A 72,089-nucleotide genomic window follows, 5' to 3' on the forward strand; every position below is an offset into this window, starting at 1 on the left:
ACGAGGATCTACGGTATCAATCGCATAGCTCATCCATCAAATATAGTCTCCACTACATAATTATAGATTGTAGCAGTCTACCAATTGTTCCCATGGTTTATAGACAAATATCGCGATTTAGAGAAAAAATCCTACTTACTATATATCGCCATTCGAATACGTTAGCATCTCCTTGATTGTAGAGATGGTAGGGTTTGTATGGTCAATGCTTGTACGCATTTGGGGCGATAGGTTAGAAGGGTGAGTCTGCGGATGCAGCACAGCCTGCTATGGAAGCTTTCGGATTGGCTCTCTGACTGAAGGAGGTCATGACAAAGAAACAGCACATTATCCGATGCACTAATCGTCTATTCTCTTTTAAAGCATCACTTGCATTACTTCATAATTAGGACTATTCCTGAATCTTATTTTCCTAAACGTAACCATTCAAAAAATCTAAAACGAAATGGTGGACGAGAAAACGAATTTTTAAAAAAATTCTAAACACGAGTTAATATATTACACTTTAAATATATTAACAATTGTTTTTTATTTTTAACTTTACTAATTAAATAGTGACCTATTTAAAAGTTCAATAATGCTAATAGCTAATAATTAAAACTTCCAAGAACTATTAGAACTATTCCAATGCATCGTTAACCAATTAGTATACTTAATAAGAAATAATTAACTCATTATTCCGCGTGAATAGTGTTTTTAATGTAAAAACCTAAAAGTTTTAAGAGCTTTTGTCTATTCTTGAAAAGTATTTCCCACAGGAAACATTGGAAAGATGGATTCTAAGAAAAGCATTTCCTAAATAGGAACCGGCTACAACTGAAAAGATAGTCATTCGGTTCAACATGTGTTGCTGAAGGTCAAACTGGACCCTGACCTTATAGCCCGAGGTGTGTTCGCGTGTTTCCGTTTTTAGAAAATTAGAGAAAGGATGGAAAGTAAAACTTTCTCTTTCTGTCTTTCTGTACACCAGTCGACTTTAGGTGGAGTTATATAGAAAATGTCCAAGATTTGGATCAACTTAATGGTTGCCTTAATGACTGTCATCACCTCGAGTGATCATTTTTTTGACCCTGTTGACTTCAACGATCATTATCAGATATTGGTCAACTCTTTTTTTTCTGTCTAAGATAGACATTTAGAAAAATGATTGAGATTTTTAGTCGAGATAACGCGACTTTACTGACCGAGTTGTGAAAGATTTCAACCTCATGCTTCACTTAACAGTGAAATATATGCCGACCGACCAATAGGAGAGAGGAGCTTAATGCTTTGACCAATAGCAGCTGGATGGCACTCCTACTGAAGGCCAATCGACCCTTATCTCACGTTCAGAAAGTAGCCAATGAGCGGCGCTTAGCAATTCCTGTCCGCGTGCTTCTGTCTTGGCATTCATCTGTGTCTGGGAGTCAGTTGCTGCTCGGGCATCCACTGAGTCGTGGTTTTTTCTGTTTGTGTGGACATTTTGAAAGGTCAGTGTGGACGGGGAACGAGGAGAAAACATCGGAGTTCCCGACATGGCTGAGACAAATGGTGAGTTTTTATAAACTTTTTAAAATTGTAATTAAGTCATTTATTTATACAAATACCCGTTTCGTACTCTATTACCTTTGACCCTTAAGCACGTTTTTACTTACGCAGAGACCTAAAAAGAAAAGCATTGTGTTTTATTATTTGAAATTTATTTAGTGATACAACAATTTTTTTGAATACTAAAATTAATTTGCATGTAGGGGTTATAGTACTTGTTGGTTACCCTCTGGTCCCGCCAAAAGCTCTACTTTTACTGTGCACTAGCGCCCTCCATGGTTGACTTAACGAACTATTACAGAATGAATCTCGGGTTCAACTTGTTTTTTACACATTTTTTATATAAAAAAACGGTTTTACAATCTAATTTTCTTTGTGGATATATTTAAGTTTTATCGCAGGCATTTGAGAACAAAAAAAGAGAAATAAGAAATTACAGTTCGAAAATATTTTCTCAAACTTATAAATTATCAATAATTAAACATTTAATTAACATTTTTTCCCTATTTTTATAAAATTTTTAAAATTGTTTAATAGTTTTTAAAATTTAAAATAAGAATCATTTGTAAATCTAAGATGGCGTCTGTTGTTTTTAAATCCTTGTCTTTGTTTAAAGGGTGATTTCCAGTATTAAAATAAAACAAAATGTTCAGTTTTCTCCTAATTCAATATTATAAGTATTTTAATCATCTTTATTTTATATAAAAAGTTATTAAATTATAAAAATGAATTTTATCAAAACCTGTTGACTACTTTTATATATTCAGCCTTCTATATTCTCCGCCCCCAATTAACACTTGCACAATGATTGACGGTTGTCATGTCAACGGCCTCGCTCAGTTATGCGTGATTGGATCAATAATAATTAATTACGAATAAGACCGTTATTTACAGTGTAAAATTTTTAGTGAATCTCAATAATATTTCACATAAGAATAAACACGTTAGTCCTTCCTTTTTAAAATTTTAGATTATCTTTTAAAACTTTCATCCGGGATGAGAAATTATTTCGTCTTTTTGGAAGGTAAAATTTTTTTCTAGCAGAAGAGATAATCTATAGAAAAAAACATCTTTCCGTGGGAATAGAACTTGGGTTCCATTGTTATAGAACGACACAAACAACCTTAGACCAGGAACAAACAACTTGACCGTGGGGAAGAAAAACCCTTGAACCTTGACCCCTCATGTCCTGTCCTAGTTCATGGAATATCCGCTGAAATTCGGAGATATTCGGCATCTCATCTGTGTATCACTTTTCTGCATAAAGTTATCTGATGTAATATTCGATAAGGCGCTTATTAATCAATATAAATTGACGACGTTTTTTAATTAGTATCTGTCAAAAAAGGACCCAAAACAACCTAATTTTTGGCGTGGGCCTCTTTAAAGAAAGCTTACACCTGTCCACGCAGTCGTTAGATCTTTATCTGAACGATTGAATGTATTAACACCATTTTTCCTACTTTCTTATCGCACACTACTCGCAGTACATAAAAACAGCATCTGTCTATTCCAGTAGGTTGTCACGTTTGATCAGTTTTTTTCTACTCATTATCCGATATTTACCGAGTAGTTAATTGGCATGGGACATTTCTATTATGATTTTTTTTTCTTGCTTAAATAAGTATATAAGCTATTAAAAGTAAATAATTAAATCACGTCCGGTTGTAGTGATATAATAAATAGGTCAATCCTGGATGCATAATTTTACAAATTAAACACTTCGAAATTTCGAAAAATTAAACAATTTTCATTTTTTTTTTTTTAAATTATCTCTTCTGCGATTAGGAGTTTTCAACCAATTTATAAATTATATAAGAATTTGTGTGTTTTTAGCAACTGTAGACCCATTCTTAAGACCCTCATTCATCTTGAAATGGACAGTATACATTCATAGAATGAGCTAAGTTAGGACCTCCTAAGAGCCCAACGGAAACACTTGGTCTCCCTAAGGCCGCCTTTTACTTCGCACAGCTCCATAATTATTCTATAATAATTGGGAAGACTTAAAGATAGAGTGTATAAAATAAAACTAGACAAGAATTTTCCCTTTTAATAATTAGAATGGATGAGAATGGGTCATATCCTTAAAAGACGTTAGATTTAACTAGATCTATTAATTAACTTAGTTTAGGTAGGGCAGTGAGTATCTTATGCCGATAGCCAAGGGTATCTAGATTGTTATTATTGGCTCCTAAACCGATATCTGCAGTTAAGATGGGTTATATTGAGCTAGACTGAGTGGCATGTCAGTTTCTTGCACTTATAATTTGGATATTTTGATAAATCGATAATTTTTTTATGCTTATCTTATAACTTCTCATTACAGGCTGGTTTAATAAATTGTAAAGTATAAAAAACTTAGTTACTAAGTTAAAAGATAGGCCCTATTTAGAATATGGAAGACTAAAAACAGAAGAAATAATAATTAGATTTATTAATTATAGTCATTTTTCCATTTTCCGATTTTATCGTGGAATTTTAAAGAAAACTATAAAACGTTTGTCAGTATTTTTTTAATGGGTAGAAATTTAGGCTTTTGTCTATTCTAAGAATGCTAGTCCAAAATACTGTTAAATAAAACTTTAAAATTAAACAACATAGAGCGTACAGAATTACAGACATAGGTTCTTACATGGATCTATTTAAATATAGTTACATGTAAATAAATCATACGTTAAATGATATATTTATCAGTAAAATTGGCTATTGCAACTGTATGGTTTAAATAAGTGCGATGATAGCTTTGTTTTCAAGATAAATAAGATTATTTTGTTTTATAAATATTTATGGATAAAAATATCATAGTTTTGATTTATTGGTACAGATAAATTTTAAATGTTTTGTAAAATTAAGGTGACTTTTTTGTAATTACCAAGAGTTCATGACTTATATAAGATTTAAAATTTTGTTTGTTCTTTTAAAAATGTAATGCAATTCTGAAGCTACTATATTTTTTGCCGTATGTTCACTCAAGTCTAAACGTAACCTACAACTATGAGATTTAAATTATCAACAGCCCCCATCTAGATCTTTCATCTAAGTCGAATTAAGCGACATGGAAAAATCGATAAAAGAACCGAAGATGGAGGAGGTAAAACAACTAGTGAAAAGCAGTAAGAAATTAGGATTGGAGCTTCGTTCTTGAATTTGGTGAGTGACAAACCAACTTCATTGTCGAGAGTCGCAGACATTGTCATTTCTCTACTCAATATGCCAAACACGTATTACTGGCCAGGGACTTAGTGATAGGGGAGGATGATATCCGAGGCAGGTGGGGACAAGGGGGTCGATGTTTTAAAAGAGATCTCGAATTCTTATTATTAATTGGTTACGAGTTCTTTCAAAGCTTTTTCTTCCTCTTTTGTTCGTATATGTATTTGTATAACGTGAAGAGTCGCAGATATTTTTTCCTTATTAACAAAATTAATTTGATATATAATTATTGTTATATTTCTTATTGCCGATACGGGTATTTTAGAAAATTACTGAGAATCGATATAAATAAATTTTTTTAATTTAAGTAAGTGAAGATTGTGTTATTGTTAAGAAATTCGTGTTAGACATTATTATTATTAAATCAATCATAGAGAAGTTAAACAAAGCCAGCAGAATTTTTTAAACTAACCTATAATATTTTACTTTTTACCTTTATATTTCTCTATAGGTTAAGCATTTTAAATCTAGAGAAATGTTCTTGATTACCTACAATTTTTACTTAATATAGCTTATAAAAAATGAAATTACTCAGTTACATCAAGAAATTTAAAAATTATAATAATCTGTAACAAGACAATAGGCGACAATATTATTAGAAAAATATAACTTTATTGGGGACAAAACATCTTATACAACTAATTTTATTATTATAAAAAAACTGGATTAAATTTTATTATATGTCTACGATGTTCTGAAACATTTAAAATTTATTAATAAAAATTGAACTTTTATTCTAAGACATTGACTTTGTCAATAAAGTACAGAGAATGTTTCGCTATATATTAACAAGATGATTTTCTTATTAGATACGACGTAAAGTTGACAGATGATAAACTAACAATTTCAATAAAAATACAGTATATATATAAAATTGAAATAATATCAAAAGCTTTAGGTTAATATATGTTATCCAAGTTAAATAAAACAGGTTAGTATCAAAACTTAAACATTTCATTATCAATTATAAACTATGCGATTTATTTATCAGTACCTACAGGAACATACATTCTTGCCTATTTGCTTATCATAGAAAATAGAATCTAATTCTTCAGTTATCTAATTGTTTTTGAATTAGCTGGTTTTTCATAAATTTAATTTTTAAACATTATCATAACTATTTTATATAAAAACTACATAATTTATAGATTCTGGAATATCTGAATACTTTTATTAAATTTAATTAAAATTTTCAGATATCCAAGATTGTTCAGATCACCACAATACTATAATTTACTTTTAAATATATTTTAAAGTGATATATCAAATATATTGATGATTAATTTTAAACATTCAGTTTATTCTTTAGTTTGGTATTTCGTTTTTTATATTTTAATTTTTGAATATTTTCTTTGTAATGTTAGTAATTCACAAAGAAAATTGATTCCGAGATCTTTCCACGAGAGATCCATAATTATGGTCTGATAATCGAAATAATCGGCACTCAATTACTTTTCTAAAATATGTAAATTATTAGCCGATGCCTTAGAATGTAAGAAGCGAATATCGCAAATTTTCTTTACACTTCTGATAATTTAAACTAGAAAATAAATATCCCTGGTATTTCTCTTTATTTGCTTTCATAGCAAAATTTCCTTTGTTAATTACGATAATAATAATAAAAATTCCTCGTAAATGATCCAAATTTTCCCGTGCTTAATTCTCCTCATTATCATTAGAACTTTTAAATCGTCCGCTCTTCCTACGTAATCGAAAATTGACAGGTGGTTCAAGCTTCCTATTGGTGGTTGGGACGTACCGCCGCTGAGAATCTCCTCACGTGACTGTAGCGCACGCTTTTAAGTAAAAGTAAAGCATCCCGTTAGCAGTTATCCTTGAGGGAGTTTCTACGAAACGAAAGTGTCACGCTGGAGGTTCAGGGAGGATGTCTACAGGTGGATCGTAGTCTCTTTTTTAATTAACATTTAATTTTTCTAGAACTAATAGACAACGTATTCGGTTTTATCCTGTACGAATCGCTGTATGTTGTTGTTGTTGTTATTTTTAAGTAAGAAGGAAGCAGGTGGTAAGGTTGGGGAAATCTCTTATGTCGGACAAAGACGGAAAAAGTTGAACTAGTGCTGACCCGTCACGTGACTCCCCCTCCCCTCTTTGGTAGTATTGGTTCTGGCAACAGCTGCGTTGACCATCGCACGCCATTGTAGTTCGCTTTTGGAGAAGTTGTGCCGTGATCGGTACCGTTTTATACCAGCATAACGTCCCAAGCTGTTAGTAGAGGATCTTCGCGACGTCGAACTGGTAGGGAAAAATGATAAAATTAATTCTAAATCGTGAAACGTCATAGCCGAAAAGCACACCATCAGTTTTCCTCTTCTGACGGTTAGGCTTAGCTCCTCTGATCATCTTTCGCCTTCAAAACTTCTTTGGATTCGTTTAAGGTCTTACTTAACAGATTAACATCTCCGTTTCTATCTCCTCAACCAGTAAATTTAGCTTGAAATTAGAAAATCACTGTTCAAATTCTCCTACCGGCATTTTAAAACCATTGTCGTTAAGCCTAACCCGACAGGCGTTACTTATTTTGCGATTTCTAAAAGCGATTTTCTTCAAAAAATAATTATAATTGAATTAATCGTACTTCTATAAACATTTGTGTATTCGGCTGTCGGTTCTAAAATATTCTGTATACCGAAATTCAAAATGTTTTAAAGTTCACCAGCGTGCAATTTTTATCTTTAAAAAAAAACTAAATTTTGTAATTATACGTCGTAGAAATTGCATTTATCGATAAACAAATTTCGAAATTAGATCAATTCTGCAGATTCTTAACTTTTAGATTAACTTTCTTCAAAAACAACGGCCATAAATAGCTGTTTATTTCAATGGATAAGAGAAAAAATGCATTTAAAATGTCCGTTTTACCTGCAAGTTCCTCAAAAAGTTTTTGTACTTTGTGTTTTCCTTTTAAGATTTCATCAGGTTTATACTATCATTGCTTAGTGGCACACCAATTTAGCCCCAAGCTGTAATTTGTAGACCTGTGTCAGTATATCTTTTGATATGTGAGATTTTAGATAAGATGCCTTAATTGGGTCCTCTAATTAGTCTTTAGGTATAATTAAAAATAATGATTGTATCAATTTTCATTCCCTTTTCCAAGAAATGATAGATCTGAGCATCTATGTTCATTATAAATTTTGAAGAGTTGCCCATGAGCAATTATCCAAAGTGGTGTAAGAAACATATTCTAAGTTGTTACAGATTTTTGGTAAATCTGATTTTCAACTTCTACAGGTAGATTAACTGCCTATATAGTTTCATAAAGTTAAAAATATAACTATATTATATTTTGGAATTGATGAAATATTGACAATTCATCCATAAAAATGAGTTTCTTGTGTAGTGGTGCTTGTTCTAACTCAGCTTGATGAACTTTACTAAGAAATAAAATAGATTAATAATCTAATTTTAATTTTACTAATTTAATATTGTAATTCATATATCTAGCTATCAGTATTTATTAGCGGTTTAAGTTAGAGGTTTTAATTTTGTATTAAAACTTCAATAATTTAGAGCTTTATTTTTTCCAAACTAATATTAAAGATACAATAAGACTCAATTTTATATAGTGTTGAAAGTTCTTTAAAATAGTTTTTATTGTCATCTAAGAAGAGATTTTTTTTTAATCTTAATTCTTTACTAAATGTTAAATCATTGTATAGTCTATAATATAACTATTCTTTTTTTAAGTTTTAAAACAAAATCCTGTTTCATGCTTATAGCTTCATCAAAATGACTTTCATATCTTGGTTAAATTGGTGTATATTTTTCACTGAATGTTAATTCATAATGAGTAAATGTTTTTAAATTTCGACTTCCAGAAAACTTGCTAATCATTGTATTTTTTATTAATTTTATCCTCTTTTTACTCTAAATGTACAGTACATGCATGCTTTTATATAAAAAATGTCTCTTAAACAAGATACATATCAACTGATATCAAAATTAATTTTGGTATCAGTTGATCTTAATGTTTAACATTTTTTGTGTGACAACTTCCACACAATAATAATGGATTATAGCTTTAATTTTAAGAGTTAACTGTCATCTGAAATTCTAAAAGTAAGATCTTTAGTTTATTAAATAAGTAAATTAATATATATTAAGTGCACAAAGCTTTAGGCTCTAAATATAAATGTATATAATTTCTAGTATATATAGCTGTTATCTTAGTTCGTTCTCTTTTAAAATTCATCTTGGTTTTAGATGAATTTTAAAAGAAAAATTTCCATTTTTAAGTTTGCTAATTTTAAATAACAAAAACATTTTATTTTGACAAATACTTGATTATTGAAGATAATTTGTACGAATATCTTTATTAATTCCGTATATATTCATCCATTTATTTAATTTTAGTAAGTTAAAGTGTGTAATATTTTTCAAATTTAAGCTGTGATTTTTCTTAATTCTCAACTATCTCAACTATTATTGATTTTGTACGATTGACATCAAGCGTAACAGCAAACGAACTATCGATTGAACATACAATTACCTTCTTCCTAAATTGTTATAGTGATTTTGGACAGTTTGGAGCCCGTAGGAAGTTAAGAAATGAAAAACTAAAAAAAAATATTCGGACTCTCCTGAAGTTATCAAAAATATATTTTTCTTTCTGTACAAAGCACCGGATGGTAAATTCCACTTTATTGGCCAAAACGGGGGACTCGGGTTCTCAAGCAGCATACATCCCCTGACCAGCAGTGGGTCAGTCCCTCGGAGGGCTAGGATCCCTCCAGGGCTCCTAAGAGGGGGAAGAAAAACACCTACTTAGCCATACTGTGTTTATGAGACGTAGCATGGGAAAATTAATATTTTTTCTCTGTGTATTCCAACAGGGGGGTCGACGGGGCGCAGGACAGGAAGATGCAAATGGTTTAATGTCGCTAAAGGATGGGGTTTCATCACACCGAACGACGGAGGACCAGATATCTTCGTTCATCAGGTAAGTAACCAATTTCCTTATATTAGTCGAGTCGGTATAGATGGTAGCTCTCCTAATTACCTATCACTTGGACGGTAGTTAAGTCAGGTGTCACAGCTCAACATTTGTGTCATCTCTCGACTTTCACCTGGTCGTTTCTGACTCCACCAGATTTTCTTCTGCTTCGATGTTATCATTCGGTATTTACGGGGAAGTGGAGCCTTTAAAATATAATTTTTGGGACAGCTCGAACGTGTTTGTGTCATGTTTATAACACCTCGTCCGCTTTTAGGCAATTGAAAGAGAAGAGTAAGAAAGAGAGGGTGTTTCGAACTAATAACGGGAATTGTTTGAAATCAATATAGAAAAAGGTAACAAGTTTCTGTTTTTCGTTTAGTCGGCTGTCGTAAATTTTATAAATTCGTTTTTCTCGGTAATAATTGTCGACTGAGAAGTGAGAAATTCGCTTATTCTTCAGATTGTGTAAATAACCGGGTTGGATCGCTGAAAGCCTTTTTTCTATCTGTTTGCATTCTAAAAATAGTATATATTCTAAGAAATTAAAGTTTTCTCTTCCTTATAAATTTTCTATTATTCTACAAAGTGCTTTTTTTACTTTACAACATACTGTTTGACTGGCGCTATTCTTTTATTTTCGCTTTGTAAAATGAGATTTTTCTATTCTAGACTTTACTGCAACAAATTAACCCGAAATTCTTTGTTATTACAAAATAAGCTCTTATTAGCTTTCTTTAAATAGAAAGTTTTTTTGCAATTTTTTAGTTTTACAGATTTAAATTTTCTTATAAAGATCTTTCCTTGTTTAGACAATGGCGTGACACGTATTTTTACAAACTTGTATGCTAAAAAGATTTCTCTTCACAAGTTAGTTTATAAAACTCAATGTAAAAACTAATGATATTAAGATTATTTCCTGGTAATGCTATAAAGCGGGGCCAGGGTATGTGCGTTTGCACCTTAAAATAAATAATTGAATTGAAATTGAATAATTGAATTAAGATTATTTGCTAATTTCCTTTCTACTGTTTCTTACTATCATCCGACAAGTCAACTAGTCCTGTTATGTTCAACGTGTTTTTGTTAGCAAGCTGTTACATTTACATGGAGAAAAAAGAATAGATATTACATCATGTCTTGCTCCGTTATTAAAATTTAATTTATGCTTAAATCTTGCAGTTTTTTCTCAATAAACTCAACTTAGTCTTTTCACGTTAATGCTAAGTTTTTGTATGTTTACCTGATATAAATTTTGTAAAATATTGTTATCGTCTATAGAAAAATAAGAAATAATTACATAGAATTTGTTAATATGAATCAATGCCTTAAAATTATTTCTTTAAAAAATTGATAGTTTAAACTTTATAGTAATTTTTCATAAACTTTTTTTGTTTCTAATTAAAGTAAATTTTAGCTATCTATCAATTATCTAAAATAAAGCACACATTTATACCTTTATAACTTTCGCGATGCTCTTCAAATGATTCATATTAGGAACCGAAGTTTACTATGATTTTTATTAATTTGTTTCTAAGTAAATGCATAATAAGGATAATCTTTGTATCTCTTATGATTAATCATACAAATCAGTTTTTTCTTTAATTACAATGACTGCCTTTTTATTCTTTCGGTAATTTTCTCAAATATGCAATATCTCCATCAAACCGATAATTTACAGTAATATCTATCATATGTTTAGTTTATTACTGCAAATATACAATTACAGTACAGTAAGACATTTGAATTAGTGCTGATCAAAAATTTGTTCTATTCGTTATGAATAATGAAAATTGTTATTTTTTAAAAAATGTTTCCGAAAATAAATTACTTGGATTCATTATCTAGATTAAGTTCCGATTCGTGTTTTATTAGATTAAACAAATTAGTGTCTTTACCCTCTCGAGGGTAGAGGTTAAGGAGAATGCCTGGCGGAAGCAGTCGATCCATTAGTCACATCAAGACGTTAAATGTCGACATCTTCAGGTGGTCGAGATTTCGGGCCTTAAGATAGCTCCTATCCCCGCGCGTTCCTATGTCCAGAGGGGCGCTTTTGTTATGAAGCCCGTCGCCAGGCAACGAGGACGAAGGGGTCGGAAGGGGCCACCGAATCAATGAAAGGGTTGATGTCCCGTTGTGGGGTGTGCTAAAACATTACTAGTTTCGCTGCTCATTTTTTCCCTCCTCCGTTATATTGGACCGTGGCTCATGTTAGCTTTGGACATTGCCAGATCTTTGATTGATGTGGACTATTTTTAATATCCTGAAGTTTTTTTCATTTTTTCCTATTGGTCGTGATGATAAAAGATTCGCTTAGATTTCCATCAAGGCCGTGATGAAATCTAGAAAAAAGAAAAAGTTTGCTGGGATTCATTATCTTAGATTAAAAGACGAAGAGCGAGAGAGTGAATTGAACTCAGCAGCATCTGGTCGTTTCGAATGATGTAATGGGAGTAAAGTCGAAGAAAGGATCACATACTTTGCTTGAGTTATGGGTAGGATATTCGAATGCGATGTATAAAAAGAAAATCGTGACCATTAGTCAGGAAGTATGTGTTTACACGGATGTTAATATTTGTAGGAATGCGATTTCCATTCTCTGTTATGTCGGTTGCCGGTTATGAATGGTCACAATGGCGATGCAGAATAGATTTGGAATGTTGTAAAAGTAACTTTGTTTCTATTCGCATCGACAATAAAAATATATTGTGTGTATGTAATGAGATGGTTTTTAACGATAGTTTTAAGAGACTCATTTCGAACCTATTTTGGCTGTATCATGTCTCATCTGTCGTGAATCGCAAGTAGTAAGAATTTAATTGACGCAATTTTTAAAATTTCTTCAGGCCATTCATTTTTAATAATTGTACTATTGTTATAAGAAGTATAAAGCTTTTTGTATGTCAATTTTGTTCATTTATATTGATACTCTGAAAAATAAAACGAAGGAACCAATTTAAAATCATATCGAAAATTAGATTTTGTTGTACAGAATTATTCCTCGAAAACGTTGCTTTTGTACTGTACATATATACAGTACGTCCTCAATAAAAGCAACATGGTGATGTATGAGATTAATGTTTTAACTGAAATAAGAATAAATCAGTATTTTTTAATATAAAGAGCTAGTTTGTTTTTATAATTCAAATTATAATCTAGAAAGAAAATCGTCTATTATAATAAACTATTTAGTGTGTAAAATTAATTGTTAGTAAAGTTTTTTCTATTGCCTTTTGTAGCCTTAGATGCATTACTGGTAGAATACAAATAACAATCAATTTAACAGATTTCTTTGACAATTTATAATTAGTTTATTTTTTAATAATTCAAGTCTACTAAGAATTGAGCAAAATAAGAGTTAACACTGTAAAAGTCATAAAGATTTGATGCGATCTGATAAGTTGTTTCATACTGATCAGTTCGATTTATTTTAATGCATTACATTAGATATTTCGTTATCGACTTATTCGGTTAACTCATGGTTACTATCACTTAAAATTAGACATCGTCCGTAGTTTCGTACTGAACAGTACTAGAACTATTAGTTCATTTGTCAAGCTTATAAATTGGCAATAAAGAAATATAAGTAGAACGGAAACGATTTTATGAATTTCTGATTATTCGGAACAAAATCATCATTAAATTCTCGTTTAAGATAGAAATTTTATCAGAAAATAATCATCACGATTTAGACTAAGTCGGAGATTCATTTTGTCATTTAGACGAACTTACACCAATGCCAAAATTGAAAAATTAGATAATAGGCCAAATTTTCTGGCTCACACGATTTGGTTTAGTTTATAAACTAAACGTCAAACTTTCAAACTTATAATATAATTTATATATATATATATATATTTAGAAATTAAGTTTTCTTTAGATGGAAGTAACTTATTCTTCCAATTCTATACACAGACTCACCTATTTTTCAACGAAATTTAATTGTAAATAGGTTAATTTTCAGCGTTGTTTGACTTTAATCTGAATAACAATAACGGACTAAAATTACAGAAATTTCAGCTTCCTTTGTTAACAAGAAATCGATCTTCTCTTTATTTGGATCAAACCTCTTTTTAAAGAATTTTTTTGTTACTTGCCTATTAACAGGAGCGCTCTTAGTATTAATATTTCAAGATTTCAACTTTTCAAATCATTTTCGACAAACAAAGATGTGGGACCGTTTGACTAAAATAACAATTGCGGGAAAGATCCTTGATAATTCGAATAATCTTAACTTGTTATCATAAGTAAAGGGAGGATAATTCGAGAAGTTTGTATAAGCTAAATAGTTTTGTTCCGAATAACAACAGCCCCGTAATTAAAAAAATAACTTAATTGGTGGTCTCCTTCCTGTAGCAGATGATAGAATTAGGTCTGCAGATTATATTCCAATCAAAATGCCACTCCGATAATTTAATCGTTCTTTAAAAACGAAAACATTTGTTTCAACCGTAACAAGATCCTCGAATAGTTTAAAACAAAAAAAATGAGGGAAGCGTATTGATTGTACGCAGTCGGTCATCAAGCCACGTTTATTCCTACGAAAAGACTCCTATTAGACATTCTAAATTGCATTTTAAACGACGGAGAGTTTCTGACTGCGTGACTTAAACCTGTCATTAAAGTGCAATTTTGCTCTTATTACAGTCAATCAGTTTACCAGAAATCGATTTAAACTTTTTGATTTTTGATATAAAATATCTGTTGGTGTGGGTTTTTCTTCCAGTTTTTGCACCGTTTCGGATATAAGGTTCATTAGAAATGGCTTTTAGTCTCGTTACGGGGGCGTTTTATTTTAATTGAAAGAAAAAAGGAACGAGAGAAGTAGGCGTTACTTAACTCCGCCCACGTGCCCCACCTTTTCAGTTTTATTACCAAATATCGATCTGTTGGCGGGAGCCATCTTGGACGTCAAGATGGTGGCCGCTCTACAACGCGAAACTCGATATTTTATAAGCGTTTTTTTTATTTTATATATTTTTCTCTCGTGGTTTTGCAGTCGGTGATACAGATGCCCGGTTTCAGAAGCTTGGGCGATGAAGAGGAAGTGGAGTTCGAATGTAAAGTTTCAGATAAAGGACTGGAAGCGACAATTGTCACAGGTCCTAGCGGCCAGGATTGTCGCGGTTCGCATCGCAGACCTATGTCCAAAAAACGATTCAGGAAAATCAGGTAAGCAACTTTTCCAATATTTTTCATGTTTATAAATTTTCAGTTTAGTAAGTCATTACCATTTAATATTAAAAAACCAATGCGAGTTCGATTTCTCCCGGAGAAAGACTTGCGATATGCGAGATTTACGTGCTGTTTTTCTTACTTTCCAGGTGCTATAACTGTGGAGAATTCGCCAACCACATAGCGGCCAAGTGTACTCTGGGTCCGCAACCGAAAAGATGTCATCATTGCAAGTCCGTGGAGCACTTGATAGCGGAGTGTCCTTTACGAGAAGAGAAGAAAAAAGGTGGAGGAAAGGCCAAAAACGGAGACAGTACTAATAACAATAGCAGTAAAGAAGAAACGAATCATCGGGGCGAGGGGGAAGTAACAGAGGGGTTGTAGGGAAACCGGGCGAATGATGTCACGACTCCCTCACGCAGTCCGAGTGTGTCACTGGTTTCATACAGTACAGTCATCTCAGTCCGCCCACAGTCGAAATCAAAGTCGCGAACAAAACAAATATGCGACAGACTAAAATCAAATACTGCGGCCTCCGCCCCTCTTAAATGGGGGGTGAGGTGGTAAACACCACCGACAGGCATCACCGACTCAAAAAACAAAAAAATATATATGTATTCATTTCGGAGTTAAAACTATATACATAATGAAAAAATACTACAAATAACTATTCTCAGGGGTTCGAATTTCGCCGGGGGTTTTAGGAAGAAAAAAATTATATTTGTGTGTTTTTTAAAGTGCTTTTTCTCGCCTTCCCCCTTGGCGGAGTTCTGTTAATGTTTTTAATTTATGAAAAGGAAAAAGTGGAAGATAATTACTAAACGTAGGAGTGTTTGTTGTATTGTGTGTCCCGTTGTTTACCCATCGAAGGAACTGTCCTTTGCGCGTTGTGATCACATCAAGAGTTCCTAGGAGAGTGATCCACGAGATCACCCTCTCTAACATATCAGTCTTGGAAGGCATTTAAAACTTTATTTTTCTTTATCGTTTTTTATCCTCCCTTATTTCGTTTCTTCTATTGAAAGCAGCATTAACCAGTACACACTGCCAAAACAAAAGTCAAAATAACACGAGGTTGGTTAATAGCCGCACAGACCCAATGCACAAGGACACAAATCCAAAAAATTTATTCTCGCCCTAAGACTGGTTAGCGCTCGCTTCTTTTATATATATGTTTTTTTAATTGAATTGTTTTCTCTGTGATCGTGTTCTGTTTTCGTCATGCTTTTTGCTATATTCATTGCCTTGCTTATATTTTTCCTTTTTTGGATCTTATTTTTGTTCGTGTGATCACTTGTACAATTTTCTCATATACTCATTTTCTTCTATAATCCTTATTTTAGTATCGATTTCTCCCAGGATCTTCCATTTTTTTTTCTTAGGTTTATCTATCCATATTTTGCTCCTGTGTTCTATTTTTCTCTCTAGTTTTGCCAAAGTGTATGTATCCCTGTCGGGGCTGGTGCTTGAGCTCAGGGACATCGTACTCAAGTACGTTTCGAGAATCAAAAAAACACAAAAAATATGGGAGATTATACTATTAACAAACTTGGTCTTCCCAAAACTAGTCTCATAGAGTTTTCTTGCAGACGTGTTTTTTTAATCAAAGAAAGAAAGAAAAATTGTACACGGGCGCAACTCATTGTCGAGTGAGTGCTTTAAAAGAAAAATCTTTTTGTATAGAATGTTGTTCATTTACATGTTTCAATTTATATGAAATAAAGAAGTGGTATGATAATATAAAAAAAATATAATAAAAACTCCATATTGAATTATACTTCTATTTAACGCTCGGTTGATTCGGGAAACGTTCACAAAAGCAGTTAACTTTTTTTCCTTCTTCTTTTGCGCCCACTTTGTTAATACAGGAAGTTATATACAAAAGTTCTTAACGTCTAGTTAAGACCAGGTTAATTGGATGGAATTATTAGAACCAAAATGGCTATTATCATCGTCACTAAAAGTTTCGAAGACAGGTGAAGTCGATAGACGTTTACAGTCCATTCCGATCCTGCACAGGTGCTTGTCTTGTCAAAACAATAGATAGGGAACCGACTCGCTCCTTTTGCTACCGCTCGAGCAGGTGAAGTAGATACATAAAAAAATGATATACGTGACTTGAATGTCGAGAAGAGGGAAGCTCCCGAATGTGGAAAAAAAAATGGAACGGTAAGGAAGGGAGGAAGGGGAAAAAACTTTAATCGGTTGGCCTCCCACTGACAGTATCGGGATCGTATTTTTTTTCCTTTTTACCTCCCTGCTCTCAGGGCCTCACTTCTAGTATGGGCACGTGGCCCGCGCGAGCCTCGTGACCCCGGAAATGTCGCTTTTCCGCTCTGATATCCCCGGCGGCATTTAATAAAGGGGTTAAAGAAACGTTCCATTTAGCGTTATGTCATTAGTGTCGGCAGGTAATTTTCATTGCTATTTAGTGATTTTTCGCTATTATAAGCTTTTTAAATACATAATCGTAAAAATGGATTGCATTTGGAAAGCGTAAGACCATCTAGTGATAAACAAATTAAATTATTTTTATTTAAGATAAATAAGTCATTTTTATAAGTTTAGAATGAAATTCTTTTATTGTAAATTACATAATAATATATATAACCAGATTAGAACCATTTTACTAGTACATTAATTTTGGTAGGTTTCGAAATTAATTTGCAAATACACTAGTTAATAGAGCGCGCCTTTTCTATTTTTATGGATTTAATTTTATACTTACCTTTGGGAAAATTTCCGCTTTTCTGTTAAAGGAACTCGAAACATAGTTTAAAAAGTACAAACCAGATGGCGCATCAATTCACCATTGGTAAGTAATTCACTCACCAGATGGCAGCACAAACAATTTAAAAACACAGTTACCACCACATTCACGTTTTTATTTTTTCTTTTTTAAATAAATTACAACGAACATTTCAAATTATGAAATAAATATATTTTTAAAAACATTGAAATATTTTACATATATCCGGCCGCATAACTAATAAATAAGATATGGAACAACTTCAGCTCTTATCGTTTAAAGGAAAAAAATCTTTGAGCGAATAATAACTGTAGTCAATTCATGGAATTTTTAAAAGGGGAAGAATACATGGTGGGATGTTTACATAATCACAGTTATTTTTTTCCCTCGACATAAATTCAATATTGTCATTTGGCACCAGATGGCGACACTTTTCACGCCTGTTTTAAACGTCTAATATATGTATTGACTACAATTATTGCAACTGCTTTCTTTCCTTTTTAGTTAACAAACATAACTTTAATCACAGTTCTTAATATGATTGTTTTTCACTAACGATACAACGAATAAATTAAAAGAGATTGAGAGAGATATATATCGAAGATTTCTATACATCACTCAGTCTCTGCAACGTACGATCTACCCATTTCCGAATTATCTACCTGTCCGAAAACATCGGGTACCATATTGGGTTGACAAGAGGTGGTCTTCCAGTGCGTACGCAAACCGGATGCGCTGATGTAACGCTTGTTGCACGTCTGACACGTGTACGGTCTCTCGTTAGTGTGCAACCTCTTGTGAAGCTTGAGATGAACGAATTGAGTGAACTTAGCGGGACACAGATCGCACGAATACGGTTTTTGTCCACTGTGTAACCTCAGATGAGTTTTTAGATTACTCGTGCTGCTGAAGCGCTTCTTACATACCTCACACTGGTGAGGCTTCTCTCCGGTATGCACTAAGTGGTGCTTCTGTAGGTGTGCCAACTGAGTGAAACTCTTACTACATATTGCGCACTTGAATGGCCTTTCTCCCGAATGTGTTCGGAGGTGTACCTTCAGATTGGATAGCTGCCCGAATGTCTTGTAGCAAATGTTGCATTCGTAATGCATCTTCCCGTTTCTTTTCTTCAATGGATAGGGTAAAGATCGGTAACCGCGTGGACTAGGGCTTAGTGTGTATGCGTTCTGCTGTGTCAACGCCTGGTTGAAGGTTTGGGGGTTGTGATGAGGACGTTGTAGGACAGTCATGGGATGCGAGGGATAATCGGATATTTTTGGATAATTTCCGTTTTCGGTTAGCGAGTACGCGTACATATTAAAATGTGCGGGAGAAAACATGGGTGTTAGACCATTAACGTATAAATAATTAGGCCTAGTGAGATTGTAGGCTGCAGAATTGAGCATTTTATCAGTCGAATCTGGAGTATGTATTTCCGGACTGTTATTACCGGAGCTATATTTTTGTACGAAATTTGCGGTTTCGCGTTTGTTCTCTGGTGATCCTTGTAATAAAAGATTTTCTAGGATGCCAGAAGACGGTGGTTTGGGTGTATGTCCTGTCATTCTTTGACCCATTCCTTCGTAAGCATCTTCTGTCGGTGAGATGGGTTCCGAAGTAGTAAAGTTGGGTTCTTCTTGCGTAGTATTACCGTTACAATTGAAAGCTTTTGTCATTTTGATTTTGACTTTTCTAAATTCATTCTTATCTTCGTCGGTTTGCTTCTTGACGCTATAATCGATGACGTAGTTAGTATCGCTATCACCGTCACTACTATCCTCTAATGGGATAGATACGTCATCGGCATGATCGTCGGGCCCCCCATTACTGTGATAACCTTCGTCACTACGAGTGCTTCCTTCGGTAGGAGTTAGCTGTTGTGATCTTGTATAATAATCCTTTTCGGAACTGAAGTGGTGTCCTGTAAAATTACGTAAACTTTAAACGCGTCCTGCTCCGTTACTGTACAGTGCGTGATTCGATACCGATCGAACGAAAGTTTTAAGCTTTAAAAATTAAACAAAAACTTACTTATCCTTTCCAGCATCAATTCTCCAGTTAGAGGATAGTTCAATCTTTCTGCAAACTCCCGACAATACCACACTAGCAGCTCTTGGTTAGGTAGAATGGGTTTAATGGTGTAAAAATATATTTTCTCTTTAATCTGACAAGCAACTAGATTTTGCATTTCGCTGGAGTAAGCCGGATTAACAAATCTCATCCAGTTAGCCTTATTTAGATTGTAACCGTCGATGTAGTAATAAGAATCAGGAGCATTGTAAACCTATCGAAGATTATTAATTAAATATAGTTGGAAAAAGTTCAAGAAAATAGAAAAGAAAACTCACTCTCCAAAAGTATTTCCTATCGGCATTAGGAGGAACTTCATCTTTATTGTATATTTCCCCCAATAAGGGACCAAATCTTGTACCTCTAGGTATATAATCGGTGCTCCAGACTCCCAAAACCTGTAAAAATAAGACAATTTAATATGAAACAAAGCAAAAAATATCAATTAAAAAAAAGAGGAATTATATTTTGTTAGAGTTCAACAGTCGAGAGTCGCACGTGTATATATAGATAAAGAATTAAAATTGAATGATTTTTTGTACAAATTTCGACCTTGAATGTGGTCCACGTGTCTAGAATAAAAGTTGAATGTACTCCATCGTTAGCATGTGTCAAAAGATACCCGTGTACACTCACCCGACGGTAAAAACTTTATGCGCTTTCTATACACATCTGAAGAAAAATTATAACACATTAAAATGTATAAGCTTTTTACAACTTAAAGAATCTAAAACTGCTGATTTTTATTGATTAAAACTGCTGAATCTGTTCTATTTTAACATTTTCAAATACGTCATAGGCGTTTTGCACATTCGTTGTGATTTTTTTTTCCTTTTTTTTAATTTTTAAAGACATTTCTAATTATTAGCGTGATAAAGCATATGACAGTCTTTCAGATATTATTGATAAATAATAATATAGGTCAAATTACACTATAATAATCTCTGATTTACACTATAATAATATCTCTGATTTTTATTTGAATTATCGACAAAAATTTGTATGAAAATAAATTAAGAAAATTTACAAATAATAAATATTAAAATAAAGAAATTATATAATCATTAACAAAGAAAACGAGTAAAAAAACTAGAATTATCACAATATCTGGAATAAGTTTCAAATCTATTTCAGATATTTCTAGTTTATATAATAGAAATTATATAAATATTAAAATAAAAATATAATTTCCAAATCTGATTACATATATTTCGAAGTTTTAATATTACAAACCGAGATAGATGTGTTCAAAAGTATACAAAATTCTTTCATTTTAGATCTATAAATCAGATATTTTCTTAGCAAAAAGTAAAACTTTTGGTAAATTATTTATCATAAAGCGCAAAGTTCGTAAGAATATTTATTAAATTAGTGATAAATTCTTATTATTTTTTAACTTCGAATAAAAAACTTCAGAATTATAAATTTTCAAATATTTTAAAGTGAATCTCTGCATAGTATCATTTATACGGTCCAAGCCTAGAACTTTTATCATTCTACATAAAAGGCCTAGAGTTTATAAAGGGCTACTATCTTATATTTTATGTTAAATCCTTTAATTAATTTTACGCATAAATTTCAAAGATCGTAAATGTATAACAACTTAAGATTATGCTTTAAATACGTTTAATTATTTCATTCCATGAGAAATGTTTATTTCTAGAATCAGGTTATTTTTAAGCTGCTTAGATGACAGGAAAAAATAAATATGTAGGGCCTATATATATTGGAAATAATTTGAAACTAATTATTTACAATATTAAAACCAAAGTTCCGAACACTCTGATAGAATAATTCTAGTTTTTTTTTACACATTTTCTTTGTTTATATGATAGAAATTTTAATTAATATATTGTTGAGCTAGATAAATAAATTTATAAAATGTCAGCGAAATTTTAAAGACTTTTACGTCATCGAACCATACCCGAATTAATTAGCCTTATTTACTAGAAATAAAAACAGAAATGATAAAAGCTATTTGTAAAAAATAGATAAATAAATATAAAATTTATTTTTGAATTTGTAGGTATTTATTTGTCGGCCATTTTGTTCATTAAAGAGAAAGAATTTATTATAGCTTACTTTAATCAAAAAAATTTTGAAGATTCTTAATTCGTTTTCCATTTAACTTGGAACATCACGAAAAGGTTTCGTTTAAAATCAAGAATCAAATATAACTTATTAAAATATTAATTAAGTGAATAAAAATCAAATATCAAAACTTATGTATAAAATTTTCGTAAATACTTATAGGCCTAGTTTGATTTCTTGTACGAAACGATATTTAATTATTTTATATTCTAAAGAATTAAAAAAAATTATTTGTCTTAGATATACAATAAATATATTAAAGAATTTATAATGTCTTAGACGATTTCGAAATATTAAAACTTCGTCGCCTGCACGAAAAATATGAAAATCTCCGAATTAGCCAGATTAGAAGCATATTTGTAGAAGAAAGATTGTTAAAATTTAGGTACAAAGATTCGATTTCTGGACTGAATCTTTGAAAGTATAGAATTAAAACCTTATTTAAAAAATAAAAATAAAAAAAAAATTGAAGAAAGGCCACGTGCGGACAGAAGAAACACTGTTCTTGTAAATGTTAATGGCCTTTGGTCTCTGACAGCAACTCTCCAATCCCGGAAATGTTTTATGGATGGAGTTTGATCACGATAAGAAATAAAAATCTACAAAGAATTGCATCGGTTAGATTTTCTTTCTTGTAATACAACTCCATTATTGGAAACAATCCGTTTAATACGTAAAAGCGGTTTATGGGGATTGTCAGTATAACCGGATTTTTGTATGAATGCTTCTTTATGAGATTGAATTAGTCAGAGGAAGTATCTGCTAATAATTTGCAAAACGGGAAAAAAATTATATACCGGAAATATATTAATTATTCCTCATTAATATACAGAATCGACGATTGTAAAAATCAATTAAACTTAATTGGAAAAATATATTTTTAATTTACAGGATTATACAATTATTTTTGCCCGTGGGTAAATTTTAAAGTCCCAATTAATAACGATAATAGACTTAGTTGGAATTTAAAACATTTTTTGTTTTAATTAAAGAAAGACTTTTGAAAAATTGTTTTATATACAATTTATATATAAAAAATTTTACATTTAATTTTATGAAAACAATTAAAACTGAATAATCACGTAAATTATGCTTTATAATTGTTCACGTTTATTAATGTAAATTATTTTTTGAAGCGAAAACGAATGAAATATATAGTCAGTGTGAAGTTTGTTGCTTTCAGTGCATGCTTGGTACTCGAAACTGTTTCTTGCGCGACGAAAGCATTTTTAAAATTTATTTAGAGACAAGTTGTGTGAAAAATTGCCATTTAAACAATATAAATATATTTAGAATTAAATAATTACATAAATTTTGATATTTTGCAATTTTATACAGTTTTTTCGAAGCCGGATCGAGTCAAATTATAGTTTTAACGAGGTTTTCAGACGTCTCCATCTTTACAACATTGTTAACTACGCAACGTTTGAAAGTATATTTGTTAAACAAATTTTTTAAATGCGGATTATAAAAAACTTCAATGTATAACTTTTAAGGGTAAAAGGTCTAAACCTTGCGTAATAATTTTTAAAAGTTAGGAATTTATAGACGAAGTAACGGTTAAATTTTATTAGATTTTACAAACCTTTAATTATCTATTATTGTTTATATTATGTGGACTAATCATTAATTTATGAAGCGAGATAAGGAATGAGGGTGGTTCCTAATTGATAACATTGACCAATGACTAATTAATTAGGTTATTTTGACGTTAACGCCTTCTAAAATTCTTTTAAACAAATTTTTCTACTCACATCGCTCAAAGTTTGAGATGTTTTCAATACTAAATTCCTAGGAAGACTGGATTCGGCTTGATTTGTCGATTTATCTTCGCATGGTTGGTCTAAAACGATGTAAACCGCTTTGTGATCGAACTCCTGTTCACTTATATTGCACACATCCCATACGTCATCTTCCATCCTAAGAAACTGCACCCAAAATCAAAAATAAAATTTAAAATAAAAATATTTAAATTTCAGACACAAATATTTTATTAAAAATAATAATAAATTAGTTTAAAAAATTAAATATAATTTTTAAAATTTGCCAATTTCGTTTTTGTTTTAATTACAATGCTAATAGCCTAACATCCATTGAACATTTAAACTTTAAAGTTGATTTTTAAATTTATTTTTAACGAAATATTATATAACAAAATGAATTGAGCTAATAATCATTTTAAACGTTTATTTTTCGAAAAAATAATCTTTTTTTTTTACATATTATACTCGAGTTCGTTAGCAACTGATATTATAGGCTATATCTTGTATGAAATAAATAATAATTTTTGACAATTTTATCATACACAAAATCTCCTGTAACCTTAACTTAATCTGTTAAACTAATTTTAATTTTATACTTTCGTCTAAAAGGTTTGCAAGGTGTTAAATAGAAGCAGATTTTTGCTAAAATTAATTTGTAAAATCAGAATTTAGAATGAATATTTAGGCCTAATTATGCAGGTTGAAATTCTCGATAAAACTTAAATATTTAAAATATTTCAAACACTTATATATTATAGGCTTCTTCGATAATAAGCTTTTTAAAATACGAAGTTAAGCCTTGATATTTTATGTAAATTAATCTTTCGCGCGACTGTAATTAGAGAAGAAAAGCTATTAAGATTAAACTAAAATTTAAAAACTGTTTCACTACTTACGATTTAGGCTTATTTCAATATTTTTAAGTGCGGAAAACGGAAGATTAGTAGACTTTTTTAATAATAAAAAAAATTAAATCTTTTACGTTTTGTAAACTAAAATGAAAGCTTTTACTTCCGATCAGATATAAAAACGGAAGAGGTTAATCTAACGCGAAAGGAAGACACACAAAATATAAAATGGGGAAGAGGAAAAAATGGACGAAATAACGTAAAAATAAAGCAAAACAAACCTGTATTGTTTCATTTGCAATGTGTGGCCAATAATTAATTAAAAGAAGCGAAACTGCAAGAATCGCTCTATGCCGAGTTAAGTGCGCATATCGAATAAATTCACATGGTGCAACACAAGTTAGTTCCCAAAACCCCTACCCCATCCACGTCCGCCAGCAAAGAAAGTGAATGTTCCAAGGTTGAAAGAGAGAGGCTCAAATATCATCTACAATTTTTTCTCTCTCCGCGACCCCTCGGTTCAAGGTCAAAACTTATAAAAACGTTCGCTTGATAGAAATGTTTAGTTTATCTCAGTCTCCGCCTACGTGCTCTGAACTTTGACTCGTTTCTTCCCTCACCATGGCTCAACTTTTTATTAACCAAATGCGTTTCCCGCTACCGAGTTTGTGATTCATTTTTTTAAACATTAAAACTGCACCGAGACTTTCTCATACAAGAAAAGGAGTCTATGCATATAGAAAGCTTAATAATTGATCTACGAAGGAAGCAAAAATGTCCTTGTTTGTATATTGCAATGTTATTTGATTAATTTTAAACCAACCGAACGATGTTTGACTCCTACCAATTTTCCCCAGTTGGTGATTTCCCCTAGTGACGTTATTAACTTGATAAAAGTTGTTACGTAGGAAACAGTACACGGAACGAGAAACAAAACATTCTTACCTTTCTTCCTCAGAAGACTGGAGTCTTCTGCAGAGGAATCTCTGAACCCATAATTATAATAAAACACCGATAGAGAAATGGAACCTTTCAATGAAAAATTTGCATTAGTAAGATAATTTAAGAAATTTTAATATAAAGTTATAAACTTAAGCAAGAGTGTTCCGGGGACAGGAGGGGAATTCAGAGTGAGTACTTGCATTTTTTTTTTTATTTAAAACAGTGAAAGTAAAGTAGTAATTCTTATTCCGTTAGTGTTTTTCCGTTCTTTTAATCCTCACCTCTACAATCGATTTGAAACGAGTGCGATTAAAGGCATCAGGACAGATTTCCCCCGTTCTGAAAAGAATCAGTGGGACGGAAAGATGCACTGGACAAATATTGTCTCCCCTAATCAAACGGGCAAACTTCTCCCAGTGCAACACACCCACGGAGATTCACACATTCTGTTAAGAACGTCGCCAAGATTATCCAGGCGGAAACTACTCTAGGTTTGACTTAGTTTCCGTTGGATTGAGACCCGTTCTTGGCCCGTACTTTTCTGAAGACCACTTCTTTCTAAAGATTGGTTTGAAAAGTGTCTGGAAATTACTATTTCCTAGCCTTGTTTGTAGCTACAACTACTCGACACGTTTGGGGAGTGTTTGCGCTGTCGGGTCATTGTGTAACGGCCATTATCCATTAATGGTACTGGCATTGTCACTTGGCGACGAGGAAATGCCTTACTGCAATTATACAATCGTCTAACTCATCCAATTGTTCTCCGTTTTATTCGTGGAGAAATCGTTTTACCTCTTTAATTAAACAGTTTCTTGCTTTTTAATACCATTCCCTATTCTTCGAATGAGTGCAGCTACCAATAATTTTCAAGTAACACTTTGCATTTATAAACTTACTAATCAGATTGTCATATCAAAAAATATAGTTTTGTGTAAACTCGTTCAAAGAGTTAAATGATCAATTTTATTTATAGAAATCTGTTTCTCAGATTTTCGTTTCAATATTTACAATATAATTTGATAATTTAGTTTTTAATATTTCTTCTCTTCTTTCTATTACATAACTATAAATTCATAAATAAAATCGAACGCTTTTTAAATTTCAATAATGTATACACAATAATCGTTACATGTGAAAAAAATGCAATCAACAATAATAATTATTAAAATCTCAAGTATAATTATAAACTTTACAAATAAAAACTAATATAATAAATATTTTTAAAATAATATTTATATTATTTTTAAAATATTTCAGTGATCGGTAATTTATTTGAATCTTATAGCTTAAAATTAAATAATTTTTTTAAAATTTCTTACATCGTTATTGTTCTTAAGCATTATTTAAAATTTATAAATAAATTTTATAATATATAACGTATCATTTTTCACTAAGCTTATTAGCTTGTATTTTATGTTTTCATTTGTAAAAAATAAGCATTTTTTGAATAAATTATTATACATTTTTACTCTGATAAACTTAAGGGCTTATCGAATGTTCTGTTTATTGTAGTGTACGTGATATAATGAATTCTTATATATACATTTTTCTTCGTAATTTCATCGATTGACAAAATATTTTTCTGTACACTTCTTATGAGAACAAAAATTAAACAGAAGAAAAAAGACAGATTCCAACAATCAACAAATGAAAACTAAAGTATTAAACACTAGCAAAGAACAAAGATTGCTTTTTTAATGTATCTCAACAACAGTCATTAAGAATTATACGATAAAAAATAAAAAAAAGACTGTACGTACTTTTTAATTTCCAGGAAACTTTCCCCAAGAGTGGGCCACCGAAAATGGCCATTAGAAGAGAAAAAGTTTTTGGCAAAACTTTTGAAAATGTTAAGAGAAAGGTTGTTTCCATTAGCTAGTTTGTCCTGCCGTCTTGACGATTGACCACCCCATTTGTCATAGCAGAACAGACAAATATACACTCAGGACTTTAAAGTCCGCTGGAGCGACCGACCGGAAGAGTCCAGTCTATTTTTCACGGCCATTTGATCTTCCACTAAATGACTGATGGGATGAGGGGGCCATCCGATTTTAGAATCTTCAAAGCTCGTTACAAAATGCTCCCACCTCTGTTTTTAAATTCGAACTTCTAATAATTATCTTTACTCCGTATCTATCACGCTTACTGTAGAAGACTGAAACTAACTTCACGCGACCAGTTCCTATAAATGCGATACTCAAGCTATAGGTAATAACTATCAGTAAACAGTAATTCTCGTTCGGTTTACACAATAGGAATATTAATTACATGACTTGCAACGGGATTTTCCGAAGGAGACATTTTCTATATATCATAACCGGATTATAGATTTTTTTTTTTTCCTTCAAGCTCTCTATTATATGATTTTAAATTTTTACCGAGGATACTTTTTGGCAAACATCCAAAGGGGTGGCAGGAAATTGCAGTTTTTTCTTGTTGCTCATATGGCATGAGTTACTTTAAAAAAAAGGTGAAAGAGTTGTATAAGTGAACTGGGTGGTCACATATTACAGACACATCATCTTCAAAGTTTACTAGAAGGAAGTATTGTAGATTTTTAAATCTAGCGGAAAGACGTAAAAGTACATGAAGTATATTCCTAATTTTTAAAAATAATTGATGTCAAAAGTTTATAAAAAAAAAAAATTATTTGAATTTTCTTTAGAATTGATCACATTAATGACTTATGTTTTTTAGTAATTAATTTCGTTTCTTTCTAGTAACATGAGCGATTTTCTAAATAGAAAGATTCTAGATTTTCAAAAATATCAGGAAATAATCTAACACAAATAAAAATTAATATCAGTTATTTGGAAATGAATATATTATTGAAAATAATCCATAATTTAGCATATAAGATATAAAAACACCTTTTAAAATCTATCTAGGAATCGCCAAAAATTTTTTTTATCAAAGAAAGATCTCACATCGTTATCAAGTGATTAAATACACAGTATTAATCGCTACGCCTGAGATCTATCTATTTCTGTCGAACTTTGTACACATTAAATAAACAAGATTCGACAATCTATAAGCGAAGAAAAAGACAAGTTAAAATGTCGACACTATCCAACTCATTTCTTAAATATTTATATAAACTTTTTTGATCAGTTATACTAATTGTTAGAATGTTCCTATTAATGTTTAGCAACAAACTTTTAAAATGCAATTTCATATAATCGTAATAGTATCAAACACACCAATAAATACTACAATAATAGTATTCGAGTTGCAAAATCTAAACTTAAAAATGCTAAACAACGAAGAAAAAATATAAAACATCGATGATACTTAAATCGAACCAAAATGAAAAATTTTTAGCTACTGATCTAAAATGAACAAAGGCCTAATTTAGCCATATACTGTAGAGCTCTTACATGAAAAGGCTAGAGATGCACTCACCTCATTTCCTTATTTCGCAAGTTTGTGAGAGACAGAGGATCGGTGAAAGAGTATCTTCTGAGTGGAGGACTTGACCTCTGTACGAAACCTAAACTGAGAATTGTAGAAAGGCATGCAAGGTAAACTGCTTAATGCAAAAATGGAAGCATTTAAAAATCGAAAGTTGTTCCTCAGTTGCAGAATATTCAGGGAGAACTAGTTTGTGTAGTTCCCCATAACGGAAAAGTAGTTCAAGGTGATGGAAACTGCTTTTTGTTAATTTAAAAAATTTTATAATATTCTTAATAATTGTAGAACATTACATATATTATCTTTATTACACTTCAAACTAAAAATAAAAACAAAATTACAACACAATTAGGAGTAATCAAAGTTTTCACACGAGCTTTAAGATATAAAGCGTTTTTAGAGGACCAAACGTGATTAACAGATAATTTATAAGTTTGAGATGTCTAGTCATCTTGCACTACCTCAAATGTTAGATGAAGAGTCAAAGTCAACTAGTTAAGAATATTACGAACGATGTCAAGGTCGACTAAGGCGTGCAAAGACTTTCAGATCGAGTTTAAATATGATAAATACATCACGCATCATTAACTAACGGTATTTTAATATTAAAAAGTTCATCTGTAAAAATGTATTCACAGAGATTCAAAGATTTTTAAAAATTATTTTTTACGTTCAGTAATAATGCATTTCTTCCTCTTAATGTCTTTCAGATTTAAATTGCTTAATTTAATTAATAATTTAAATTTTGTTTTCTTCTCTTATTGTTAATACAACAATAAGAAAAAACTATTTTAAATATTAATGAATAAAATATATTTATTTACTTTGTAACCTTAGAATTACAAAGTTCCTTGAAGGTAAAAAGATATACCAGTATTACGGTTAAGCAATTTTAACATCCATAACTCGTTGATGAAGTCGTATTATCGTATTATATATTTAGGAATTAAATAAAAGGAAAAAACTATCGGTATTTACATCAGCAATGTCGCAACCATTATATATATATGTATATACTTATATGAATAAATTTTAACTTAAGCTGCAGTCAGAACGCGAACAGACTTCCTGTTGGGTGAAAGTTTAAAGTTGTTCACCTAGACCTTATCCCGGTGTTGTCGTGTAAGTGTAATCACATTTTTCAAAAAATAATATATTGTGTGACTGGACAATGTCCTTAACATTATAACCCTCTAAGCGAAGATAACAGTTTGTTTTAAAATGGGGAAAAATTGAAATTCGTCGAATATACCATGATGTCAACCGCGAAGGACATTGCCAATCCTATATCGAGCATACTAACTGCCCTTGTTTTTATGAAATCGTGTCTTTTTATCATACTAACCTGTTCGAAGCGATAAAAGTTGTCAAGGAAATCGACCACCATTCATTCCCGAAGGACAGTTGTCACTGCTTCCCTATATAACGTAACCGTTATGTTTGACATGACTCCGTGTATTACGGCTATTTTAGCTAATTCTGAAGATAATAAAAAGTTAATAAACTAATATTGAAAGGGTATAAAATATTTTTTAAAAATACCCAATCTTCTTCTTAGAGATTCAATCTTTCATAGACTTACCTATATATAAAAGAAATCTTGTAGAAAAATAAGGTATACAAACTTTCATTGTGCCGCACTCGACGCATACAAATAAGTTGGGAGATAAGAAAAGAGCAATAACAACTGCTTGTAACCTTATTTTCGTATAATACTTTACAAATAAAGTGAATCGATAGGGTAGGAAATGTCTCGTGAGATTTTTCTCCAAAAACTGCGGGGATTTTATCCCAGATAGGGGCTTTCGTTTTGCAGCACTTCTCCCTCTCCTATTAAATACCAATGGGGATAGTTGCGTGAATATTGCATGAAATCACAAAAGGGGGAAAACGTAAAACGTACAAAACACTATTGTTTGTTAGGTGCATACGTCCGTCTAAATCCTTACAAAATCCTCATTTCCAAATGCAAATCCTCTCTGACTTACAAGACAATCACTGCCACACTTTCCACCGCAATCTATTAGAAACTTATTTTATTAGTACTCAATGAAAGTGGATTTGATTTGACTAAAACCTTTCATTGTGAACGACAGATTTAATAACGAACCTGTCTGTCACGATTTATATTTTCATCTCCACTTAAAAAAAAGGGCGAAAGTTATTAAAAAAAACCCTCCCCTAAACAAATTTTCTTTAGTCAATTATCAAACAAAGAATTAATTCTAGTAAATTTTTTAAGCTCAAAAATTCAATTTTGAAGACAAACAAGTCTTTGATTCTTTGAAATATATTTCTCTCTAAACACGAAAATATAACACTGCCAGTGATATAACTTGTTAATTTTAATAATCCCGTAGCGCATTATGAGATTTTTAATAACAATTTGTTTTAACCTTGACACAAATCTCTAGAGATCTCACAGATTTGAATTGTTGTTATTGGGAGCTTGAAAATCAGGTTTAACTATACTTCCACTGTTTACAACGAAAGTTTAACCTTGTGCGGGGTCTAAAACTTAATCTTTCTTTTAATCCTCATTTTTAATTTCAATTTACGCATTAATAAAATTAAAAATTAATTTTAAGCGAATTGCTGGTAAAATTTTATTTTATTTTATTTTTTACAATTTTTATAATTAATAAATTACACGTGTTTTCGCTAAGTTCACGGTTCTTCAACTTGTTCCTTGTTTGGTTAATTGACCTTAAAAAATATAATTTTTTTCATTATTGCATCATAATAGAAAATTTCTTATTCTGAGAATTGTTTTGTGTTTAAAAGTTTTTTAGTATGAAATTTTTAAAGAATTTTAATGAATTTACAAATTCGTAAAATATATATATATATCAATTATTGGTATTAGAGAAGAAATTAAAGAGTTTAAAAATTTTAAATAAAATGATATTAAATTATAAATGCACGCCATATAAGAGCTATGGTCTGAATTTAGAACATATTTCCGTGTCTCATTATTTAAAAAACTAAACAAGGAAAGAAATTCGTGTAACTATTTAAAAATATATTAATTAAAATGTTGTTTACATAACAAATGTCCGGTAAATTTTCTATACGTTTTGTATTAAAAATGTAACAAAAATGCAAACACCGATTGTTGAAATATAAACGGTTTATTTTAAATCATTAAAAAATTTTAGTAATTTAGTTATCAGATAGAAATATTTTAAAATTAACTTAAAGTTGTTTTTTAAAAAGATATATAAAGATATTTTTTTAAATAAAATCGTAAAATATACAAAATCTCATTTGTGTAAAGCATTAAAAGAACAAATTTAACAAGTTAAAAAACAGTTTTTACTTATAATATGGTTAATTAAAATATAAACGAACGTATGCATTTTTACAGGCAATATAGAATATATTACCTATAAAAATGCACACTTTTATATATATAAATTAAAGTTAAGCATACAACATAAACTGAAGTTAACACCGAAAATGTCAAATTTCACATTCTGCCTAATCATGCTTGAGAGGAGTAACTGGGTACATTCCCTTCTAAATTGTTTCTTTTAAACAAAACACCTGTTTTGATTCTTAGAAGTCAAGGGCGTTTTAGATACCAGAGGTAAGAAAAAAAAAATTGATTTACATCCACGTGTTAGTTATGTTTTTAACAAATAATTACATACTTATTTGTTAAAATTTTAAATGAGTTTTTTCCAATGTATACAAACAGACACAATCAGTTTTTGAGTTGGTGCATTATACAAAAATTTACTAACCGCTTTTTGTATATAAAGGAACAGGAAAGAACGTATATAGGCCTAATCGGATTTTTCGACTCTCAATCTAAAAGGATTACAATGACGTTTTGTGCGTTTGTTTGGTTTAGATGTTTGAAAATTTTCGTTTGAAGAGAAGGCGAAATGTCGGAAAATTTGAAAAAGGCACAAAATAGGCATTTCCGATAACGTTTTGGAAAGTCTATTATATTCTCTATTGACACCTATTATTGAAAATGGCGAGTTGTACAATTGTACAGAGATGACACTTCTTTATAAAATATAATAGCTTCCTATTTGGTTTATATTTTTTGAATTAAGGAAAATCAAGATTTTCAAAACAACGCTAACGCCTGTAATGACGTCTTCCACTCGTAATTACTTCGAATACAGAAAAGAGAACTTCGAAGGAGTTCGTACCGTTATAACAAGGAAGAGAGGGGGAAAAAAGACAAAATTAATGATTGAAAAATAATAAAGCTTTTTTAAGAAAGTTTGGTTAAAAAATAATGAAATATTGTTAGCAAACTTTCTACCAGGAGAGTTTGGGTAAAGATAAGAAAGTTATCCACTCAAACAAACAAACCACAAACCTCGACAAACTTATCCTCCGGCAAGATCACGTGACTTTGGCTGGGATTTTGGAGTGTAGGTGGAGTGGGCACGACCTCTTGTGTTTGGTCACGTATTCCTCTGAATCTACACTAACACTTTCCGCAGCCACATCCTTAATATATACGATGTTAAGTGGCCATTAAAGCAACTTCCATTGCCACTCTACTAGCTTTTGAGTAGCATTCATGCGCCAATTATATCCTTTCTCCGGGCCATAGCTGGCTGACTGGCAATACGATGAGATTTATAAATCTATAAAAAGTCGAGTACCTTTTTCAAAGATTTTTGTATAATTAGATTTTATGTTTTTACGAAAGTTGCTATATACCATCTGTTGAAAGTTGATAACGAAGTAAAAGACAAAATTTCGTTTCTTTATATATAAAAGATTCCGCTTTGTAAAAGAGCTTTTCTTTTTTTTTTTTTTTTTTTTTTTATCTTTCCTTAGTGAGTTTTGATGTGTCAAACGTTAATATATTGTATAGATTTTTATAGTGTAAGGTAAAACGACAGATGCTGAACCGTCAAAAGATACAAAGAATTGAACGACTAGTAGTACTTTTGATCTGATTTACTGATTTTAATTAATCTTACGTAAAACGTACGACATATTGAATCGAGTAGATACGTTTATATTACTCTTTTCTTTATTATAGCACTTATATGTGTATAGATTACTTAAGAAAAATGAAATATAAATTTAACTGTCTAACAATCTTACAAAATATTTACATATAGCGAAAAATAATTTGCTTTTATTTCGTTTAGCTTTAAAATATGTAAATAAGAAAATTTGACAATAAAAAATGCTTTAAAGATATTATTTAAACCATGGTTAATCAAAATCTCTCATTACTTATAAGACAGGTAAGAAGAATTGATTCAGCTGTGATAAAAACATGATATATTCTCTTTACTCTGAATCTCTGAATTAAAATTTTCTTAAATATATACACAATAAGTGAATAAAATATTTAACGATATATAAAATAATGCATAAAGATGCAAGAAACCAAGAAAAATGTCAAGAAACACTTTATATAATTTAGGAAAATTACGTGGAATACAAAATATGAAAACAACCATTAATACAATTCGAAATAAAAAATTTTAGGTGTATCCTTACGATAATTATCAAATATGAAATTAAAGACAATACGAACCTGAAAAGATTTACAAGAATAATCAGTGTTTCTCCACAGTCAGGTGAATCTTACGTGTGTTCATCCACTCTTAATATGGTTCACTGGTACATCAAAGACAGGTGAACGACCTGATGAGAAATAAAGGGGGCAATAGGAATCTTCTAGGCCAAAGTCAAGGCCGCTTGAAGAAGCGGAAGTCATGTAAATAATCTGAGTTTTTTTTACTTCTATCGGGATAATTATGTTTAAAACGGCTATTTTTTTCTCTTAAGCGTCCAAACAAAAGGGGGGTGAGTGAAGGGGAGATACAGCGAGTGTCTATTGATGTGGAAGATCGGACTGACCAGCCTGTGGGACTTTTTCTCTTTTTTTCGATTTGTTATGCAATATGCGAAGCAGCTGACGCTTTTGTCAATTTGCATCCGATTTCAATACAACCGTTGTTCAATTTCTCGCTTGATGTTATTGCAAACTGTCAACTTATAGGCGAAGATAGAAAAAATTTTGGTTTGACAGACGATTGAACATTAAAGAAAAACTCTTCTAGTGTATGTATGCTAAATACAACTCCAAGTGTGGGACGACATTCGTAGTGTTTCATGTTTATGTAAATTTTGTTTGACATTTATGTAACCAGACTGTCTGTTGTACTCGGTGTACATATAATTAAAATATAACTCAACTGCTGCCTTGAGAGAATGCTTGATTACCTGCAGTAGAGGTCATTCACCTGATAGGATAGTAATACTGACCTAGAGAGGCAATACCGGAGCTACCTTGACGTCGTCATCGGGTTTACCATGAAAGTTAGTTAGACGAGGTCTACGACCTACTGTTACCTGATAAACAGGAAGCGAATCGTATCGTTTCGTAATTACGTTAAAGACTGGGTCAATAATGAAGACGATATGTGAAATATTTCATAAAATATGCATTAAATACACTTGAAACTTTTATAATTTGATATAATATATCGAATTTCGGTATGTAACGAGTTAAATGATCTTACCTTGAGTTGGAAGTCCTGTTTATTCCGGTGAATCGGCCGACCAACTGAACTCGTCCGATGCTTCTCAACACTAATATCCCGACATCCGTAAAAGGGGAGTGTATACAGGACACGTGGTTGGACACGATCTGCTTCTTGCAGATGATGTCACCGGATTGATTTTTTCCGTCTTTCTTCTGTTCCCCCATACAATGTTCTCCGAGAGAAACCACTTCTTTATATCGTTGTCAACGTAAGCCATCTCAGCCAATCAGATCATTCCTTTACGTTCTTTTGATCGTCTGCTTTTCAATCGACGATTGTCCGTTTTTCAAAATTAAATAAGAAATAACAATTAAACATTTAAACAATCGAAGATAAAATATTAATAAATCTTACACAACCTAAATAATTAATTCGTAAAAAATACTTTTTTTTGCACAATTGAAAAAATCTTAGTAACTTAAAAAAGTTCAATTATTTGACGATTTATAAAGGTTTTAAACAATTTAATAAAATAATAATAATTTTCTTAGAATTATTTCGAGTCTAAATTTCCCATTTTATAATTTTTTAAAATTAAAAATACGATCGACATCTTTCCGTCACTAGATTTAAAAATATATTTATATATATAGCCTATTTCAAAAGAGATAATTTATTATGTAAATAATATATATATTTCGCCATTTCCTGAGTAAAATACAGCAACATTTAAAGACTAATTATAAGTGCAAATTTTGATTTTTTGTGAAAAATTTTTAAAATATATATTTTTTTATTTAGGCCTATTCTGTTGATGATGTTTATGATTATGATGTTGATGATGATAAAAAATGCAATATGTATATTTTAAAAATATTTTTATCTTTTAATTTTTAACAAAAAGAAAATAATATTTTTCTGAAATTTCATTTAAATTATTATTAATAATTTTGAATATTTTACACGAAAAAAAAAATATTTAATAAAGAGGAATTCAGAAAAGAAAGTTTATTTTCGAATTTAAAATTTAAACTTTATAATAAATAAAGTATATTATAAATTTAAAAAACAATAATCTTTAAAAAATTGTAAAATTTCTTAAAAATAAACGAGTTTGTAAAAATAACTCTTTTCTATCCGACTTCGAAAGAGCTAAGAACTGAGATGGACACCTTGGAAAGAATAATATAGTAAGAAGTATTTATTAATTTCCAAGGTGTCCATCTCAGTTCTTAGCTCTTTCGAAGTCGGATAGAAAAGAGTTAATTTTAGCAAACTCGTTTATTTTTAAGAAATTTTACAATTTTTTAAAGATTATTGTTTTTTAAATATACAATAACCGATCCCATTGCTTGATATTATGTTTATATTATAAATATTTTTAATATTTATTTATTATACATAAAATTTAATAATTTATATTAATATTTATAATTTAATAATGTAAATTAACAGTTAATTATTTATTAACTTCTCGGTATTAAATAAATTTGTCAACAGAATTATTAAATTGAAACATGAATTATTTACTATTAACTTTCATTTAAGTTTACTTATTATTAACGGGTGCAGTTATTTAATTGACGTAAAGAAATTTCTAAGAAATTGTTACTTAAGTTTGCTGCTACGAATAGGAAGGATGTTGTTTTTGAAATGTCAATGAACTTTTTTTTTCTAGTTTTTGCCGAAAGTGAAACGGTATTGAATCATTTATGAATCAATCGTTAGCAATACGCCGAAAATTACCTCATGCCTTCCGGTTTGTGGGCTGCGATGACAAAATTTTAAAGCTGGAAGGAGTGAGAAGCAGATGTATTGGACTTACGGGATCTAACATTATAATTTCTGTATAGTCGAATAAGTTTTAACAGTTCAGCGAGTTTCATTCAAAAGATGAGAAAACAGATACGCACTGTATAATAAAGGGCCTGATAAATCGCTTCTATTATCTCTTTACAAAAAAGGTGTTTACAATGTTAACACATCACTACTTCCACTTAAGCTTATTGAAATAAAAGGGAAACATTCCATTTGAATCTCGATTAATTCTAATTAAAATAATAATCTTTTTTAAATGAATTAATTAATGTTAATAGGATCAGAAGTTGCAAGAAACACGAGAAACTTCGATTATCCGTTATAATCTATTTGAATTTACATAATAAAGTTTATATGTTTTTTTTAAAATTATTCTAAAGCTGCGTTTCCAAAAGTTGAGACATTCGTATACCCTACTTAAATTTTCGTAAGTGTCGAGTAGCCTACCCTCCTGGCAAAAGAAAAAATTTTAAAAAATCTTTTGCAAACTACCCAATAGCACCACAACTGAGTAAGAGAATTAATACGAAATATATAATTTATTGGAAACTTTACACGTTTAAAATAATTCGTTACCACAGCGTTACTTCTTGATTCTATGCGTCAGTGGTACACAGTCGAAAATTGCCATGACGCCATGATCTTTTGCGTATTCCCGGGGTGTGCACGTGCCACACTTTGGGAAACACTTTTTAAAGTGTACAGGCTTTCCTATTCATCTAATAATAAAATATCAATATGCTTAGTTTATTGTTTAGCAGCCAAATTGTTTATTGATTAGCATTTCCGATAAATTTTGGACCTCTCTTCGTGATAAATAGGTTACGAATTTATTTAAAACGTTAAATGTCAGTAAAATGCAAAGTATTTTTTCAAAATTACACGGCCAATTTGATTATTACAAAAACAACAAAAAGACAAATTGTATCTATCTTTAAGGCATAATTTTCAATTGTTTGACCGCTTGTTAGACTAAATATAATATAAAACATACAATATATATATATATATTATATATATATTAATTGAATTGTCATGCATTAAAAACACAATAATACGTGTCGTTAAACTCAAAAATGCTTAGAATCATATAATAAAAAGATATTAAACTATGAATTATTTAATCCATAACAAAGTTAGTTATAAAAGTATACATAAAATCTATCTATGTCTATTTCTATGTAGTATAGGCTATATAAAATTAATGCGGGGAAGAAAATCTGTTGTCTTAGGGAATTTCCTAATTGTAAATAAAATAAATAAATAAATTATTGTATATTTTGATATAAAAATAATGTAGAAAATTACAGTGAAATCGTGAATATACTGTAACTAAAGTTTATGATATTGCTATTAATATTATTTATTTATTATTGACAAAGAAATGTAAATAAATAGATTATTCATGTTAGCATTCGACAAACACAACTTTTAAGAATCATTCTCACAAATCCCATTGTATATAGGCCAATAGGAAATTTTCTTAAAATCATATTAGCTTTGTTTCTAAAATATTTGAATTTAATTATTTTCGAATTGAAAAAAGTGTTACCTTATATTACATTATATCAATTTCTTATTTATTGATATTTTGAAATGAAATGTTTGATTTATAGAAATGTCAACAAAAACAAAACAAAAATTATAATATTACATTTTCTAAACGTGTTTTAAATCTTGATTATTTTATGCTTTTGATAAGTAGTTTATCGAGTTTGTAACATCATTTTTTTTAATGTCAAGTAAAATTTTTTCTTTGAATTTCTCACAGGATTTATAAAATTGTTATTAATTTTCTAATGCAATTTATTTTTTGTTTTAAATTTATATTCAATTTTTTTAGTGTTTTATTAATTTAATTTGTTTTAGCAGATTTTTTGATTTTTTTGTTTTTTTTTTGAAATTTGTCAACTGTTAAAATATTTATCTTATTATTTTATAGAATTCATAAACTTTTGAAAGGTATGCATAAAAATTTTAAAATATTTTTTGCAAAGTATTTACGAATTTTTTTAAAAATAAATATTTGCAAAATTACAAATGAGAATGTTTCATTGTATATATTTAAATTAAATACAATATATACGTATAATATTTAAGTACAATACATATATAGGCCTACGCTTTTATATACATATTTTAAATGTATAAGGTAGGATTTAATTTTTAAGTTTTTGTTTTACAGAGTCATTTATTTGATATTTTATACACTAAATTCATTTTCTATAAGTTAATTATTATAGCTTATAGAAAATAAGTTATAAATTTTTAATGTAAGATATTTTTAAAAGTCCCAAGTTTCGAAGAAAGATAATACTGTCTCTATAAATAGTGTATTTTCTTTTAAGTACCTTGCTTACGCCAGTCTTTTAGATGAGAATGTTGAAAATATGAGCCTACGTACGCCTTTGCTGCGTACGCCTAAACCTTTACTTTTCTGGACTCTCTCTGTGGATGTTTACCAGTTTGTTCATGATTTCAGCATATATGAGACAAACACAAATATCAACTTTTTGGAAATAAAAAGTGTTTTCCATCAAAAGTTGTTTTTCCGGGGTCAGGTCATAAGGTTAACCCTCTTGTGACCGATGAGGGGTTCTGTTTGGCATCAAAGGATCTCCAGGTGGGATAAAGGGAAAAGCGAAATCACCCTTTTGACCTAAGTAGCAGATTGTATTGCAAAAGGGTGGGAGGTTGTCACACCAAATTTCACGCAGTTCATTAGTGTAGTTTATCTTTCCAGCTGTTTCCGTCGAATCTTAAATTTCCATGTATCCTTTTTCATAACTGTAGAAAGGAGTGAGCTTAGAATTGAGTTGGGCAAGTTGGTTAATTATTCCTTTTTCACTAACTTTATAATACTTAGTTTATCCTTTTTAAAATAATATTTGCTTCGTTATATATTTTAAACTTAGATATGATAAAATTACAAAAGAAATTTTGAAAGATATGCACGACCAAAGACAAGAAATAGGTCTTAAGTGCATTTTGTGCAAAGAAATGGAAATACAACATCACGACATTGATAACTCTAAGAAAAACCCAAGTTATTTATTTTCTCCAGGTAAGGCTATGCTTCATTGATCTATGAGGACCTATATTCCTAGCTGCATACTTATCTATTTTTCGAAACTGGTTTAAGTAACAGACTAAAAATAAACACTTTATAAATCAAACACATTAAACTTTTATAACGCTTCAGTTTTCAAATTAACTTATAACAATTGATTTACATACAAACACACACAAATGCTTTTTTTCTTTCATTTCAAATTAGATTAACTTTAGGCTATAGTTATACATAGAACTGCTTCCGTTTACGTTAAAAAATAGTATGAAATCTTGCTTCAAGCTGATTAATTATGTAAAAGGGATCAGGATATCAAGAATCAATCAGGATATTTAGCGAATAAATTAAGTATTTTTTAATTGTGCTTTATAATTGAGACTGTACATTTTGTCGATAAGATGAAATTATAAGATATTTCAAACGATATCTTATACATCTTTATTATTCAAGTTTTATTTTTTTTTTAATTCAAAATAACCAACATTAAAAAATAGAAAGATATTTAAATAGATATCATTACTAGAATTATCCAGTCACATGTACACGCTGCACGTGACAAAACATTCTTCATATAATATAGACCAGTGGGGTGAATGACCGGATCTCACCTGATCTGAACTTGGCAATGATTCACTTTTTGTTGTAGATTGCATGCGAGTCAATTTGACCTGCATTATTCTCACTGGGTTAAGTTACTAGTGGGTCTTTCAGTACGAAAAAAATGCGTAAAGTGTAATTTTACAATGTAACGATTCGAATTCGAACTCCGCACCTATCCTAAATATACTTCACTATTTAATCACTTTAACTCCCTTAATTGTTCATCGTTTTATTATTAGACTTTTACTAATTTTCATACGAAATTATGATATAGGTTATTGACCGCGCATAACCGTATATAGTCATGGACGAATATCAGTTAGTGGGTTGGATTTTTTTAATATAAGATAACCTTTCTGTTTTTATTATCTATTAGAATTTTTAATACCGATAGATTTAACGGTCGGAATGTTTTATTAACAAGCTATTTTGTGTTTTTATTATGAAACAAATAGTAACAACAAAAAAATTCAATTCCGTTATAAAGTTGCTCATGCCTTCATCAAGTTTTAATATAATTTTGTTTTTTTTTATTTAAGAAAAATAATTAAAGCTATGAATCTTTAAAATTTAATTATATCTTAATATTTTATTTAAAAAATAATGATCAATTTTAAAATTATTAAATTTAGTTTTTACTTTTGCAACTTCTGTACGATAAATATGCCTTTAGTGTAATCTTCAACATAATTAACTCAAGGTTAACTAGAAAAACATTATTAATTTATAATGATTTTATAAAAAGTATAAATCATCTTTATACCTTTAAAAACTTTTTAAAGTCTGCTTTTTTATTATAAAGAATGGCTCTTTTTTATTTATTGGTTTTTAAATAATAAAATGATTAATTTGTCTTCAATAAACATTGCGAAAGTGTGTGATCCGATAATGTCAACATTATTTTCATAAAAAATTAAAAATTAGAGTTAAATTAAACAAATTATAACAAAATTCATATCATAAAACTATTTTATCTTATTGAAACATCAAATCATTCCTTGAATTTACTGTAATAGGTCATGAGGAAAATGATAAACAAGAGTATGTGAAGATAAAATGAATAATATATTTTCTAGAGAATTCACTACTAATAGAAATTACATACATTTAATAAGCCGGACACACATCACATTACATATAATTTGTTGTACACAATATCAATTATAATTAGTCTTAAAAAAATTATTTATTTTTATTTTTTTACATAGAACATAGTTTCTATTAGAAATATTTTAAATACATAATAATAAAAAATAAAATAAAATAAAATATTTTATATTATTCATAATTAACTAAAAGCTTTGTCATTTACACCATACATGTCTAAATTAAAATATACTTGGTAACATGATAAATTCTGTAACATATGTTTATAATTATGATTAAATTTATAATTTGTATATCTATTACAGTATATGTATATTGATAAATAATTATATACGGATATGTGTCTATAACTCATACTGTATAAATTCACATGTATTAATATGTAATAAAAATATATATACATGTATAACAATATACTATAAATGTTGTCAACGCTTAGATTGTAAATAAGTAACGATTAAAAGATTATTAAAGAAGCTTGACTATTATTCATACTTTAAGACTTGATTTTATAAATTATTATTGAAATAATTATTAAAATATTTGTTAATTTCTCTCCTTGATATTTGTTTATTTATTTATTATTATATACTGTCATATACTCAACAGATTACTACTTCCTGCACATAAAAAACAAGAAATAAGGGTTCATCTTCTTATTCCACTTTATCCTTATGTCATAAAAAGCAACATGTGTTATTACACATGAAGATGATACCATAGACAAGCGGAGACTATACAATAAATTAAGAAAAATAAATTTATTAATTTTTTTAATACTAAAAACCATGCTTATAAACATCATTAGGAATTAAATATAGGTTTAAATATAGTTTTTTTATTTATATTTTTATAACAAATACGACTATTTGCATATCTAATCTGTCGCATTTATATGTGATTAGTTTCTTATTATGGCATTTATTTTCAAAGATGGCTTATCATCCTACAATGGTTTGTAATCTTCAAACTAATTAAATAGCGACACGCCTAGTAAACAAATATATTAGCCTTTGATATTTTCACGCATTACTTCTTTCATTTACAGGAAGAAAATAAAAGAAAAATTATTTGTATTATTATTTTATTAATCATTAAATTCTAGTTTTCAATAGTTAAAAGTTACAGATCTAATTTTTATTCATAGAACCTATCTATGGCCGTATATGACTATGCAATTAATTTTTTTTACTAATGTGCATCATTATTGTTTAATAATAAATATACACGATGACCTAAATATATTTTACACTAAAAAAATAGAAACAATTATATGTTCAATCTAACTAAAAATTTATTGGACAAGTTTAATTTGTGAAAGGTAGCATCAGCAAAGCAAAGTGACCTTAACAACAATGGAAGCTTTTCAACTAAAGTAAACATTTTCCACGTTGATACTCGCTATAGAACAGGAGGGGGTCAAAAGTCCTTAGAGAAAAGCAGCATTCTCTTGGGTGAAACCCGGATGTCAGGTTATATTTGTAAAACATTCATGTGTATGAATGAATGTGTACGTATACATATTATTACCCGCAACAATATCGTAAAGAAAACCAGAAATACTATTAATTATACGAAAGTTAATAATTAACATTACTTTTAAACTAAAGAGTTAAATTGTTTAAAAGTAAACAGAGTTAAAGAAAAATTATCAGTAGAATACTAATTTTAGGATCCGAGCGTAATGGGGAAGTGCGTATAAAACACATAGCACCATCTGTTGACTTAAACAATCATCATAACAATTAATATATATACAGTATATTTAAAAACAGTATTAAAACAACAAGCAAACTTAGTAGCAAGATGCTAGCTAAATTACTCAACCTATAAAATCTCGATAAATATTTATTTAATTATCATCTAGAAAAAGAAAGAAATATCTTTATAGAAATAAAATTAATTTATTGGTAATCAGATTCAAGATTAGACTGGATACATATATATTAGTTATTTTGACCAATAATGTTTTTGTACTAAACAGATACATATCAATCAGAAAATATCTCAAGGTCTCGTCCTTGCAAGGTCTTTGCCTCATATTTGATTAAATATAGTTTACGATCAGGTTAAGTTCAAGGATAGGACCATTAGGAAATTTTAAACCTAATTTAAATTTAATTAAAAATTTATAACATAAAAAGTGATTGGAAGGGAAAATAACATGGCAGGCGTAATTAATAAAAAGAGCCTTATATCATTCTTTTATCTATTATATATTAAAGATGTACAGTACTTCATGCATTTACGTCTTCAGGGAATTTAACATTAATGATTTAATTAATCATTATTATATTAAAAATGCGAAGTTAATTTTGAGTATTAAAAAATCAAGATTTTATATAGATTTATAAACGTTAAATGTATTTATTAAGTATTATGAAGTACTTAAAAGTTTAAAAAGGAATTTTAAAAGGTAATAAAATAAAAAAAAAGTAACGAGGTCCCACCGAGATTCGAACTCGGATCGCTGGATTCAAAGTCCAGAGTGCTAACCATTACACCATGGGACCAAGTTGAAGCTACACTTTTTATAGTGACAATTTATAGTTAGTTAAAATATTTTTAAACGTTGTAGTTTTATTTATTATATTTATTGATTGAACTGACATTATTATTATTATTATTTTCGTTGTATTAATTGCTTTTTTTACAGTTAGAACAACACTATTCCTCACGAAACTGAACTTGAAGGTATGAATTACTGCGTCCCCTAGCGGAACTTTTAAAAATTATCAGTAAACCAAACGTGTCCATTTTGTAAATCTTATACAGTACGAGGATTAAATTTGAAACTCCAAACTTTTAATAATATGCCCAAAATTTATATTTAAAAAAAATTTTGCACACAGAATTGAGAAAAGATTCATTATTTCGGGATGATAAAATATTCGAATTTGAATGTTCATTCACATTTTAGGAAATTTTTATTAATTAGTAATTGATCTAAACTTGAATCACAAATAACCGCGAAAGATTAATTTCATATAAAAGCAAAACTCATTAATAGAAGGCCCACAAGTAATTGTATCCTAGTATTTAATATTAAATATTTTATACCGCGAAATATTTTCCACGTCAACGTTAAGAGAAATTACTCTTCTCTGTAGTTGAGAGTTTCAGTTAATTTAATTAAAAACGACTCTTTCTGATTCTCCACTCTGTGTGTGCACTACACACAGTGGAGAATCAAAAATGAGAACTGAAGACCCTTCCTATACCCATTACAGTTTCAGTCATCCCCATAATGGGGATGGCCAGATATTGAAAGAACAGAGATAGAACTGGTTGCCTGGTAAAGCGGCTTTAACAAAGCATTATAATGTAAGGTTTCAAGTGAAACGAACTGTCATTGGTTTGCATATTCGGCTGTTTTAAAGCCACTTTACTAAGAAACGCGTCCATATTCGAATCAACCAATTTTGAAAATTTAAGTCGACTCTAATCCTTAAAACAAGTTCAAGTTCTTTATTGCCGTACAAAGGTACAAGCCCGGTACCGCGTAAGCACAACCGGTAGTCCTTAAAACAGTCGAATAGTGTTTTACCACGTCGCGCGGCTAGATGGTCGAAAGGTTAAGCAGTTTCGCATCCGGTCGCCATCATTGTGGGCCTAGCCGAACCCATGATGAACAAGGAAAAAAAAAGGACCCTCTTGATGTTCATAGAGGAATTTGACTGAAGGTAGAAATGTATATATATTTTTTCAAATACAGTACTCTGTTCTTCCCAATAATCCTGCCGTCAGATACCGCTTTTGATGACCTGAGATCTAATTGAGGAAACTAGAAATTTTGGCATTTATGAATACTACTAAAAGATATTTTAATATAGATGTTCTTTTAAGTCATCTAGAAAAAGTTATAGCAAAGAAATTGCTATAACTTTGCTATAATAAATTTTTTTTTTTTTTTGGAAATTTTTGATGTGCTTATTCAAGTTATCCATCATCAAACCATTGAGAAAAATCAAAATCAATTTAATAATAGGTATGCAGAATTTAATGATTCCTCAGTAGGATCAAAGCAGTAGGGTGTCATAACTGCCTCTACCATTATTTTTGATCATTAAATAGTATTGTCATTATGTAGTATACTCCTGTAATTCTGAAGGAAAAATTTGGAATAATGCTATCCATTGAGTATTTCTTGAAATATTAATGTTTTGTAAAAAAATATTTATATTAGCATCCATCATCTAAATTAATATGAAAATAAATAATACTCATTTTTTTACTTAATAACAAAATTAAAAACAAACTTATATTTTTTTTATTCAAGGTAAATGAACCAATAATTGTAATTTTTGTAAAATATATTTATAAAATGACATTGTGTAAGATCTAAAAGCAATTGGATCATATTTTATAAACTCATTTTGAAAAAAAAAAAACCAATGTTGTGTTAGTGATTAGAAACTTAAGTTTTAATACCTTAATAGTTTATATTTATTAAAACAATCTTCAAACATGCAATTATATACAAATTTAATTGTATACAATTTTGTTTTGAAAGTTATCTAGAAAATCTCTGATTTCCAAGTTTCTAATTCCAATAAGTTTTTATTTACATATAACAATAGTTCTACTTCTCATCTAGCAATGAGGAGATACTGGACATTAAATATTGTAAATGCTTTACTATCTAAACCTGAAAGTGAATAATTTTCTTTGCTTTTTAAACATTTTAAACTTCTGCTATGTGAAACAAGAGTTGGAAAATATTAACATATTTATGTCATAAAGATTTTATTTTATATGTAGCAATGAGATTATATGGCATTAGTATTTGTATTATTTAAGCATATATACCCCCATTTTTACTAGCCAATTTTTTCCACATAAAAATTGCAAAAATTCATCTTTATGAAAATTGATGAAATAAATTTTTGAAACTCATTTTTAATGACTTATTTGATTCTATTCTCCAAACTATAATTACTATAAATATCATTATTTAAGCATATTTATTCCGAAGTATATAGAAAAATATATGTAAACAACTTTTGTCCTCAATACTTAACTATTTGGATCCTTATTTATAAACAAAACATTCTCTATTATATAAAGTAAAATGAAATACCCTAGTATAAGCTTTGTGGTAATGTGCTAATATGCTTGGTTTTTTTCTTAAAACTCTTTCCATTACAAAATATTTCAAATTCAGATAAATTTAAAAAAATTAAATTTAATATGTAAAAATAAACATCAATAATTACTATCAAATATCCAATAACTAATAACTACAAAAATTTAAGATTTAATTTTTAAATATTTATTTGTTTCAAACTTGTAATAAAAACTTAAAAAATTAAGAAATGAAGAACTTGTAATATTTTATTACATCTGTATTTTGATCATAAACAGCAAATGCCATATAATATAAATTCAGATGTGCTCAACAAGTTCATACAGTGATTGAAAACAAAAAATCAAGTTGATAATGTATTGATAAACACATGAATATTTACAGCAGAATACTATATATGATTAATATTTGTCTCAAACATCAATTACTTTCTGTTCATAGCTGATATCTAAGTGTTTATCAATTTTAAGAAAATTTGCATTTTGAAAAATCCATTTCAGGATGTTGTTCCATAAATCTAAAAAGAATAAAAATTAAAATGTTAATGATATTCATACTAATATAAATTTTGAAATCAATGCAAATTGTTATAATCTAGATTAATTTTAAATATAGTATTTTATTACAAATTTAGTAATAATAGTTTGTTGATAATGGCACATATTTTGGCCCCAGTACTCTTATGTTAATATAAAATTGAATTAAACAATCAAAAATGTCCGAAAGATAAAGAAATTCATATAAATTTAAGAACAATTTACTTTTTAATAATATCCTGTTTTTTCTCCTCATCTGATGTAGGTAAACCTAGTTCTCTCTGACGTTGATCATACATCATCTTTTCCACCATACCTCTTGTTTCACTATCTAAATCTGATAACTAAGATCATCGTATTAAAATTATATTTATTCTTCAATCAAGAGAATAAATTTTTAAAATTTATGCTTGTTTACCTTTGATGGTTCAGGATTAACTTTTCTAGTATTTATTTCAGGATCTGTAGTTACTAGTCTACTCCACCATTCCATTTTATTTACCTTAAAGATAAAATACAGTATATATTTATTCAGAATATAAATTAAAACATATTATTATTATTATTCTAATAATAATTAATTCTTACCTTTTCAATAGAAATTGCTATAACTTTGCTATCTTCCATTACCCAACAACATTCTTCTATTTTGATGTCATTATACAATTCACCATCTATAATAGGAGGATGGCCTTTCAAACCAACTTTTAAATGCTAAAAATAATTAAAAATAAAGTTATTGTTAACTTTACTATCTTACTATGGGCATTAGCAAGTCTTTTCGTATTAAAATAAACAAGATATTTAAATTTAATATTTAATAAATAATAGCATATTTCTTAAAATTCAATTGGCACATTTGAATAATCTGAAAATTTTTATAATTGATTAACTTAATTGCATTAAAATCACATTGATTTAATTTTCAATTTTAAGCATGTTAATCAACAAGTACTTCACAAATATAGAACAATAAATAAAATTGACACCAACAATCAGCATACATCAGATTCTTATGAACATTCTATTAGTTCAAACATTTTTTCCCATATTTGATGACATTTCTTTATCAAGAAGTGTAATTTGATAATTATTTACTACAATTAAACTATTTTTATTTATTGTGATATCACTAAAAACTAGTTCTATACTTAAATATTTTAATTCTCTTAAAACAGTTACAATTTGTGTGTGTGCGCACACACGTCATTTAAGATATAGGGTACGTTCGTAAAGTCGAACAAATTAAACAAGAATGACGTCATCGTTATTCTTATTTCGTTAGACTTTTCGAATGATTCATTTATAACTAAATGGCTGTTTCTAAAATCAAAGATAGAAATGAATATTGCTAGTGCAGCCTTAACTGAAATATTTTTCTTAGATTGCTTCGGGTGAAACAGTTATTTCAATCATTTCACCTTTTAATTCACAATCTAAACACTCGAGTAGATTTAGAAACATCAATATCGTCGGGTGCCATTTTCTTAATGAAGTAAACTAACTCTTTCCTTCATGAGCTTCATTAGAGTTTCGTTCGAAACATCACCACCACAGAGCATGCGCACTGAGCGAAACTACTACTTTTCAAATGATTCGTTACTAACGTGTTTAACTTGTTTGACTTTACGAACGTACCCATATATGCACAAACAATTTAAGATATATTTTTCTCCCTGTTGTAATATACTGAGTGATGTATTTCACAATTCTCTGATTATCTTCTTCAGATATTTTTTTGAACATTGAACAGGAACAAAAAATACAAATGCTTGCTTCCTTTAGTTAGTGATTACATATATTAAATATTTACTTCCTTCAGTGTCAACAAATTTTGTCATTTTTCTTTTGATCCTCTATTAATGTAATTGATTTTGTTTTATTTATGCATCTTTGTATAGACTTGTTCCATCACATTTTACAGAAATATTCACAAAAATTAAAAAATTTCTCTCAACCAATGAAGAAAGTAATTCTTAGTAGAGTAAGCTGTAACAAAGCAACTTAGAGTGATATAGTTCAAGAGGCAATAATTATACTTCAAAGAAACATTGAAAATATATGGGAAATAAGAGTAATATTATTTTAAAAATACTTTCAAAATATTCATACATCACTAGGTTTTGTCAGAAGTAATAGAGTAAATTAATGATTTTTTTCCCAGTATCTGGGAAAAAAATCATTAATTAAATGATAATGACATCACTCAGCCAGCTGCATATCATTAGTTAGATCACGTGTTCTTAATAATTAAATTGTTTTATTAATTTATTGTTTTCAAAATTAAAATAACCAAATATGTAGTTAAATATGTATTGGGGTTTTTGGTGCAGATTGTCTGTATTGTCTGTAGATAATAAAATCACAGATTTATTTGCTAAAGTAAACTCATTGTTACATGAAAAATTTCTGGACTTTCATAACTTTTTCTATAAAATATGACAGAACAGGTTTGGAGAAAAATACAATGGCATTGCAAATCCAAACACAAGCATGTCTACAAAGGCCTTAAACAGATACAACTGAGTCACAAACAAAATCTTTTATTTATAAGAGTGATAACTCTTATAAATAAAAGATTGTTAAATGTGATTTGATAATCTAAATTTTACTTTTATGTTAAAATTTGAATTATTGCATAATATAATACAAATAAAAACTAACCCTTTTTGCAATATCAACTACACAGTCTCTTGCTTTTACTTTTATTCCAGCTGGTAAGAAAACTTTTAACTGTAAAAATCCAAAATTTTAGTATTATCATTTTTTCAATTTTTAAAATTCATTTAAAATATAACTTACCTCTATGTCAGAAAGTGTTTGTGTCCACCTATAATTTTCCAAATCACAACCATTACCGCTATTTGGTTTAATCTTTCCTTTGTCTTTTTCATCTTCTTCCTCATCACTCTCATTCTTGAATTTAAAAAAGCATACACATTATTTCATTTAAATATATTAATCAAATCTTTTTAAACTGTTACCTGTAATCATTAGATCCATTTAGAAATGAAAGTACCTTTTCTCCATCATTCTCTGATTTTCTTTCAGGTTCACCATTTTCTTTACATTCTTTTTTCTAAAAATATAAAAAACATCTTAATAAATATTTTGTAGATATAATAAAAATGATAATTATCAATAAAAATTGTAAACAATACTATATTTAAAAAATTTTGTCTACAGTTTTAAAAATTTAAATGCAGCAACTTTAAAAAATTAATAATCTTATTTTTATTAAATAACATTCTCTATTTATAAGTTATAGGGTTGAATTCATTGAAAAATTCAGCAGGCAAGTTAAATGAATAGAATTTTATAAATTTAGGAAATAAAGACAAGAAAAACAATCCCTTTGTTAAAGTGTCTATATTAATACAGAAGAGTAATAAAACAATAATTGAACAGTTTAATAAATTAAGGCAAGATATTAACTCTATTCAAGTTATATTAAAAATATTTTAAAACCAATATGCAAAATATGAATGATAGAATTAAGACTAGTAAAGAGTAAAAGCATTTACAATTGAAATATGAAATTGTCATTTAAATTTAACCAACAAATAAATTTAAAAAATAATTTAATAATGAGAAATTATTCCTTTAAAAGGAACAACAGAATTGATGTACCAATTTAGGATAAATTAATTCATCAGAATTACACTTAATGCAGATCCGGGAATATAATATAATAGACATTTATGAAATTAATAACAAAACAAAAATGTTTAAAATTAAAAACTTAATTCAATAAAATAATCCAAGACAAATAACCAGATTTTTTTTTAAAATTGTATTTTATAATATTCTTAGCTTTTCTCTTCTGTATGTAATTCTTGCAAGTTTTCTTTAAATTGAAAATTTATTGTAAGATGGTAAGAGAGTAAATGTTATACTAATGTTTCATTCCATACTTTTACTTTCTAGCTGTTACAGAATATATCAAAGGGACAGTATGGCCATTGTTCAAATTTTAACTCCCAGTTTTTTGACACTCTGAAGTCCAAAAACAAAAATTCTGTGTGTTCTGCCATCTGTTTTGCATTACATCTCAGAACTGGATGAACTAAAGATTTTGAAAAGCAACAATTATTTTTATATATGGGGCAATGATGATATTAAATTTTGGTATTTAAGGTCAAGATGGCAGGGAAATAGAGGAGATTGTATACTATATTTCAAGCAGAATCAAACTAATGTAAGTTTTACTCATTATTAACTTCTACAATTTGTTTCTAAACTCACTCCTACCCAGTGGTGATATTCGAAATAGTTAACAAAGGGTTCGCTAGCAGAAAATTTTTCCCTGACAATCACCGACAAATGAAATGGAAGTTTTGAATAGAAATAAATACAATACCTTTTCTTGCAACCGTATATCTAACAATCAGTGGCGTACTTGGAATGTAACGAGCCATGGGTGAAGGGAAGGTAACGATAGTATTTTAGGGCTGTCGACTTTTTTTTTTTAGGCAGGGGTAATCTTTACCGCGAAATGGCGCTTCTGGAAATACACACGTGTCATCATCTCTCGAGACACATTATACTTTTTCTTTCGCTGTCCATAGCCCCGACACGTGTTCGACAGCCATCTTGTATTATCTCGCGCGCGTGGCATTCTGGGATCTCTCTTATCACTGGATCTACTTTCAAGAACTCTCTTGAATCGATCGCGATTAAACCTCGATTGAAACGGTCGAGAGAGATCGCACCAAGACATACTCCCTGACCTTGCTCACAATCTAGATTGAAATGCTCGGTACGAACGGGTATAAGGCTCTAGTTTAGTAGTATTACAGAGTATAATACGCATATTTTAATATATTTTTTTAAAACAAAACCCACTGAGAAATGTTCCGTGTGTTTAACAAGGTTCAGGAAACCGAAAATTTTAACAACGGGTTTGGGCGAACCCGTTCGGAAAACTGAAAATTTTAACAACGGGTTCGGCCGAACCTGTGCGAACCCGCCGAATATCACCACTGCTCCTACCCCAAAATAAGCCTTTTGCCTATTTATAATAATTAATAATAGAAAAATTAATATTTTAAAAACAAAATCTCATAACTGATGGTGCAACACACAACTTTTACTTGTAAATTATACTATATTAATTATTTCACACTTCTTTTAGTGCAGAAATGTAAACTTTTTTTTTTTACATATTTTGAGACATTGAGTTTGAAACTGCTGTCAGAAAAATTCCATTTGATCAAATTTTGTAAATATTGAAAGTTTGTAGCACTGCAATGTCATTGTATTGTATAATTTGTTCAAAAAATATCATTTGGACATATTTTTTTCTTTTATATTACAAATTAAAAATGACAAGAAGAATATGCAAGACTGGGATTATATGATGAATAATTTGAGTACAATACAATACAATAATACACAAATCGATCCAAAGTCAAATAAAAACAAATTTAATACTAAACACTTATAATTTTTTATTGTTATACTACTTAAATCAATACTGAAATATCTGAATAAATATTTGTAGGATGACTATTTTAGATAATAAAATTAATTATAAATTTAAAATATAGGTATCCCTTGCTTAATGTGGAATACATATGGAATTGATTGCAGCAATCCCTTTATATATGCGGCATAAGTTTAAATTTACGACTTTACCAGCTGTCTTTACTTAACAGTACGATATTTTGATTAATGCGATTTTGATATGCACGGTAGGATTGAGGGATTAAATAATCACATTAATCAAGGGATATCTGTACAGGGGTCATGCAGCATAGCATCAAAATTTCCACTTGGCAATAAAAATATAATACTGGCAATAACAACTGCCGATCAATCCCTAGCCCACTTATTTTGACATTTAGTGTGAAATTGAATCACAAAGCACACTTCAGGAAAACAGCAGAATATCTTGCTCTCATGCACCACATATCTAGCAATTTCATGATTTCATTTGGAAAAATCAGGCAGAAAAGTAGGAAGTGACATTGTGAACTTAAGAGTTTTGTGCAATGCCACACAGCATTTCCAGATTGGAAATTTTTTATTGACTGACAGAAATTTTGGAAATTATTTGGGGTGACTTTTTTCACTTTGATCTTTTTTCAGTACACAAACAAAAATTTTGACATGACAGAATATGTGAAATACCATTTAAACATTACTGATTAAAAAATAATTCCTATTGCTAACAATGACCGGATTGTTCAGGTTTCCAACTGAAACAAAACTTGGTAAGCATGTAGCCTTAAACACAGACAACTTGTCCAAATAATAAGACCCACTTCTCAAGCTTTTCCAAGAATTGGGCCTTTGAAAATTGAATGTTTAACTTACAAAGATTTGGAAGTTTCATTTTTCTGAGTGGCAATAACAGAGTGGATAAGATGCTAGACATTGGACCTAGCCAATGTAGGTTTGAACTTTTGGAATTTTAGTTTAGTTTTTTTATGTATAACATAATTATTTTATCACATCATTAGTATTATTGTTACTATTAATATTCCTCACATTTAAAGCTTATAAAACACAAGATTAAAATTGTGACATCCTTTCTTGTTTAGCAAAAACAAGTCTAAAGATATAAAAGTTTTACTTAATGATGTAAAACAATTAATTCTTCACATTATTTTTCACTTGTGAGGACATACTATGTCCTCACAAGTGAATAAGCTTCAGACATTAATGCATGTGGATGAAAAAGATAAGTAGGCCTAATATGAAAATAGGGTAGCATAGTCATAGCATTTTATTTTATTTTTTTAATTATTCATATTATGGACAATTTCTTCATGCAATCATGTTTGTTACCACTTCAAATATCACAATACCACCATATCTGAAAATAAATATAAAGAAATAAAAATTTTATTTAATGACAAAAAGTTAAATCTACAGTGACTTGTTTTTGCTAAACAGGAAATGATGTCACAATTTTAATCTCTTGTTTTATAAGCTTTAAACACAAGGAATAATAATACTAATGCAATAAAATAATTATGTTAAGCATAAAAAAACTGAATGAAAATTCTAAAGGTTCAAACATACATGATCTAGGTCCAGTCTTAGCATCTTGTCCAATACTCGGCTATTGTCACTTAGAGACATGAAACTTTCAGAGACTTATAAGCTAAACACCCAATTTCAGAGGCCCAGTTTTTAGAAATGTTGAAAAGTGGGTCCTCTTATTTAGACAAGGAGCTGTTTGTGTTTAAGGCTACATGATTACCAAGTTTCGTTTGAATTGAAGATCCAAACATCTGGCCCTCTCCTTGTAAGAAAGCTTTTGTTTCCAGATGCCAAACTGATAATGCTACCAGCACTTGCATTAATTAGTAAGTAAAGCTGGTGGTGATAAATAATTTGAAGTGGTGAGAAAAAGTTAAAATTGGTGAATGGTTGGTGATATTTTTAAATTTCCAGAGCGACACCTGCCTGTATAAGTAATATTTATTATATACACAGCTGTAAATTGAGTTACAACTAAGTTCAATTCTGTGACCCATCATGTTCAAATAATGATAATAAAGAAAATATAGTTCCCAAAGATGCACATAATTTATACACTAATTGCTCATGTATAGTACTTATATAGTAATCTAAAACTGACTCATTTTTATGCTTATTGAACACTGTGTTAATAATTTAATTAAAGATTCATGGAAACAACTTGCAGGGAGTCAGCAAAGTTCAAAGAAAAAAAAGAAACATACCGAGTTAGTATTGCAACCTGTGTCTGTAATTGATTTAATTTTTAAATAAATACAACACCTTAATTTGTTGCTGAAAAGAATATCTATTTGAATACAAACATTTGTATTCAAATAGATATTCTTCTCAGCAACAAATTAAGGTGTTGTATTTATTTGTGTTTATTTGCTGAGAGCTGTTAAAGATTTAATTTTTATTGTTAAGTTCTAGCTTTGTGGTTATTAATTCATTTACCTTATTGTAAAGTCCTCAGACAAGGGTGGCAAACTGTGGCACGTAAGGAGAAATCATCTGGTACATAATGTATCAAACAATTTTGATTTATCATCTGTCTTTTGCAATCAACCTTTTGGTTTATCACCAGATCATCCTTTTTTTAATTAGCTTTTTTACATTTATTCTAATTAAAGCATATTTGTTTAATCTTTTTAAAGATCATTATTTGAAGTCTAAAACCTTGCACACGCAAACATCTTTAGAGATGTTTGTGTGTGCCAAGTATAAAGCTAAAGTCTAAAGCTAAGTATGCTAATTATTAGGCACACAGGCTCAAAAAGGTTTGCCACCCCTGCCCTAGAATGAGCACTTCTGCAGAACATAATTCTGTTTTTGCTTTTTTAGCACTAATGGCCCAAACTTGAGTTGTAAATAAATATGTTTAAGTTAACAAGTTATTGTTATATATAGATATTTTTTATAGCTCATTGCAGTATTACATTTAAAAATAATTGTTATATCAATTATTTCTATCAAAACTGGAAACAAAACAGAAACAAGCCATTAGCAAGAATGATCAATTGTTAGACTTAAAAACCATTTTTTTAATATTCTAGTTTTAGCTGACATAATTACAGATTGTTGCAAATCAGTCTAATTTTATATTGGAATTATTAACTTAATCTTTATTTTTCTTTTATAAATTTCCTCCAACCTTAGTTTATCATAAATTTGAAAAATTTCTGTACAAAATATAATGTAATCTTTAATGGATATAACTAAACACTTTTGAAATAATACAATACCTCATTCAATTCTTTCTGCAACTTTTCAGCTTCTTCATCAGTTAATTCCTTTACTCTTGGTTCATTATCTAATTTTGCTTCTTCTTGAGCTTTACGTGCTTGTCTTTCTTTGCGTCTTCTTTCCTCTGCTTCTCTTTCTTGTTCTTTCTTTGCTTTTTCACTTAATGCTTTAGCTTCATATTTTTTAAATTTTTCTAATAGCAACTGTTCAAATTAAATTTCAAAACTGACTAAATTAAAAACAAAATACTAATTGAAAATTTTAAAAATGAATAATGTTCATATATAATTTATTCAATCACCACCAATATTTATAAAGGAAAAATATATACATATTAGAATTTTAATGAAATGTTCTCATAATTAATAAACCAACACAAATTGCATTAATTAAAATTTATTTTTATTTAATTAATTTTCTATTATTGATTTCATTTTAAGTTCCATCTCTTGATTTCTCACTCTCTCTTTTTCTTTCCTTCAAACAAAGAATATTTGTAACTAGAAACAAAACAGAAACCTTTAGATTAAGCAACAAACAAGGTTTAACAATTACCTGTATATTCTAAGATCATATTTAGTGTTTTGTCAACTTTTAAATTTGCATCACATATTAAAATGTAAAAATTTTTGATATTGTTTATAGTAATCTTTTTGAAATATTTAAATTTACTAATTCATTTATCACACTTCAACACTTTTCAGTCTACAGACAAGGTTTGTTCATGAAGCCAATTTTCTGTTAATTGTTTCATGTTAACAAAAGTTAAAAAAAAATTAAAATTTTACAGACAAAATTATAAATTCAAAAACAAATTAATGCCTAAATTTAAGAAATTAATAGTTTGTGTAACCTTTTCAGTGACAAATAACATCATACATGCAATCCAGCATTGAATCAATTAATTTAATCAACAACTCATCTGAAATTTCATTCTAACATTTTTGACTAACTTATTTTAGGTCTGCAACTGTTGAAAATTGTCTCTCGTCCTTGTAAACAGACTTAACAAGAAGCCCCTACAGATTCTCCATCTGGAGGGTGTGCAGGCCATGACAAAACTTCATTATTATTTCTAGAAAACCACTGTTTCATCATTTTTGAATTGTGGTAGGATGTTATCCTGCTGAAAGATGAAATGTTCACATCCAAGAATGTGACCATGCTTAATAAGTTGAACTTCCAACAGAATGCAATAGAATTTATAGATCAAACATCCAGAAACAAAGACAATATCAGTCTTTCCTTGAGCTGAAATGCAGCCCAAGCCATCACAGAGTCACCACCCATTTGTCAACTCATTTGCACATTGCCTTCAGTTCTTAAGTCATGCCAATAGTTGAGATGAACAGTAAGTCCAGCAGCATCTTTGCTTTTGATTGCTGTAAACTTAGATTGAGTTGCAAGTAAACATAACCATCTTTATCATGAGATGATAAACAATCTTTTCTTCCATGACACTTTTTTGTGGCACCCACCAATTTCATGTTTTATAACATTAGCTCAGCATATTGAGGATGGCTAATTGCAGTAGCAATTTCCTTCTAGATTGCTCCAGTCATGAAGTCTAAATTTGTCTAATTTCAAATTCTATGAGTTGGTATGCATGTGGCATGTTTCTTGTTCTCTCAATAATTATTACAAATATTTATCACTTCATATCTATATTTAAATGTTTGATATTACTTCATTCGCATACTTTCTCCTATGACTGTACATGAAATTTACATGGAACTTATAATTTTGTTTCTAAAATTTTGATTTTTTTAAAATATATATTTTTTCAAATAATTTGTGAGTATAAAACTATTTAACATTGAAATGATTGATATAATTGATTATTTTCGCTTATTACCATTTCATTTAAACAATTTATTCATTTACATTCTAAAATCATTACCTGAACTACATTTTTGTCTAGAAATGTATAATCATTGCAAAATATTGATTACTTCTGCTGCATGGTATTACATCAGTTAACTCTCATCTTTCCCTAATATTGAGGTAGAAAGTAAATTTTCTTTTATATTATACATTTATATCTTTAAAGAATTTATAAATATATAATAAAAATCAAGTAGCTCTATAATACACTTCTTGTCTAGTCTTGGATTCAATTTATGAGCTCTATGTCGACTTTTCTTTTCTGCCAGACTTATTACGCCATCATTCAGAAACAAGACAAACTTCAGAACAATGATTCTCAACCATTGTACTGCGGCACTTTAGTGTGCTGCCACTGCAAATACCCATACATAAGTGATGTCAGACAAGTGGTTCAATTAGTTCTATCTACCAAGGGTGCATTTGGAAATTGTAACTGGTGTTACTGGTAACTGCTGGTAGTTACCATGGCATTTAGAAAATGTGACCTAAATGACCAACTGCATTTAAAAATCACTATTATGACATCACTGGTTGTCCTGTGGTACTTACTGAAGTAACCGTGTGTGCCACCAAATTTTTAAATTATTAAAAGTAAACCGCAACAAAAAAAAAAAAATTGAGAATCACTGCTTTAGAAAATCACATTTTAATTTCCAAGAGAATGCATTTTGGACTTCGAGTTCCTCATCAACTCTTTATGATGTAAATAGTTATGAGAAGTACAGAAATGGCAATGATTCATAAATACGGATAACAATGCGAATAAAATGTGATTTTCTAAAGCTTGTCCTGTTTCTGAATGATGGTGTAATAAGTCTAGTGGAAAAGAAACGCCAACATAGAGCTAATAAATTGAAAAATCAAGTAATTCTTCTGTTTTCATAATAAATTCATCTTATATAAAAGCATTTGATTTCTGATATTCCCTCGACAGTTTGCTAATCTGAATTTTTCCAACATTCAGCTTATATACCAAAATGTGCTAATTTTAACTATAATAAATTATTACTATTCTCAAGTAATATGAATTACAAGAAACATTAAATCATGTGCTAACAGAAAATGGTCAGCTTTTGCACCTTCTGATATAATTATAGTCATATACAGTAGAACCTATATCTCAAACATATTTATCTTGAAAACCTTTGAATCTCAAAATTTATTTCTTGCCTTTCATTTTCAGCCTAACTTCAATATATTTTCCATGTTTATCTCAAATAATTCTCTCCCAAATCTCCATATCAAATTATGGACTGAAGTATCAATTACAATTTCAAAACCAAGTGACTACATTTTAATAGCCTAAATTGCAGTTGAGAAACATCTCTTGCAATACAGTACACATTTGCAATTAATGCTGCTTTTCTCTGATTGGCTACAAGTTTGGCTTGTGACTTGTTGGTCTAAGAAAGTAAGGCATCAGAACTATTGACAAACCATCTATGTTAAGGCATGTCAAAAATGTTTTATTTATATCTATTGTACTGATAAAATACTGTATCTCCAATCAAACCTATTAACTTATTATTGTGTAGGAACTTCTATATCTTGAAACCTATCTTAAATTTTTTCTCATTTCCATGGAATTCAAGATAGACAGGTTCAACTGTATATTCTTTCTATTGCAACTTATCACCAGCTACTATCCTTTATGTTTTCTCCATAATGTTCATCTATAATGATATATTGCAAGTGCATCCTAGTTCATTAAATCTTCACATGAAGTGCACATCTTGTTAGTCTTGCTTTTTTCAGTATTTTAAAGATTTTTTATTTAATTTGTTGATTTGTATTCAATCTTTACAACAACAACAATAATAGCATGTAAAGTTTAAGTTGCATTTTTAGTTTATATATGCCATTTTCATATCTTTTTCAAAACAAAAAATTTTTCACTCTGTTATGAAGTAAGTCATTTTGTTCTACCACTCAAAAACTGGGTATACTTAGGTTTTTAGTGACTTTTGTTACTTTGTTCTATTGAAATTTACATTTAAGTATAGGCAGGATATCTAAATTCTATATCTAAATATATGAAATGAATTTATTTTTTAGTTCTTACATGAAATTAAAGTAACAGTATTTCAACTTCATTAAAAAAAAGTATATTATAAATTTGCATTATATTAAACAAATTAAGAAAATCCCTAAACCGCTACTTTTGAATTGAAGCAGGCTTAAATTTTAAAATAATGAATATAAAATAAACAAAACAAATATTTTCTAACACAGTTATTAACATGTGTTTTTGTAGTGATGCAATTTTTAGATAATATGAAAGTGAACTTATTCCATATTAATGATAACAGATGTAAATGGCTTAAATAAGAGTTCATTTCTAAAACTGATTTAAAAAATAAAATTAAAATTGTAAGGAAATAAATGAAGTTGTATTGTTGACATTGGCTTCAGCAGTTGAATACACAATACATTAGAATTTGGTTATCATTTTAACCAGGGAAATCAATAGTAATTCCAATAAGCTTTTCTTTAGAATACTCAAAGATACAAATTTAGTAATAATAGACTGGATTATAGACTAATAGCAATAATGTTTAAAATTAATCAAATTATCACAACAGATATACTTTCAATACTATCTGACAAGCAATATGGATAAAAATTGAAGTATAGCTTTATTAGTAAAATTAAATACACTTATAACTACAATTACAAATGAAAATGAAGTTACCACAAATTTCAGAGGATAGTCTACAAATACTGAAAAAGATAGTGTCTTATAGTTTCTTGATTATTCTCCAAATCTCAATATTCTGAGTCTGTTGATATATGTGTTTTTAAACATACTAAATTTATGTAATATTTCTACATTTTTATTCAGAGCTATTTCTTATAAAAGTATCAAGCTTGTGCTGTTAACATAGATTAGCAGTTACGGTTGAATTTCAAATACATATATCGCCATGGTGGCACTATGGCCGCGCTTCTGACTGTTCGTGCGCTCAACTGACCTCCCGGAGGGGAGCCGCCAGCAAGCCCCCATGTGCTAAACGTCACTAGTTATTGAACAGAAGAAGAAAAAGGAAACGTCTACTAAAAATATAGTTAATCTAATATAACCTAACCTAACAGAAGTGCCACCATGACAGTATATGTAAGTGAAATTTAACTGCAGTTACATTATAATGTTTATTACAAAGAAAAAAAACTTGTTTATTCTGTTATGAAATAATAGTACAAAGATGTGATTCTATATTAGTAAAAAACACCAAGCAAGAAATATCAACAAATTAAATTGTAGAATTTCATTGTCAAAAGTTTGTATTCCAGAACATTGAAATGAATAAATGTTGATTCCTTTTTCAACAGACTATTTTCAATTTAATTTTTAAACACTGACAAATTATTTTATCCATCTAGTCAGCTGATATTATAAAGATTATAATTTCACGAAAAAATTTATTTCTTTTATAGTGCAATTTATGTGTCATCTGGTGTAATGTGTTCTTTTTTTGTCTCATATATTTTTTATATTTTCTAATTTATGTAAAAGTCTCTTAAGTTTCATATTTTTAATGATTAAAGATACTCTATTTTTTGCTTGTCCCCTTAATATTGTTCTCAAATTTTAAGCAAAATAATTTTAAAACTTATTAATATTAAATGTTTGTTGAATGCACAATTTCAAATGAAAAATTAAGCTGTCAATGCATTATATGTCCTACTAAATACAAAATAAGAATATATATTAATTGCTGTTGTCATTTGTGATAGCCATATTATTATTATTACAAAATTACCTATCTATCTATCTATCTCCTTCTCAGCACTGTTTAAATCAATTAATAAATAAACACACCTGATTTATATTCGCTGAGCTTATTGTTTTATTCCAAACGTTTTCAGCCTACTATAATAGGCCATCTTCAGGCTTTACATTTTTTGTTCGAAATGGTAACATTCGAATTTATTTGAATTTGCATTTTAAGTTAACGGATTGTTAACTTAAAATGCAATGCAAATGCAAATAAAACAATAAGCTCAGCGAATATAAATCAGGTGTGTTTATTTATTAATTGATTATTACAAAATTCTATTTCTTTTTGATAAGTAATGAAGTTTGCATAAAAACAAAGTCAATCTGTTAAAAATACATTGTAATCTAATGTATAGCAGCAGAACAATTGTAAGTTAAATGCTACATTGAAGAAAACTGTCACTCAACTGAGTAAATTGATATTACCTTGGATTAAAACTTTTTAATCTCATATATCTGTTCACTATACTGCATAAACTTGAATTTGTACAAAACTTCCTTTAGGAATTTGTTCAATCAGTACTATCTTATAATTTTAATTCTACTGTAAATATTTTACATCTTCAGTAGTAGAAGAATAAATAGTGAAGTTTCACTTTCTCATTATATTGATACTTCTTTTGCTATTTTTATCAAAATAAGTCAAAAAGGATAGTTTAAATGTAAGCCTTAACTTTTTAAAAGTCACTAATATGCTTAAAACAATTTAACATCTTTTGCTGTGTATATTTTGTTTCACTATGTACTGTACAATGTTATAGTTATTTTGTAGTCTTGCTGTTACTTACATTTTGTTAGTTAGTCATTTGTAGTGTTTTATCGTCATAAATCATATTTACAACCATATATTATCTTTATAGCATTTATTATGTTTTAACTTTGTTAACTGGCACCAGCTGAAATGGCCCCTGCACTAAGAAATACCAAACAAATGGTTAATGTTACCTATGGTAGCGAACATGGCGGCTTGTCTCTGAAACAGTGGGGGCGCACATTCTAACCTAACCTATTCTAATAAATTACCATAATTATTGCCAACCAAATTATTAGAATAGGGGTAATTTATTAGAATAGGTTAGGTTAGGTTAGAACGTGCGTCCCCACTGTTTCAGAGACAAGCCGCCATGTTTGCTACCATAGGTAACATTAACCAGCAAGAATAAATGCAATCAAATTACATTCTCAAAAGAGAGATCAAGATTTCTAAGCAAAAAGTCTTTTTGAGGTAAGACAACACTATCATCATAGTTCAATTAATTTTAACATTTATTACATTTATCTGATAAATTTTCAGATTGTAAAATGAAGATCATTGATTTACTTTAAAAATAGGCAAAATTTCATATTTAAAGAGATGAAATGAAATTAATGTTCCTAATATTGGAAGAAAATCGTTGGTAAATATATTTCTGAAAGAGTAATATGAATATATCGAGAAAAACTGTAGTAAATACCAGTTTATTTATTTAGTAATTGTGTAAAAACTTCATAAATTCAAACAAAAGCATTGACATCATTTATACACGTGACTTCTGGTAGTACTTCATAATACATTATAGAATTACCTTTTTAGCTGCACCATCCCCTCCACCTGTATAGAAATCGGTTTTTCTTAGCAAAAAGCTAAAAAACGTATCCAGAAGCTGTAAATATGAAAGAAAAGAAGAATTTCAAAACTTCTGAATCATTCAAAATGAACTTTTTCTATTATCAACTTAAGCCTAATACAACAAGTTAAATTGTGACGTATATTACCTCCTGTACTCCACCCTCGTGTTGCTGAGCCATAGCAAGCAACATCCCATCAAACTTTTCCACATCTTCGTTTGTCATGATAAAAATAAGAGACTAGATAACACAAAAAAAAGTCCACAAAAAACTTTATTCGAATCGCTTAACACACTAGAAACCTATCGAAAACGAGTCTGTCCTGTTCGATACTCTCGACTCACTATCCAACTGGTTCTAGAGTGTAGTCATATTGACGTAAACTTTAAGTAGTTAGGTTCAATTAGAGGCCGTTGCTATGCCGACAAGTAAACATTACGTATTCGTAAAGCAAAATAATTGAAACGTAAATTTTACTGTATTAAAGTAAGAAATTCGAATTATTAAAAATCTTTATTTATATATTATTAAGTTACATTTTTTTAAATTTATATTTTATCTTTGAGTTTGTTTTATTTAAAATAACTTATTTATTTATTTATTACTGTATTTAAAAATTTTAAACTAAAATCGTATTTTAAAAAATTTATTAGATTTTTATGTTAAAAATTATTGAAGTTTTTATTTATTTTAATGATTAAATTAAACAACAGATGGCAGCAGAGTACGAAATATTCTATTTTAAATTGACCGTTCTGAATGCATAAAGATTAATTAAATTATTTTGAAAATAACAATTTAAGGATAATATTTATTACTTTATTTCAAAATTTAGGAAAATTTGAATTAATAATTTTTAATTTGATATATTAAATATTAATCTCTATCTCTACTATTACGTTTTAACACATCACCAATTGTTATTGGTCATTTCAAAAAACGTTAACTGTACGTAAATAAATAACGGAATAAACCTTAATTAACAACGTTTCAAATTAAACATTACGTAATTGATTGATCGATCGATCGATCGATTAACAGGAGCATCAGCACAGTACTGTACAGTACATGACCACCATAGTTATGATCGTTACGGGCATTATTGATCCGCAATGTATGATTACGCATTATATGTATAGTACATATCGAAAGTTGAAATAATGTTTCCAATAAAGAATGGATTAAACTGAAAAAAAATGATTTAAAAACTAAAGAATTAATTCCTTTTACATTATAAAATTGTATTTCATTAAGAAAACATTATTCTAAAAGTGCTTAAACTGATTTATTAATTAAAGAAGTCAGAAATCTTATGACTTTTTATATCAACAATTCGTTTCTTATTGTCTGTTTTTAAAGATAACACTTGATTTAACAAAGATGATTCTTTTTCTTGAGAAAAAGAAAATGTTTATTGATTAATTTTAACGCTTCGTAATATGGATAATTATTATTATTTCTTCTTCCACTTCTGTTTCATTGTCTTTATTCACTACTTCAGGACAATATTATTCTTATAAATTATCTCCTCAATCCGATAAACAATCTTCTGTTGCAACTGTTTCTTCAAATTCTAACATTTATGCTTGTGATCCTTGGTAGTCTGTTGGCAACTGCTGCAACCCGGTTTGACGGGACTAAATCTATTGTCAAAAACTGAGATCTATTAAACTAATGATCTTGTTTATTCCGTTGTGAAAGGTCTGAGGCCTTTGACAGTAGAGTAAACAAGCTGATTAACTTAATGGGTTTATACTGTAATTCAGTGATTTTCAATCTTTTTCTAATGCTGGCTGTCTACTTAGCGCAATTTTGAGGTAACTCTATCGCCTATTCTAACCCTACTCATAAGCGATAAAATCGCCTTGGCGTCAGAGTACTGGGAAAACAGTATACAGTCAAACCTTGATTTACGAACTTAATTCGTTCCTAAAAGTTGTTCGGAAACCGATTTGTTCTCAAACCGAAACAGATTTTCTCATAAGAAACAATGTAGATTGATTAATCCGTTTCCGACCCCCAAAACAAAGCCTTTTTTTTCACCTTTTCAATTGTATTTCATGCATAAAATGCCTATAAAGGCAATATAATACATATAATATTAATTATTTCTTCCTCTTTGTCTTGTTTTACATTTCTGTATATATACTGTCTGCTTAGACCTTGTTTATTAATAGGACTTATTATACTGGTGTAGTTTGATTAGCAAAGAGAGGAGGTCTTAGTCAAAACTCAAAACAAAATATCTTTATTTTCACCAGGTTCTTTTCTAATCAGAAACTAAACCAGTATAATAAGTCCTATTAATAAACAAGGGCCAAGTAGACAGTATATACACGGAAATAGTACTTTATCCACACTTTCGAAATATTGTGTTTCGATTGATTTGATATCAATTTTAATTTAATTTAATTTTTAGTTTTAGTTTAATTAACTGGCTATCTAGTATTAATAAATATTAATATAATATAATATATATAATATTATATTAATATTTAATAAATGTTTGTTATTTAATTTAACTTAAACATATTTAAACACGAATTCTTGAATGCCATTTATATTACGTGAATGTCAATTAATGCGGTTTTTATTAATTTGATTTAAATTCAATCTGGCGCGTACCGATAAACGGAAATAATATCTTTTCCGCATGCGCACTGAAATGTAATTTAAATAACAACGTCATCGACAATTCGTTATGTGACGCAATGCACCACTAACTTCTGAATCGGTAGTCCTGTCGTTGATTGGTGGGTCGTCAACTTTCTTTAACATGGGGAGTATAGAAAGTTGACCATCGGTGGCCGGCTCTGCCGAGTAGCTTGTTCGGAAATCGAGTTATCATACGGCAACCGGAGTAAATGTGCCGTTCAAAATTTTGCTCGTAAACAGGGGCGTTCATAATCCGAGGTTTGACTGTATTTTCGCGTGGCGATTCTGTCGTAGGCAATCGGCATGCAGCACCCGTTTGTTTGTTTGTTAAGTTACGGCAACGCAACAATTGAGCGATCTGCTTTCCGGGAGATCTTTTTAAGGGTAACTGGCCCCTATACAGGTGTTACAGACGTGGAGAAAACCCAGAAAACTACGTCCTGGCGAGGCCGGAATCCATGACCGAACTCCCAGTGTTCAGGGAACGGAAGGAACCGCTTGGCCACTGATGGGCCTGCAGCACCCGTAATTGCAAATATATGCGATATTATATTTCCACCCATCGCCTTAAGCACTATATACAGCATGGTGCGGAAATTTCGAAAAAGTGCAAATAAAAAAAAAAATAATAATAAATAGCAAATATTAGATGGTCCGTTACTGCTGTTGAAAATCTGTTGGAAGATATTAAATGCCACCATATTCTTTACCACAAAAAAAAAAAAAAAAACTCTAATTATAAAAACGAGAATATAAAAATAAACGTATGGAACTCAAATGGCTTTTAATAATGGCAGGTCAGATAAGATATTAATATTAAAAGTTAAAAAAAATTAAATACAAAATTAAATTGAAAGATATAAAACTTCATTTTAAGTTGAAAGGTTTGCCGCCATTTTAAAAAGTTTCCATAATTCATTGCAAATCGCTTTTCATTTCGCGCAAAATGTGTAGGCACGTAGGGTGTCGATTGTGTCGTTCATCAGACGACGGCGACGCGATCGTCTTAAGTGGAGAGCCAGCATAATAGTGACACTCCGACTTGATAATTTTTCTTGAGGCAGCTGGCACCTCCTACTTCATTAATGTAGAGCTATTGTGTTTTTCGTACTTTTAGTAATACACATAAGTATTATGGTGCCGCAAAGCACTATATTTTGCAGCTTTTATGAAGCGTCTTTGTGGCGCCGCGTCTGTAAACTACTGCTGAAAATATGCACATCTCTCTGTGGTCTTCGCGGACTGTTTCCGTCAGTTTCTAGGTAATTGTCAGATAAAAGAAGGAGCTATTATTACACGTGTTACACTACTGTTCCAGAATTTGGAGTAGAAAGGTGTCAGATTAAGTAAAACTATATTATTAAATAAAAGTTATAATAGTTAAAATTTATGGTTTTCGAAATAAAATACTGTACTATTTCTTACTTTTTAAAAGCCTTTTCTGATTATATTTTAAATATATTCTACTTCTAATTTTTTCAGATATCTATTTATTATGAGTCTAAATAAGAAAAACGTTTTTCCTAATTTTAATGATACGGAACGTTCAACAAAAGGAATTTTTCTATCATCCATAGATAAAAACAATCGATTCTGCTTAGATGATTGCATGATGATTAAAAATATGCAACAAAAGGAAGATGTAGGGAAAAACGTAGAAATAAAATTAAAAAGAACGTCTTTGGAGGATTTATCACGATGGTTTCTACATCCTTATCATGCTTCCTTTCTCTATCCAGATGAAGCGATGACAAATATAGAAAATGATGTCAAAAGTAAGAGAAACGATCGAATTTGTTATTGCGGATTTAAAAAATCGCTCGTTTTAACAGATTATGATGCAGAAATAATGAAAAAATCCTTACATAACCAGAAATATTTTTCAATGAAACCCGAATTCCATCCAAATTCTCCAAATACATTTTTACTTTCTGCCTTTGAACACAGGATATCTTTGATTAAGTTACAGCAATTGAAAGAAGAAGAGAAAGAGATTCTTCACTTGAGACGATTATTAGAATTGGATAGGATTCGTCCTCCAGTACCTTATTGGTAAATATGTTTTTCTGACTATACAAATTAATAATTTCTAATAAAATAAAAACTTATTTGAAAATTTTAAAGGTATGAGAAAAAGGATAGGCATTTCCATGACGAAGTTCATCGCTTAAACTTCATTATGAAATATCCTGAAGTATGGAATCATTATCTTAGAATAAGAAATGAATCCGAATGTATGGTAACATCTAGTGAGAATAAGAAAAATAATATAAAGGAATTATAAATACAGTAGAGCGTCGATAAGTGGAACGTCGGTAAGTGGAATGGCCGGAAAGTGGAACGATTTTCAGTCGGACTGTGTCGTGCTGAATCGAATGTTTTTGATACTAAATTTACTTCTAAAGTATAATTTTCATGTTTTTTATATTCTTTAATATATTTATTTTGTTTGTACAAAATGCAGAAATAATTTTTAACGATACGATAGCCTCGATGATTATTATAAAAATTTTCGTTAGGCTTAAAATCGACGAAAATTCAACACGAAGCGACACGCAACGGAGAAAAATTTGAACATCGGACAGGTTAATGTATTTTTTCGTACAAAGTCGGAAACTGGAACAAATCATTAACTGGAAGGACCCCAGTCTCCAATTGGTTCCACTTATCGACGCTCTACTGTATTAATTTTATAAATGAATGAGCACTACAATAGTATTTCGAATAGGGTAAATAATAAGCATAGTGTACACTTCAATTTGGAATTTTAAGTAATTTATACGCCTATTAAGATATTTCTAAATATATAATATTTATAGGTTAATAACTTTTACTGTGTTTCAATTGGGCCTTTTGGGAGGCTACGGCCTTGCAGCATAAAAGCTACACGCCAACATCAAGCATAGAGGGTACTGTAGCCAAATGTACGCCGTTCAGAGGGATCCTATCTTTCTCTATTGTCTATCTCCTCTCCCCTTTCCCTTACCCTTTTTTCTGCCGGCTAAACACTTCGTGTACGGCCGATGTCTTTCTTGTATGTATGTGTTTCAATTGTTTTATGGATTTATAGAAATTCACATAATTATAATTTTAAAAAATAAGCCAGGACGATGTGATACAACAACAACAACAAAAAAAAAAAAAAAATATATATATATATATATATTTCTCTTTGCACAATACATACATAATGTGTCTTTACACTACACGTCCTTTCGTATGCAGTTGAGGGATAAGACAATTCCTCGGCGGAGTCGACCTTTCATTTGAGGCTTCTCGTTCGCCTTCAAATGTAAAATAGTCCCAAACTTCTCTCTAGCGATGGCAGCACAATTAAAAAAATAATTTACAATTTTTAAAAATAAGCCAGGATGATGTGATACAGCCGTGGAATTGTCTTATCCCCAACTGCGTGAGAAAGGACGTATAGTGTAAAGACACATTATGTATGTATTGTCTGCAAAGAGAAACATATTTTGTCTTTATTGCATCACATAATTATAGTTTATTTGGATCCTTATAAAAGTGTCATGCAATGATAAATTACAAAATTAATTTCATTAGAAAGTTTTACTCTAAAGTTTATTGTTAGTGATTTTTAAACTCAACTGAAACAATGAACAAATCATAAATTATGGAAATGAGACTTTCATTAATGCTACAGGGTAGCGGTTTTTAAGCTTTATGAGTAGTAGGATCCCTTTCGTATGATGTGAATTTTAACTATTTATACAGTTCTTACACAGCAGGGATTTGATTAAATTTATTTCGCTTATATGAACGAGAAATGCTAGTAGTTGAGCGCAATGGTATTATATGGTATTTTTATTGTATTTTTCGCAATGAAGTTAAATAAAATATAAAATTATTTAATTTGAAACAATCACTTGTGGATCCCTGATTATTAACTCTCGGACCCTCAGGGGTCCGTGGACCACAGTTTAAGAATTGTTGCTGTAGACTGTTTAGAGAACATTGGCTATTAACATGAAATAAAATGCACTTGACAAAACATCTAATTCTCATAACTTTTTTCCTTTTTTACTATTTACTAGATCTTTGAGATTTTTACACCAATAAAGTCCATTTATGTGTAAAAACAAATTGGTTTTCTCAATTTATATTCGAGAAAAGGCGTAAGTATAGGCGTAGTTTATAACATTTAAATGAAAAATACTGCATAAAATTAAAATCCCGAAAATCTTATTTGAATCATTATAGGATGATAATTTATGAACAAAATCGGACAAATGACTTATAAAATTCTGTTTTTATCTATTTTCTATTGAACGATCGATATATCAGGATCGTCGTTATACCCTTCGAAACGCTGTAGGCCTATCTTATAACAATTTTTACTTCTTAATGAAAGGAAAATATAAACAAAAATTATGATAATAAACTGTAACAATAAAAAAATTAAAATATAATAAAAAATTTTAAGTTATTTTTCACACAGTTGATAACGCGCTTCTCAGCAGAAACTGCTGGATAGTAAAATTAGTCTTTATCCTGCGACTATGAGTATTTATGAGGATTCTGGCATTGTCTATTCAACAGGATGCCAATTCAAACGAAATCTTGTTGGGTTTACAAATTCAACACAATTATTTATTATCTAATTCATTATCATCTAATAATAATTCACGAATTCTATTTCATGAACACTGTCTTCGAGGAAGCATTAGCGAGGTTGAGGCCGAAGTTTTAAACGCGAAAATGTGTACGTCGGACGTTCAGCATCGCTTTCCTGTAAGCCTGGAAGTTTGACAATGGTGTTTGGAATGTCGAGCACGATTCTACTGACTTTCCAAACGCCATTGTCAAACTTCCAGGCTTACAGGAAAGCGATGCTGAACGTCCGACGTACACGTTTTTGCGTTTAAAACTTCGGCCTCAACCTCGCTACTAAGAAGATTTTTTTCCACAACCATCATAAGTTCAGTTAGGCTTAAAATGAGAGCGGTTAGGTGGTGAGGGACGAGACTCGATTTACCGGGAGGACAGACCATGAAAAATTCCCGAGGTTCGGATTCGATACTGTTTCCTCTATAGTGGTAAACTGATGCCTTAACCATTTTAATACAGATAAAATAGGATTAACTTTAGAGGAGCAGACGGCGAATAGAATATATTGGATGTTGTAGCAACAAAGAATTACTTCATGGGAGTATATTATATGGAAAACATCATGAGAATAACATATAGGATTAACCCATGAAAATATTGGTTTGCAGCTTCAAAAGTTTCCACGAGGAAGCTCATATGTAAAAATCAAAAAATATATCATAAGAGGTCATCATTCGATATTGTCGACCTCTAAGAGGTCAGTAGTATCAAAGTAATACAATAATGTTATGAACGTACAATATAAAACAAAGACTTAAAATTACGTTAAAAAATCGAAGCCATAAAATTGATGAAAATCTTTTCAAATTTCCGGAGTAAGACTATTATGTTCTAGTATAATGAAAAAATTTAAAATTAGATTAAAGATACTTATTTGTTTAAAGAATTTCCAATATTCATTTAATTAAAGACGTGACTTACATATGTAAGGTAATAAGTCCATTAATTTTGACATATTTCAGTTTATTTGAATCGATAACATTCTATTCTCGATCAGAATTATCGTGCTTCGTTTGACAATGATTATTAAAAACTTAGACATGATATTAAATCGAGATTAACCAATAAGGAAGAAGATTTAGGATGATTATACTGGAATTTTTTTTATCATCAAACTAAATTCTCGTATATTCTCGTGTTACGGACTATAAATAAAATGATTATACATGAACAGAATGTAAATATCGAAATTTTTATGTAGATATTTTTTTTTATAAAACTTTATACGTAGAAATTTAACCTTTTCTTATCATTCATTGACATTTTATCGTTTCTTATCGACTAGATTTAATAGACATTATAGCAACATTAGTAATTCGGCTTCTGATAAAATTTCATACGAAACTCAATTATTAAATAATCGAAAGAATAA

The 72,089-nt window shown here is 29.5% G+C and overlaps 4 protein-coding genes and 1 non-coding gene across 7 annotated transcripts; 2 read left to right on the forward strand and 3 right to left on the reverse strand.

Annotated features, from left to right (window-relative positions):
• Positions 1-1,396: 1,396 nt before the first annotated feature.
• On the forward strand, positions 1,397-15,762 carry LOC136970772 (protein lin-28 homolog). Of its 2 annotated transcripts, none has more exons than XM_067265228.1 (4): positions 1,397-1,530; positions 9,600-9,706; positions 14,700-14,872; positions 15,025-15,762. In XM_067265228.1, the coding sequence occupies exons 1-4, from the start codon at positions 1,515-1,517 to the stop codon at positions 15,257-15,259; spliced, it is 531 nt and encodes a 176-aa protein (XP_067121329.1). In that variant the 5' UTR covers positions 1,397-1,514; the 3' UTR covers positions 15,260-15,762. The 2 variants fall into 2 exon arrangements, with proteins under 2 accessions (XP_067121329.1, XP_067121337.1); XM_067265236.1 differs by lacking the exon at positions 1,397-1,530 and adding an exon at positions 6,374-6,638.
• A 1,986-nt stretch (positions 15,763-17,748) lies between these two features.
• On the reverse strand, positions 17,749-37,692 carry LOC136970898 (PR domain zinc finger protein 1-like). Of its 2 annotated transcripts, XM_067265403.1 has the most exons (7): positions 37,623-37,692; positions 35,265-35,545; positions 25,342-25,425; positions 23,540-23,713; positions 19,973-20,092; positions 19,656-19,908; positions 17,749-19,545 (listed from the first exon to the last, which is right to left on the reverse strand). In XM_067265403.1, the coding sequence occupies exons 4-7, from the start codon at positions 23,702-23,704 to the stop codon at positions 18,239-18,241; spliced, it is 1,845 nt and encodes a 614-aa protein (XP_067121504.1). In that variant the 5' UTR covers positions 23,705-23,713; positions 25,342-25,425; positions 35,265-35,545; positions 37,623-37,692; the 3' UTR covers positions 17,749-18,238. The 2 variants fall into 2 exon arrangements, with proteins under 2 accessions (XP_067121504.1, XP_067121511.1); XM_067265410.1 differs by lacking the exons at positions 23,540-23,713; positions 25,342-25,425; positions 35,265-35,545; positions 37,623-37,692 and adding an exon at positions 20,331-20,401.
• A 6,572-nt stretch (positions 37,693-44,264) lies between these two features.
• On the reverse strand, positions 44,265-44,336 carry TRNAQ-UUG (transfer RNA glutamine (anticodon UUG)). Its single transcript has one exon. It is a non-coding gene; the product is annotated as a tRNA-Gln (tRNA).
• A 2,736-nt stretch (positions 44,337-47,072) lies between these two features.
• nudC (nuclear distribution C, dynein complex regulator) lies at positions 47,073-63,792 on the reverse strand. The gene is made up of 10 exons (XM_067265417.1): positions 63,581-63,792; positions 63,391-63,468; positions 56,160-56,363; positions 50,465-50,524; positions 50,248-50,361; positions 50,110-50,178; positions 48,034-48,159; positions 47,864-47,947; positions 47,671-47,789; positions 47,073-47,426 (listed from the first exon to the last, which is right to left on the reverse strand). Exons 1-10 carry the CDS (start codon positions 63,656-63,658, stop codon positions 47,375-47,377), a joined length of 984 nt encoding a protein of 327 aa, XP_067121518.1. The 5' UTR covers positions 63,659-63,792; the 3' UTR covers positions 47,073-47,374.
• A 53-nt stretch (positions 63,793-63,845) lies between these two features.
• Positions 63,846-68,372, forward strand: LOC136970921 (uncharacterized). The gene is made up of 3 exons (XM_067265423.1): positions 63,846-63,919; positions 67,571-68,140; positions 68,213-68,372. Exons 2-3 carry the CDS (start codon positions 67,584-67,586, stop codon positions 68,370-68,372), a joined length of 717 nt encoding a protein of 238 aa, XP_067121524.1. The 5' UTR covers positions 63,846-63,919; positions 67,571-67,583.
• Positions 68,373-72,089: the final 3,717 nt, after the last annotated feature.

The sequence above is a fragment of the Centruroides vittatus genome, unplaced genomic scaffold (genome assembly GCF_030686945.1).
Source record: "Centruroides vittatus isolate TY-2023 unplaced genomic scaffold, ASM3068694v2 contig_1050, whole genome shotgun sequence".
Classification (NCBI taxonomy): domain Eukaryota; kingdom Metazoa; phylum Arthropoda; class Arachnida; order Scorpiones; family Buthidae; genus Centruroides; species Centruroides vittatus.

Excerpts from the sequence above, each read along its gene's own strand:
- LOC136970921 (XM_067265423.1), top strand. The coding sequence starts at position 67,584 with ATGAGTCTAAATAAGAAAAACGTTTTTCCTAATTTTAATGATACGGAA. Across the intron at positions 68,141-68,212 it reads CGTCCTCCAGTACCTTATTG|GTATGAGAAAAAGGATAGGC; the intron begins GTAAATATGTTT and ends AAAATTTTAAAG.
- LOC136970898 (XM_067265403.1), bottom strand. The coding sequence starts at position 23,704 with ATGGAAGATGACGTATGGGATGTGTGCAATATAAGTGAACAGGAGTTC. Across the intron at positions 20,093-23,539 it reads CATCTCAAACTTTGAGCGAT|GTTTTGGGAGTCTGGAGCAC; the intron begins GTGAGTAGAAAA and ends TTATTTTTACAG. Across the intron at positions 19,909-19,972 it reads ATAGGAAATACTTTTGGAGA|GTTTACAATGCTCCTGATTC; the intron begins GTGAGTTTTCTT and ends AATCTTCGATAG.
- nudC (XM_067265417.1), bottom strand. The coding sequence starts at position 63,658 with ATGACAAACGAAGATGTGGAAAAGTTTGATGGGATGTTGCTTGCTATG. Across the intron at positions 47,948-48,033 it reads TAGCAATTTCTATTGAAAAG|GTAAATAAAATGGAATGGTG; the intron begins GTAAGAATTAAT and ends TTTATCTTTAAG. Across the intron at positions 47,427-47,670 it reads AAACAGGATATTATTAAAAA|ATTTATGGAACAACATCCTG; the intron begins GTAAATTGTTCT and ends TATTCTTTTTAG.
- LOC136970772 (XM_067265228.1), top strand. Across the intron at positions 9,707-14,699 it reads CAGATATCTTCGTTCATCAG|TCGGTGATACAGATGCCCGG; the intron begins GTAAGTAACCAA and ends GTGGTTTTGCAG. Across the intron at positions 14,873-15,024 it reads AAACGATTCAGGAAAATCAG|GTGCTATAACTGTGGAGAAT; the intron begins GTAAGCAACTTT and ends CTTACTTTCCAG.